Raw genomic sequence first — 68,050 nt, 5'->3', positions numbered from 1 at the left:
TCATCCACCTCTCACGGACAGTCAGCTGTCAATCATCCACCTCTCACAGACAGTCAGCCTCCTAGCAGTAGTCAGCCAAGCTGTGTGGCACATCTGTCTGGAAACTCCCAGCAACAAGAAACTTCCTAATGAACACCAGAGCTCATCCTCACCCTGGGAGGATATGAGGGAGTGTATCAAAGGAGGATATGAGTGTCTCGTTGAAATTTGTTTTTGTCTTTATTTTTCTTCTTTAAAGCATATAGGGGGCTGGAGAGTTGGCTCAGCAGTTAAGAGCACTGACTGCTCTTCCAAAGGTCCTGAATTCAATTCCCAGCAACCACATGGTGGCTCACAACCTTTGGTAATGGGATCCGATGCCCTCTTCTGGTGTGTCTGAAGACAGCTTCAGTGTACTCACATAAATAAATAAATAAATAAATCTTGAAAAAAAAAAAGCATACAGGGAGCTGGGCCTAGTGTTCCATACTCTAGAAGTAGAGACAGGAGGCAGGAGAGTGAGAGTTTAGAGACTTTTTCTCCACAACATACATACATACATACATACACATGCAAAATGCACTTATGTGTACATACATGCACACATGAATACATATATTTGTTTCTTACTAATACTGTCTCATGGTGCCTAACTTCTGCCTCTGTCTGCTTGCCTGTGAACTTACAAAATGGTAAGACTTTTTGCTCATAATTCCAACCCAAAATCCACTGCAATTTAAGAGGAGTGGCTTTTTACTACTGCTGCTGCTGCTACTACTACTATTGTCGGCTCCTTGAAGCTGTCAGGTCCAGCCAAGAGGAGAGAGAGGTCCCAGTCCCGCTGGATCTCTCTGGAGCTGAACAGGATGGTGAGTGTCACAGCCCAAAGAAACACACCTGGCCAGGAGTCTTGTTGAAGCAGGAACTCAACTTTAATGTAACAACCTGTTGCTTATATAAACTCAGAGCATAGGGAGGAGGGGTTTTGGAAGGGTGAGATGATGTAGAGGGCAGAGAAGGATGATGGAGGGTATGGGGTGACTGACAGAGCCAATGGCAAAGCTCTAGATCAGCAGAAGTGGGACAGAGGTAGGGCCAAACATCTTGTTGAGTAACCCCAGTACAGAAGTGATTGAGATAGGTCTCAAAACTCAAGACAGGCTCAGGTTTTTCCACAAGGCCCAAACTAGGGCCAAAATGGGGCCCAACATACTATTACTATTATTAAATTTTAATTATACTGAGTCTTGAATACTTGAATACTAAGAGCAAATAGGAAAAGAGAAGCAGAAACATTAAGCACCAGAAATGGAAGCTGATTGAAGACCGCAAGGTAAGGTATGGGTTCAAGTGAGAGCCCAGGCTATGCTGTTATGGGTCCCAAGAATTTTCCCTGGACCAGCCTATGGCTCTTAATGCAACACTGGCTGGGCCAGGCCAGGAGACTGAGCTCCCACGTCTTGGCAGGAGGAGCATGGACAAAATGAAGATCTCAGTAGCTCTGAGCTTAGCCTCTGAGTTTTCACCAGTTTGCTCCTAGCAGAAGCTGTGGGTTCCTAGCAGCCTGGCTTGTTCCCATGCCTCTGATAACAGACAGAGGTACAGGTGTGGTAAAGAGCCAGGTATTTGGGAAGCTTCCGTGTGTCTTGATTGGGCAGAGGCACCTTGAGACCTCTCAGATACGTAATTAACCAGCAAAGAGGATGCATGTGATGAAAATGAGAACGGATCCCATAGGCTCATATGTTTGAACCCTTGGTCTTTAGTTGGAGGAACTGTTTAGGAAGGATTAGGAGGTGTGGCCTTGTAGGAGGAGGTGTACCACTGGAGTTGGGCTTTGAGGTTTCAAAAGACTCTGGCCATCTGCATACTCCTAGTCACCCTCTTCTCCCTCCCTGCCTCATGGTTCTGTATCAAGATGTGAGCTCTCAGAAACTGCTCCAGAAGCATGCCATCCTGCCTGCTGTCAGGCTCCCTGCCTTGGTGATTATAGACTCTACCCATCTGAAACCATAAGCTCCAAATGAACCCTTATATAATAAGTTGCCTTGGTCAGGGTGTTTTATCACAGCAAGAGAAAGGTAATTAAGACAGTGCAGTAGGTTTGGTCTTTGTTCCTGGTTTCTGTCATCAGCTTTGAAAACCCTGGGAATTTCCTGAGTGATAGGTGTGTCTTTTGTCAATCCTTAAAAACATCCACCCGATGGCACTTGAATTTATGTTAATATACTGCCTTAGCCTCAGTTGGATTAGGATCCACCTCTAGGAAAGGGGAAGAGGGGAGATGATGAAGATTAAAATCTACAGAAATCCTGGAGGAAATTTCCCTGGCCCTGAATACATAGAGTTGCTAAGAGGGGGAAGGACAGAGTCTCAGAGCCCCGCCCTCCACTGCCATGCCCTGTCCGTCTCTGCAGCGGGCTGCTCACATGTGCTTCCCTGAGCACTGTGAGTCACCCTGGCTGATCACAAGGAAAGCGTAGTGGGAACTCGGATTTATAGGCAATAAAGGTGTAGCGTAGTGATAACTTAGTTCTTACAATTGATGTCTTCAGTGGAGGTCATCTGCAACAGCTGGTCACTCAGTGTTCCAAAGGGCACCAAGGACTCTTTCAGGAAGAAAATAAGCCCATGTCGTAACCACAACGAGCAGTATGGTAATTTATTTACCGCCATCCAACCACACCGGTGAGGGGGACACCGCTTCCGAAGTCATGCTGATAGAAAAGTAGCCATAGACAGAGTGTGAGAGAAGAAGCCTGACTGTCCTAATAAAGCTATCTCTTCCGTGGGCAGTAAGCACTGGCTTTCATGTTAGAGGCTACTTCCCCCGACCCTCTCCTCAGATATTTGCATGGGCGACACTAAACAAATGGATTATAGGAAATCAGCAGAGAAAAGCCTAAAACTGGAAAAATTATTAGGAAAGAATTTGACTTTAGATATTTCCATAAAAGTATTCAGGTACTTGCCGCTAAGGAAGAATCAGGATTTTGTTGGCCTTTGCACGTTTTAAGGTTTCGTGTACTGTTAATTACTTAAGGTGGGAAGAGAGACTGTAACTTCTTCACTCTTTCAGGTAATCTCTAGCCTCAGGGCGAAGGTAGCCCCCTCAAAGAAGACTCTGAAGGTACTACAGACTTGATGTGGCCCCCACAACCTCTGTAATCAGCTGCTTTAGTCTCTTGCTGCCTAAAGTTCTGTCCATATCCAGGGCTTCCTAATACACAGGAAGTCCTCAGGCGCACAGGCATGCAGTCTGTCATCTCGTCACAGGAAGTCCTCAGGAGCGCAGGCATGCAGTCTGTCATCTCGTCTTTGGTTTTGCTTCCGGGGCCCAGGTACGGCACCTGATGCGCTGAGTCTAGCAAGAAAACGCTTGTCAACTGAATGGACTGGATGGCTGGACAAATAAATGCCCAATTGAAAGGACTCAAGAGAGTAAGAGCTAAAATGTCAATTCCTATGTATGAATCTGGAGACTATAAAATACACAGAATCTTTATCCAGTTCATAGCAAATAGCTATGAGGCTCAGTACTTGACACTAGAAACACCGTGACTGGCATGTTCCCACCCCCATGGTCCTGGATGAGATAGAAATAAGGTAGACCCACAAAAACAAGCCAACAAAAATGTCTGCTGTTTGTTGTTTGTTTTTAAAACAGAGTGTCACCATGCATTCCAGGCTGACCTCAGACTTTTGATCCTCCTGCCTCAGGCTTCTGGGTGCTGAGAGCAGAAACACTCACGCTTCTATAGGACAGGAGGAAGGATGTACACATTGCAGAGGTGGCAGAAGGCTTGGCCTGCTTAGGAAACTGAGAGAAAAGTATTGAGATGAGGAAGAGGCAGGTTCAGTGTTGGGCCGAGGCTATCTGCATGAGCCTGAATTTTATCTTCTCTCTCTCTCTCTCTCTCTCTCTCTCTCTCTCTCTCTCTCTCTCTCTCTCTCTCTCTCTGTGTGTGTGTTCCCACACATACATGAACAAGTATTCATGCGTGTATGCACAGTGTGTATGCATGCTTGTGGTACTCAGAACTCAGGTCAATGTTGGATGACTTTCTCAATAGATTCTCCACCTTATGTTTTGAAACAGGGTCTCTCACTGTGGCCCCAGTGTCAGACAGGCCAGCCAGAAAGCCCCAAGGACCTTTAAGCTCTGTCCCCCCACCCCCCACCCCCCACCGGGGCTGGGATTATACACTCATAACTACCTGTCTTTTTATGTGGGTTCTGTGGTTCAGAACTCAGGTCTCTCTGCTTCTGCCAGTTTAGTGAATGACCCATCTCCTTAGCCCCTACTTATAGCTCTTTGTGACTGATGCCCAGGTGGCCTCAAATTCCCCTCTTGTCAAGGGCTGGTGTCTTAGGGTTTTACTTCTATGAAGAGACACCATGACCAAGGCAACTCTTATAAGTACAACATTTAATTGGGGCTGGCTTACAGGTTCAGTGGTTTAGTCCATTATCATCAAGGTGGGGACATGGCAGCACCCGGGCAGGCATGGTGTAGGAGATGCTGAGAGTTCTACATCTTCATCTGAAGGCTGCTAGCAGAAGACCGACTTCCTTGTAGCTAGGATGAGGGTCTTAAAGCCCATATCCACAGTGACACACCTACTCCAAAAAGGCCATACCTACTCCAACAGGGCCACACCCTCTAATAGTGCCAGTCCCTGGGCCAAGATAAACAAACCATCACACCTGGCATCACCAGAAAGCCACCATGGCTGGCATTGAATTTTAACTTCAAGGATTTCAGAAAAAGAGGACTACATCTAACCCTTGCCCTGGGAATGAGGCTGGAGTTTCCATGGATACCACAGTGAGTGTGTGGAAGTGGCCCAAGTGCAGAAGCTGGGAGGTCTACAGAAATCTGTGGTCTTCACTGGAAATGCTGATGGACGTGGACTGGCTAAGGCAATGGTCACAGAGAGAAGAGAGGTACCGATGGTTCGCTGGGAGATTCTCTGTAACCTTGACAGATGTGGGGGCATATCCATCAGTGTTAAACTGGGATGACAGAACTCTCAGAAGGCATTTTGATGTGAGGGAACAGAACACAGAGATATTGGCCGATTGGAGGAGCTCGAAGGGGCAGGTGCGACAACCTAGGAATAAATATAAGTCGCTGTCGCTTCTACAGCTGGTGGAAAATGGAAAGTGTGGAGCTATCAGGACCCAGGAGTGCCTGGCCTCTGTCCATGTGAGAAGCTACCAGCAGAGTTGGAGCTGGCCTGGCCGTCATGCCCTTGGAAATGTTAAAAGGCCACAGGACCACACTGCTGCCAGTATCACCTACCCTTGCTGCGTCTAGAAGCTCACAATAATGGAGAGATTGCTTCCTCATCACGTGTATTCGCATCCCTGGCAGCGCCATGTACCGCTAGCTCGCAAAGGCCTCTGGGAAATGTAATTTGCAGGCTTTCAGGCCCCTGAAAGCAGTGCAGTCAGGAAGGGCACTTAGTGCAGAGAAGCCAAGGGCCAGCATAGTAGGATACAGATTTGTTTTCAAGCCGGGCAAAGAAAACATGTCCTTAGTTACATTTTTCTTTAAAAAGTAATGCAAGCACATTAGGAAAAAGAAAGAAAGCCGGACATCAAAAGCTCACCCAAAGCCCTCCTTCCCCAGTGTGTCTTCTCCCTCCCCTTCTCTCGACCCTATATTCTGTTTTGTAACCCAGTATTCTAAATGTATGCAATAAACCATCTAACATCCCTTTGTTCTAGCTCCCAGGATTGAGTGTTCTGCATTATCACGTTTCTAACTGTAAATATTTTTTTTTTAAAAAAAGAACTATTGGCTAAAAATAAACTGCAACTCAAGGAAACAGTTCATGCAGAATACAATCAAAACATAACCCCCTATTGGACTGCCATTTAGTATTTACTTAAGTGGAAGTTGAAAATGAATCATTTTAAAATACACAAGAAAGCCAGGTCTTGGCTTGCTCTGTTCATTTTTTTTTCTGGCGGGGGAAAAGTTCTTAGAATTTCTGGGCCAAGGTAAGCAGTGTGAAGACTGGAGGGGCTCTGCCTATGGCTGCCTAGGCCCATCCCCCTTCTTACATTAGACCCGACCTCCCCTGATGCCAGTCTGGCCTCTCCTGAGTCATGCTTCTGCAGAGTATATGAGGGAGGGACTCAGGTAAATAGATGTTTAGCTGGGCGTGGTGGCATATGCCTTTAATCTCAGGAGACACTCAGGAGGCAGAGGCGGCAGGTTTCTGAGAGTTCAAGGCCTGCCTGGTCTACATAGTGAGCTCTGGGCCAGTCACATATACACGGTGAGACCTTGTCTATAAATAAATAAATAAATAAATAGGAAAAAAAGATAGGTGTAGTTTGTATATATTTATTTGAGCCTGAGTCCTGGCTGGCCTGGAACTTGCTACGTAGACCAGGATTACAGAGATTCACATGTTCTGTCTTCAGTGCTGGGATTAAAAGCATGCTTCACTATACCCAAGCATGTATCACTACACCCCTGCTTTAAAATAGGTAGTTTCTTAGGATCACAGCGTGATCACATTTCTCAGTATCTGTTAGGATGATCTTGAAGGCTCATAGCTGAGAATTGTGACATACATTGACTTAAAGAATGAGGAAACATGTTATCTCCCATAACCAGAAATCCCAGGTGGAACTGAGAGATGAGCCACCCTAAGATGTTACTATTTCCTCTGTTCCTCATTGCTCCGCTCTGCCTTGCCCTGTGTGGGTTCTGAGACCAGGCTTCTCTGATGGTATCCAGTTGGCTGCCTCGGGGTTGTGTCACTTTTTCCTGTATAGCAGAGAAGATGACCTCTTTAATATAAAATCTCTTTTGCCCAAGCAGGCTGGTTCATGGTACCACAGCAACGCTTTACTGTTTTCTTCTTCTAATTTTGTTTATGTGATGGTTTACTATCTAACACTACTTATTTGCACTTTTAAAAGACCAGCAAAATTGGCTTCCTGGAACTGACCAGGATACAGACCATGAGTCCACCCTAAGCCTGCTGAACCAGAAGCCCCAGGGGTGGGGATCGTCAGGGATACCATTTGAAGAAGCTTGTCGAGGATTGTGATGGATGTTAAGTTTGAGACTCTCTGTCTTAGGCCATGAAATGCTTTCTCTGTAGCAAGGGAAAGGACACAGGTCAAGCAAGGCCAGGGTCTGGTAGGACAGGGAGCTAATGGCTGCTGGGCTTATCATGCAGCTCCTACCGCTAGGCCAGGAGAAAGAAAGGCAAAGTCAGCTATCTGGGCCCTAAAGATCCCCGGGTTTCCAAAAGAGACCTTCCAATTGTCCCACTAACTCCTAGCCACACAAGTGAGCACATAGGAAGGAAACAGGCATGTCTGATTGCTGTCTCTCTCTCTTTATGTCAGGGGTCTTGGGACTGGTTTCTACAGGAGGTATAGGGCTGGGAATGTGTGGGCTTTCTTTCAGCCTCTATACAGTGTCAACAGGATCCTGGAAGAGACAATGGTCACTGCATGAAAATAAAGAAAATCTGGCAAGAATAAGGGCTTTTGTTACCAAGAGTATATCAGCACTGTCCATAAGTTACCACACCTCTAATAAATAATACAAGATGTTTAACAGTGGGGAAAAACAGCCTCTGCGTGAGTCTGTGAGTCTGTGAGTCTGTGAGTCAGTCTGTGAGTCTCCACAGCTCCTCTCTACATGGAACATTATTTTTTTGTTTGTTTGTTTGTTTGTTTTTGTTTTTTTTTGTTTTTTCGAGACAGGGTTTCTCTGTGTAGCCCTGGCTGTCCTGGAACTCACTCTGTAGACCAGGCTAGCCTCGAACTCTTGAACTCAGAAATCCGCCTGCCTCTGCCTCCCAAGTGCTGGGATTAAAGGCGTGCGCCACCACCGCCCGGCCCATGGAACATTATTTTAGGATATGGTTATTTTTAAAAAATATACAATATGCTGTGAAATTCTAATGAATAGAGACACTTTAGGAAAAGCCATTGTAAATTAAGCAACGAGGCTCTTTAAAACACTCCATCTTAAAATTTGACACAGCTGTATTTTTATGACTAATGCAAAAGATTTTTAGACTCTTTAAGCCTAAACAAGAGAAAACTGAAAATATTCTTTTTAAAGATTTATTTATTTATTTCATATATGTGAGTACACTGTTGATCTCTTCAGACACAGCAGAAGGGGGCATCCGATCCCATTACAGACGGTTGTGAGCCACCATGTGGTTGCTGGAAATTGAACTCAGGACCATCTGGAAGATCAGTCAGTGCCCTTAACCTCTGAGCCATCTCTCCAGCCTGAAAAATATTAATGAACATTTTTATTCACATTTCCCAGAGCCAGAACCTGACAGAATAGTCAGGGAACAAACGAGATGGACTCAAAGGCATCTGTGAGGAGAGATGTAATGAGGGACTGACACAACACTGGCTTTTTTCGGCCTCCTCTTAGACCTGGGAAAGACCAGGATGGCTCAGATCCACGGGGACAGCAATGTAATCAAACACTTCCTTCTCTGAACCCGAGTTATACCCATGAGCTTACTTACAGCCATAAATCCATTTTGGTCTTGTCTCACTAGCCGCACTGAAATGAACTCACTTCCTGTGTCCTGTAAAAGCACCCCCCACTCCCTACCCCCATTCATAGACTAAGACATAGCTCATGACCAGGGATTGTTCTCAACAGGGTAATACATCACTGAAATCTATGTCTTGCATCCTGGAACCCTGGGCTATAATTAGGATAGAGCAAGAAGCAGATCTTAATTTGCAGTTTGGAAAGTGGGTGTCACCTAAATAATGCACGATCTATTTTGCTTATGTCCCGTCTACGTTTTACGTAAGATAAGTTTTACGGAGGAAGCCAAGAATTTAAAATGTCATCACATGTGAAAGTATCCCATTTAAGAACTATCCCATTTAAGAACAACAGCAAAAACAAAACAAAACAAAACAAAAAAGTGCTCAGGAGTGAGATATCGCTATACACCGCATATGGTTTAGCATTTCCCACGGTACACTGGGAGAACTGCCCGCTCAACGTCAGCAAATTATTTCCCATGCCTATGTCCCACTCTTTTGGTCATATTCACAATGGGGGCTCGTAATAGAAGTTATGTCTTAGTGTTATAAAAATTAATTGAATTAGTTCTTGTAAAAGCTATGACACCATATTAAATGTTATGAAAGTGCTTTAGTTGCACGCAGACACAAATGACACCCAAGCACCTACTAGGATAAAAGAAAATTCAGATGCAGCAGGACTTTAATGGGAAATAATAAGTTACATGAGGATTAAGGAAGAATTTGACTACAAAGACAGCTCAGCAGTTGAAGAACAGCAGCTGTTCTTCCAGGCCCCGCCCACAAGCACTTGTAACTCCAGGGGATCCAATTCCCTCTTCTGACCTCTGCAGGCAACGGGAGCACTCATGTTTCACACACGTAAGCGCAGGCCGAGCCCCGCTACACATAAAATAAGAAGAAAAATTTGAGGTGGACACAGTGGCATATACCTTTAATTCAAGCACACAAAAAGCAGCAGACCTCTATGGGTTTGAGAGTAGCCTGGCCTTGGTAGCGAGTACTAGGACAACCAGGACTATAGAATGAGACCCTTCCTGAAAAAAAAAAAAAAAAAAAGATAGACCCCTTCCACGTTAGTGGTGGGAACGTGAAATGGTAAGCTGTTGAAGAAAATAGTTTAGGGGCTTTTCAAAATGTGGCTTCACAATTTCACTTCTCCCCAAATTGAAAATGGGTATTCAAATCTTTTTTTGTTTTTTTTTTTTGTTTGTTTGTTTGTGTTTTATCAAGACAGGGTTTCTCTGTGTAGCCCTGGCTGTCCTGGAACTCACTCTGTAGACCAGGCTGGCCTTGAACTCAGAAATCTGCCTGTCTTTGCCTCCCAAGTGCTGAGATTAAAGGCGTGCGCCACCAACTGGGTATTCAAATCGTTAGGCACACATGTTCACAGCATTAGGGCTAGCAGTAACTCAAATGTGGAAAGAACCCAAATATCCATCAACTAATAAGTAGGGATATAGCCACAATTATTTGGCCAACTGATACATGGTATAGTGTGGGTGAACCTGAAAAACAACTTTATGTGAAGAGAAAGAAGCCAGTTGGAAGAAGTCTCATATAGTATGACCCCCTTACAGGAAACCTCTGGAATAAGTAAATCCAAGGAAACAGAGGCAGATCAGTGGTTGCCAGGGACTGAAGAAAGGTGGGAACGGAAAACTACTGACTAAGGGGTCTAAAACTTTTCTTTGGGGGCAGTGAAAATGTTTTGGCACTACAGAGGTAGTAACTGGGACACGCTGTGGAGCTACTAAATGATGCTGAAATTTTCACTTTGAAATTGTGTGATGGTGAGTTTTGCCAACTTGACACAATCATCTGGGAAGTGAGTCTCAGAAAGGACTCATCTATATTTCATTTGTTATTTTATATATGTGGGTGTTTTGCCTGCATTCATATCTGTGCATTATAAATGTGTCCGGTTATCTTGGAGATCAGAAGATGGAGTTGGATTTCCTAAAATTGGAGCTATAGATGGTCATGAGCTACCATAAGTGTGTTGGAAATGGAGTCCCAGTTTTCTGGAAGAGCTCCAAGGGCTCTTAACTGCTGAACCATCTCTCTAATCCCTCAGTGAAAAATTATATCAACAGATTTTCCTGTAAGAAGTCTGTGGGGGCTGGGCAGTGGTGACACACGCCTTTAATCCCAGCACTTGGGAGGCAGAGCTAGCGGATTTTTGAGTTCAAGGCCAGCCTGGTCTACAGAGTGAGTTCCAGGACAGCCAGGGCTACACAGAGAAACCCTGTCTTGAAAAACAAACAAACAAAAAGTCTGTGGAGTATTATCCTGATTAATTAAACTGAGTGGGAAAGACCTGCCCACTCTGAGTGGCACCATTCCCTAGGCAGGGGAATCCTAAATGTGTAAGATGGAGATGATGAAGCATGCATGCATGATTCACTCACTGCTTTCTACTGTTGACTGTGGATGTGATGTGACTAGCTGCTTTACATCCTGACACCTTGGACTTCCCTGATACGATGAACTCTGACCTCTCAGCTAAGCTAAGCCCTTTCTCCTCTATGTTGCTTTTATCAGGGCATTTTATCATAACAGAATCGAAAAGAAGAAAGCTGGTTTTATGGTTTTTGAAGTTATTTTGATACTTGCTATGGTTTGTCACTTAAATGTCTCCTGAAGGCACATATGTTTAGATTTGATTGGTAGCCAGTGGCATTGCTGGTGGATGGTAGAACCTCTAGAAGGGCGGTCTAGTAGAAAGAAGTTAGGTTTCTGGTGGTGAACCTTTGTGTCAGATACAGGAACCCTGGATTCTTTATCATTCTTCTTGGGTCTCTCTGACATGATGGGCTTTGCCACAGTCCCCAAAGACTAGGACCGACACCTTAAAAACCATGAGCCAAACTAAACCTTTGTTTCTTTTAAGTGATTGCCTTAGTTAGGGTTTCTATTGCTGTGAAGAGATTCCATGACCATGGCAACTCTTATAAAGGAGAACATTTGAGGCTAGCTTACAGTTTCAGAGCTCTAGTCCATTATTGTCATGGCCAGCAGGATGGCAGCATGCAGGTAGACATGGTGTTGGAGGAGCTGAGTTCTACATCTTGATCCAAAGGCAACAGGAAGTGACTGTGCACCACTGAGCCCAGGCTTGAGTTTCTGAGCCCTCAAGCCTGCTCTCCCACAACACATTCCACCAAGGCCACACCTACCCCAACAAGGCCACACCTCCTGATAGTGCCACTCCTTATGGGCCACTCCTTATGGGCCACACATTCAAACCCATGAGTCTATGAGGAACCACAATGACTGTTTCAGGTACATTGTCATAACGGTGAAAAGCTGATTAATATAATACCCGCTTTGAAAATGACTCAAATTAATGGACAAATATCTGAAATAAATATACTTAAAGGTAACTTGGATTTTGCCCATCTGGTGCTCAGCCACAGAGCCCGTTTGGCTCCTGCCTGTCTGTGCCCTCTGTAGAATCATGAACTTTGATTTCTAACAGCCAGAGTATGTCTGACTTCCCTACTCTCCTCAGTGCTGGCAGCCCTGAGTTGATTGGCAGGTCTGTGATTGATTAGTAAATGCCCTTGCCGAGCAGAGATAGTGCTACAGGATTGACCCCCTTCCTAAACACGTTTTGGAACTAAAGTCGTCAAGAACAGCCTCAGGCTTGAGCTTGCTTGAAGTGTTCTAGTTGTGACTACGCTAGAAGCCACTGTGCTCTGAAATGATGGAAATATTATTTAAATATTAAGTTAATAACGTTAGTCTTGGGATACTTCTGAAGTGTACTACAATCTCCAAGCTCCAAAAGCCCCAAGGTACTATTTTCCTCAGCTTCCTACTCCAAGGTGTCCCTGCAAATCACAAAAGGGGTCAGAGTGGCTCCTACAGACAGGGGGTTCAGATAATAGTGGGGGTTCAGATAACAGTGGGGAAATGGCCTTTCCTCCTCTTCGGAGCTCATTTCCATTCTATTCAATGAAGATAAATTACTCTCCAGCCTTTGGTTTGTTTGCCACTACTGGAATGGGACAGTATAGCTGTCCTGCAGAAGTTCTCACTGTCCCCCTCCAGTGGCCATTGAGGCCTTATTCTAGACTAGGCTAGTCTGACTACTGTCCCAGTGAATAGATACCCTGGGAGGCTCCTCGGTACCTCTTGCAAAATGTCCTGTCCTTCTGGCTTCCTGTCTAAAATCCCAGAAGGTGGTTGCAGGGTCCAGGTTCAGATGTCAGTGTCTCAGGAAACTATTTTCCAACCATCTATCATGTGCTGGCATCAGTGTTCCAAGAACATAGCTCCTAGCACCCTAGTGCCCCTGTGGGCTTTTGGATGACAGCTTCTTGAAGTTAGAGTAACTTGAGCCTTTACCCTTCCTCCTGGATGGACAGACATATGGAAGAGACCAGCTGAGCACAGACATTAACAGGGACCCTGTTCTCTGTAGAGCTAGCTAGGTTTCTTCAAAGCTGCTAATACCCTCCATGACTGACTGCCACTCCCCAAGGCCCTGTTTGCTTTCACCAGCTACAAGACAGGCTTCTTCCCTGTCTGTCAGCACTCTCCCCCCTTCACCTCACTTCTCCCCTCAGAGGAGGTGAGCAGAGTAGCTATTGGGAAGAGAATAAAAGATAAAAGCAAAAAGACTGTAGGGACTTTATATCCAAAATAAACGATGCTTGAAAGACCGGTGCAGTTTTTCATTCGACTTAAATGAAAATCCAAATGTGCAAAGATGTGAAGTAAATCAATCTCTCTCTCTCTCTCTCTCTCTCTCTCTCTCTCTCTCTCTCTCTCTCTCTTTTTCTCTCTCTTGGAAAGGGCATCAGAAATCTGTATAGGCACCAGCTTACAGGTAGATATTTAAGACTTTTAGGTAGGGTCTAGGGCTCCCTCGAAAGTTGCATGTGGTAAAAGCCAGAGGGACCTGGAACACAGCATATTTCTGGGGAGCACACGAGTGATTTTGAGGGAGAAGTTCAGAATCTTTTAGTAAAACACTTGAGTATAAATGGTGCATGAACATCTCCCGCGGGGCAAAATACAAAAATTTGCAGGATTTGGCAACGCCCTCCCTTCCTGAAGTGCCTCCCTATCTCTCAGTCCTCCACCCCTTCCTCAGGGATACACACCAGCCTAGCAGGCGGGTTGGGGAGAGGTCAAGGGGAATATTTGTTAATGAATCAGTCAGTTTTGGTTAAAACTGAATTCACCTCACTCTCTCTGGGGTTGGAACCGCCAGACCCGAATCAAACAGAAGAGGGAAGGAGAGAAAGGAAAGACACCAGGTAGAGCTTAAACCTCAATGTTTAGGAAATATAGTCACCAGAGAGGTGACTAGCCCAGAAAGTGACAATAAACTGTTCATGTGCATCTCAGATCTGAGATCCAGGTTTTCAAGTTTGTTAGGGGATTTAACGCAAATCAATATGCAAATAGAAGGAATTAAAAAAAAAACCAATTCCAGCCCTTTCTTGGGTTACACACAGGTTAGCTAGTGTGGAGCTCGCCCAGATGCTCCGCAGCACCAGTCCAAGAGGAAGGGCTCGGAGGAGGAGGGCAGTCTCGGGGGCGGGACCATGACGTTGGGGTCAAGGCGGAGCTTCCTCTCGTTCCTCCCCCGGCCGCGGCCGCCGCGGCGGTGGCTCTGCATCTCCAAAAGGGGCCCTCCGACTTCTCACTGGGCCAGTCCGGCGCTGGGTGGCGGAGCCCTACACTACTCCCGCCAGTCTCAGAGCGGGGTTCCCTTCTCTTCAGAGTTTCGAGCAACTTTCCCCGCCTTTGGAGCTAAAGTGACTCGGGGACCGCGGCCGCCGCAGGTGGGAGAGCCCCGGCCCGGCTCTCCGCATCTCCGCTGTGTGCTCGCTCTGGGCAAGCCTTCGGTGCGTGCACCCTGGGGGTCCCCGGCCTCGGCTCTGTGGGCGAGATGCCTCTGGGACACATCATGAGGCTGGATCTGGAGAAGATCGCCCTGGAGTACATCGTGCCCTGTCTGCACGAGGTCGGGTTCTGCTACCTGGACAACTTCCTAGGCGAGGTGGTGGGCGACTGCGTGCTGGAGCGAGTCAAGCAGCTGCACTACAACGGGGCCCTGCGTGACGGCCAGCTGGCGGGGCCGCGCGCCGGCGTCTCCAAGCGGCACCTGCGAGGCGACCAGATCACGTGGATCGGGGGCAACGAGGAGGGCTGCGAGGCCATCAACTTCCTCCTGTCCCTCATCGACAGGCTGGTCCTGTACTGCGGGAGCCGGCTGGGCAAATACTATGTCAAGGAGCGATCCAAGGTAGGATGCGTGCGGGTGCCCAGCCGCAGCTGCGCTGCAGGGGACGGGAAGCCTTCCTTCGGAGTATAGTGTCGCCTTCGCTGGGCTGCAGCGAACTTTGGTTTTTAACCAAGAAGTCAGCTTGTCTTATCTACCCTACTTGCGTCCCCTCCACCTCCCGGCCTAACTCCTTAAGCAAAAGTCCACGTTAAAAGGCTCAGGTGTCTCCTGGTGATGAGCCTCTGCTGACTCTGAAAGAATTGCTCTGGTTTTGGTGATGACCTCAAGGACAACTGGCTGGTGGAGGGAAAAGATATTCGAAACACTTCGACACACATGTCCATGATCCGAAATGCCTGCTTTAAAGCCAGCCGGTATTGCCCTTCACAGTAGCCAGTGGCACTCTTACCTCTACTAAAGGCAAGTGTAATTTTTGCCTTTGTGTTAATTGGCTTGTAGAGTTAGGTAGGGTGGGAAGGAAGAGTTTGATACGAAAAGGTTGAGTAAGATGCCACTTCTGCACGCAGCCTTTGAGCGCTGGGTCCCACAATTCTCTTAGACCCCTCAGCCCAAGTACTGAGTGAGCCCCATGCCATCGCCTTTCTTTTCCTATGAACTCATGACAAAGTCCACTCAAGCAACCTGATAAGGTCCATGAATCGAGTGATGAAGTACCTCTGGGTAGAAACCTTGTTTTTATTCACCTAGGCGGTAGTGGAGCAGTGGGTGGCAATGCTTTATCTTGAAGACATTTACAGGTAGATTGGCAGGTAGGCCAATGGGTGGTGGAGGAGCTAAGACATGTAACATTACTTTGGGTTAGTCTTGCTCCTGGCTAGTTCTTCCTATAAGGATAGTCAAACCCTCTCTCTAGGAGCAATTCAGAGCGATTTGCCCCTATGTTGCTGCAGGACAAGGGACTCTCAGAATCATGAAAACTTCATGAAGTCCAGCAAGGTAGAGCATGTTAGAAGCTGAGGGACCATGAGCATTGACCCATGTACCCCTCTTTAATAATACTCCTGTAGTCTTATTTGTCCCTGAAGCTGGAAAGAGCACCCTTATAAAAAGCAGGTGGTCAACTGGAAATGTCTGGAAGGGTCTAGATGTGTGAGGTTAGTAGGAAGCTGCAGGTTGCTGTCAGGCTGGGAGGATGGAAAGTGACCAGTGCCCTTATGAATGGAGGAGGATGGAAAGTGACCAGTGCCCTTATGAATGGATCCAAAGTAAATCTTTGAGGAACTGTTGATTTCTGAATGTTAGTTTGACTTGGGAGTAGTTACCTGAATTCTGTTAGAGAATGATGACAGGGAATTTTTTTTTTCTTCCGTCAGTTTGGTGGTAGACTCAATCATCTGCGTTTTCATAAGGGATGTTTCTGCACTAAATAACCTTGCTGATAACTGGGCTTAGCCTCTCTACTGGGAGGCACTTGTAGCTTTAATCTGGAAGGCCGAATGACACTTTATCAGTTTTGTGAAGTTTCTTCCAAGCTTAGCTGTTAAGGAATTTCCCCTCAGTGGTTTAGGAATAATGTTTCTCCCCTCTGAGGGAGATTAGATTAATGGTAAGTCAGGTCCCTAACATAGTTTATTATTTAGCTTTGACCTAGTGGATGGCAGGAGGACCCCGAGCTAGAATTTAATTCAAAGGGAATGAAAAAAGTACTTTGTCATCCAGGGTGAGGAAGGCAGGCTCTGTAGATCTCAGGGTGGGCCAAGTAACTTTTCAGTTAACTGTGTAAGAAGGTGATCGTGCACTGAAAAGAGAAACTCTGTCTTACCCATGGAAGAGGCATCCTTCCTTATCCAGATTCTGGCTGTCTTGACTGTTCCTGGCACAGAGCTCTTACAAAGTCCACCTCTAGATTGGACTGGTTCCTGGCTTATTAGAACCAAAATAACAACAACAACAACAAAAACCAAAGTAAAACAAAAAACCAAGTTTCAACAAACAATTATGATAGGGTTTTTTTTTTTTTTTAATGTAAAACTTTGATTTACTTCTGTAAGGCCGCCTGTGGCCTCGGGTCCCTTACTTGGAGTTTGTAATGCAACAAATGCTGGTAATGCATTGTCAAGGCATATCCTGTCTATAGGGGCTACCCTCGCTTCCTTTCACTTGGCCTGTTTTCTTTCTTACGTGCCTTTCCTCCCTCAGTGTCCTTCATTTTGTTCTGCTTCCCACAGTACTGACATAGATAGACCTAATTTCCTGCTTATGGTTCCAGGGGAAAATTGTTTTCTTCATGGAGAAAATTTGTACTGATTTTTTAACTTATTTATAACTTTTGATTGAGGGAATTTCAAACATACACACACGTAGACAGGCTAGCATGAGCTCCCTCTCACCAGGCTATTTTAGCAACTGCCAGTTTGTACATTTAGTTTAGACTGTTTATTTTTTTTTAAAATATACTTTAAATTGCTATTCATTGTACTTACGGATGCATATGCCCTCATTACATTTTTTTTAAAACTGGACTTGTAAAGGTCATTAAATAATGTGAGCAGGATTACAAAGGTATTGGGAATAAACAAGAATAGTTACTGGACCTAAACTGTGGGAGAACTCTTCGTAGTCCTGTCCCTGTCATCCGTGTGTGTGTGTGTGTGTGTGTGTGTGTGTGTGACGTATATATTTGTTAGAAATAGTTTGCTTTGCCTCTGTTGTAGCGAAATGGGGTTTGGAGTCCCTCTGGGGAAAGGGAGTCCCTGTGGTCCTGAGGAGTATAGGAGTATCATGGCGCCCCCTAACCTCAAATGTGGTCATTGCTTTTCAACCAGCAATGGTTATCTGTTACTACTCCCTTCTGGAGATCTAGCCCATATCCAAGATAAATACTGCTTATAATTTGCTTCTTTTTCTTTGGCTGCCTAGAGCTTGCAAATGGCTGTTTTCCAGAGAACGTGTAATTTATAGAACCGAATGTCCCTTTGCCTGAAGCATTCACGGTAGACTCAAGAGTTGGGAACTCTGAGTTGCCTGGTGCTCTGCTCAGCGCTGTACTAATTTTACTTACTTTTCTGAGCCTTGGCCCAAAACGAACCAAGCATTTAAATAATAGACCCAGAATCTCTCACAGTCAGAGGGCCAGAGGCAGTTTTAGAACGAGGTTGGGGGAGGATTGGTGTTACTAAGCCTTGTGGCCTTAGATAAGTCACTTGGGTCTTATCATTGGGAGAAAGACCTATATGACAATACATGTAACATTCTTAGGATTTCCAGTCTTCGTCCTTATTTAAAAGCTCCAGGTAAGGTTTGAGATTCTCACTCGGATTGCTCTGGCTTGAGTCTGTTCGTAACCTCAGGCCTTCTTATTCGGCACCCCAAAAGTGCATGTGTGTCTCTGAGTTTCTGTGCAGGACTCCTGTGAGCCAATTTATACTCACAAATAGATGTGAACTGTAGGGTAGTCTAGTTCCTCATTAATTATGTCTCAAGCCACATGACACACTATGGAAGTGGGCCACTTGAGTGTGTTTGAGGTGCAAGTGAAGTGCCAGGTTAGTTTTTCCAGTGTTGTTTTTAGGCAAGTATAGCTAGACTGGTTGTTAGGACCCTGGCCAGGGCGACTATGGACAATGGTGATAAAAAGGTTGTATTGTGAGCAGACAGGTCTGTCCTTTCCTGGAGACATCACAGAGGACTGAACAGCAGGAGGCTAATGAATAAGACAGTGTGTAGCCTGGGAGCCTGGGCTTGCTTTCCCCTTGAGGAGCAGCTGTTAGGCCTGCCCTTCTGGTACTGATAAGAATGCTTGTTACTTAAAGGAACTTATGCAGGTTGGAAATGATTCTCAACAAAAATGGGATGAAGTACCTACCGTTCTGATCTGACTTCTCTCAGGATACAAGCGCAGGAAATGAAGTCAGAAGTCTCAGAGAACTGGGGCCATGAACATGGAGCCTTCATACCTAGCTGGTGCAAGCTCTCTGAGTTTTCGGACCTTTTTTTTTCTCTGTTTCTATTCTGTATTTCTTCCCCTCCATCCTTCTAATCGAGCCTTGGCTGCTGCTACACACACACACACACACACACACACACACACACACACACACACACGGCTCAAGGTGATTCCTTCCAATGGCTGCTTTAGCTGTTAGGTCAAGATGGCCTGAAGCTTGAACGCCAGTCAAGAATCCCACTTCCACTGCCCAGGAGAAAGCTGGACTGTCTTGACCTTAGCTCTGGGGAACTATGAGTCTTAGTTGGGGTGGTGCAGGCATATAAAATTATATGTCACAAATACGGTTGCCGGAGCCTGTGACAAGGGGTGATCCTTAGAGAGCAGAGATTTGTAGGATCTCTGTGGTCAAATTCTTAAAGTGTCGGAGGACATCATTTATAGAACACAGCCTCGGTGAGAGGGAATCCTGTCTTTGATGAGGGAGATTTCATGGTCTGTGTTGTTGAATGACACTTGAGGAACATAAAAAGAAGCTGTGTGGTTACTCAGGAGTCCTTCCTGCTTATGGTGACACCATTTCTCCAGCCCCTATTATATATGTGTACATGTGTGTATGTGTATCTGGTCCCTCATCCAGGAAGAAAGATGTCTCTCCTAGGAGAGGAGTCCTTGATCAGTCCCTGAGAAGGGCTTATGGGAACAGATGCCTCAAAGGCTAGGTCTGGGTCATCAATCTGGTCATGGGTCACGTGGCCCAGGACTGGCTGGTGAATTCTGCCATGTGAATTCAGTATTTTATTTCAGATTTTTAAATATGGCTCAGACTTAAAATGCTAAGCACCTTTATGGTGGGATTACACTGCATATCTCTGTAACAGGCCTTTGGATGTCAAGGGACAATTTCTCTTTCTGACAGCTTACGCAAATTTGGTGAATTCTCTCCTGACTCCTGACTCTGGCTAGGGAAGCTAGTTTTTCCTAATAATAAAAATAGCTTTGCATCCCAGAACTGTATCCTGGGAGCACACCATATATGGGAGACGCTGTGCTGAGGCTGGAGACTTTCACTGAGCAGAACTGCTTGGTGGGCATCTTCAACACCGCAGTGTCCTTCAGGACAAGGCTCAGAAGGCTGCTTCACCTGGGACTTTGGTCAGCTTGCCATCTCTACTTTTGGCTGAATTCTCTGGTGCTGGGTGAACATTTGACTTGTGCCCATTGAAGACCAAAGAGTAGTGAATAAATTCATCCTGTGGACAAGGCTATTAGGTTTTGGTTTTTTCTTTTTTAAGTCATTTAAGCCACAGATTTGATGATTCCTTTGTAGCAGTACCTTGTAGCTGTTAACTAATGCTCCGAGATGCCGGTCACTTTCCTCTGGTGTTTGTCAAATGCACATGTTCTGACAGTAATGATAGTTCTGATGTTTTCTGCTGGGTATCTGCCAGGGGTGCCCAGTGGGTGGCTGAATCCAGAGGCACTGGTATTGTAAATACAACAGACAGATCATTTTATGATGCCAGACTAAAGAATTCAACTTTGGCAGATGGCCAGGAACCATTGATTTGGCTTGGATTCGAAGCTCTGTGGGTGTTTGCCAAGTGAGATTAGTGAAGTTAATTATACATAGGCTTTGTATCCTTTTTTTCTTGGTTATTTCTATCTTCAACCAGGATAGCACTTGCTTCAGTTTGCCTCCCCTTGTGATCCTCTTTTGTGGGCGAGTTCCTGCTTGTGGTTTTGGTGAACTGTGCATCTCTTACCCCTCCCCTGCAGCCCTCCATCCCAACCTTACTGACCCCTGCTATACACTGTAAAATGTTGCCCCTCAGGTTTTGAATTGGGGTTTATTTGGCCCCTTGCCCGGGGTTCCCTATGCTCAGAACAGTATTGATACATCCTTACTAAGCCAAGCCAGTTTTTTGATTCTTTAGAAGGCACATCGATAGTGTTGCCCAAGTTTTAGAGTAAACATCAGTTGTCGCTTTGATGTAAACTACCCCCTCCATAAGTTTACGTGTTTGAGCACTTATTCTGAGTTGGCACCGTTTCCTAAAGTTGTAGAACCTTTAGAAAGTGGAGCCTTGCTTCAGGAAGTGGGTCACTGGGGGAGGGTCTTGTGGTTTGGAAACCCTCATTTACTGTCTACTCTCAGCTTCCTGGCCGTAGGCAATTGAGCAGCACCCTGCCACTCCTGCCTTATGCCTTCCCTGGCCAGGAATTCCCTCAAGTTTTAATCAAAAACAGACCTTTCCTATCTTAAGATTCTTCTTGTCAGGTATTTGGTCACATCAACCAGAAAAATAACTAAAATATTGCATGTGTCTCATATTAATTATTTTTGCCTTTCAAAACAAAGTAACCCCCAAATACATATAATTGAAAGATGTAATAGTAGTCTGGATTATTTGGCAGTCAGGAGACAAAATGGGAAACTCAGTTCCAAGTGCCTTCGCAACCTGGTTTTGACTTCAGTAGGAGAACGTGGAGTTGTTGGGATGTTTCGAGGTGTAGTTCGTATGTTGTCTGGAGCTTGCCTCTAATATTCACTAGATGAATAAAGTGCCTCCCTCCAGCTCACCCCAACTTCAGGGACTGTATGCAAAACCAATCCCCCATCTTGCCAATTGGATGACTTTTAAAACAAAACAAAACAAAACAAAACAAAACAAAACAAAAAACCCTTCAACTTCTTTCATATTCATCTTGTTTTGTAGGTTAGTTTGAGTGATTTGAATAGACCATTAAACCCCCTTTTCACTACTTAGCCAGGGACACACAAGCTCTTTGGTCAAAGTTGGGTCCATGGAGGGCCCATGGGCCTTTGTAGTTCACAGCTGCACTGTGGAACCTCAAGTTTTCCTGATTTCCTTTTCAACTAGAACTTTCTTTCTTCCGTAGACATCCTTAAGGAAGAAAAGTGGCTGCCTTTACTTCTCACCTTCTCTGTTAACCCCTCCCCTCTGCCTTTGCTGGAATCTGGTTATGCAGGCTCCCCACTAGTTATGGAGTTCCCATTCTTAAAAGCAGGATAATAACCAGTGCTGTTCCCTTCTCATTGTCCACTGTAACAACCCTTTGAACCTCTGCTGAATCACAGAGGCCTTTTCTGTCTGACCTCCTGGCCCTTTTACACTTAATCTTCCCCAACTGCCTTCATTCCTAAACCCTGGAATGCTAGAAAGGGACTTGCTAGGCACAGCCAGCTAGCCTCTCCATTGTCTCCTATTCTATAGCTCCCAGGCCCTGTAATGCCTGTCTTGGGAAGTCTGTCCTCTGTCTCCTACCTAGAAGGTCCCAGGACGTTTATTTGGTTGATTGTTCTGCCTCCCTTCAATTTAGAAGTCCCTGAATTTAGAGATCACTGTGCTTTGTACATACAGTTCCTTAAGATTGTGGATGGTTGGCTTCATTTCATCTTTGAAAGGAGTGTGTGTGTGTGTGTGTGTAATTTTTTTAAAGCACATGATTCGCTAGGAGACAGAAGAGTTTGCATCATGGTTTCTCACTGGACAAGCTAAAAGGAACCATTCCAAATGCAAACCTTAACTTTGCAACTTACTGTCTTCCACTGAGAAATTCTGTACAACTCCTGTAACCTAACCTAATCTTCTTCACAGATCTGCCTCAGAAAAGTAAGACACCCAGACCCAAGGCTTAGTGTTTTCAAGTTCTGATCGTAGTTCTGCCCCTGGCAAGGAGGTCTCTCAGAACATCTCCCATTCCTTTTTGATTGAGTAACATTTTCCTTTTACATTTTAATTTAGATTTGGGTGGCGTCTCTTACTGGGCATTAGATGGAAACCTTACATTTTATTTCATCTCATTTATTTCATTGTGCTCTTGGGCAAGTCTATTCTCTGAGCCCATTCTCTGCGCCTGTAAGACAGGTACAGTGTTACCTGCTTCCAAGAGTACATGGAATTAGATGAAAATTGAGACTAAGTTTCCCACAGAGAAGGAAAACAGTTGATCCCTGGGACCAGCAGACTTGTTCCTAGAGTCAGACCTCAGCTCTGGCCTGGCTGTTGTCCTCAGAGGCAGAACCTAGCACGGACAGCATGCTGAAAAGAAACAACTGGGTGTTCCTGCCTGCTCCAGGATGGAGGGACCAAAGCTTGTACAGAAAGCTTCCTGTTCACCACCCTAAATTAACCAGTGCACAGCTGACCAGTCCCTTTTTACCTTCAAGCATTTAAAGAGAGGCTTTAACACACTCTTAGTTCTGGCCTAGAATAGCTGTGGCTCTCAGGGGTTCTGGGTTGGTATCAGCATTGGCTCTAAGCACATATTCTTGGGTTTCTCTAGACCTACTCAGTCTCTGGGTGAATCCCTGACATGCTAGTGTCAGGGCTACCATGGGAAGTCAGTCCATGAGGGATAGTGTGGGTCTTTTCCCAGTTCCTCTGTTAGCAAGAGTTTGGTTGTTCAAATCCAAGCTTATTTATTTGTTGCTGAAGCTAATAGGGAACAAGTGTTTTTAAATTCCGTGTGAGAGCTTGGGGGAACAACCATGCTGTACATGTCTATGGCTTTTCTATTATTTGTGCCAATAAACTTCATTTTTCAGACTATAGTTGGAAGGAAGCTTGGAAGTGATTTCCTCCCTTTTTATAAGTCAAGGGGAAAGTAAATTATGATGACCACAGGTTAGTAGAAAGGAACGAAAAAGACTCATGGTCACTTTGGTGATTGCAAATCTGAAAACAGCTGTGTCTCTGAAAATTTATCATCTATATATTCCAACTATAGGTACCACTTAGGAGCCCAGAATCCCTAGCCCTCCAGAACAAAGATGCCTAGCTATCAGGGCATGAGAAAGCCAAAGTTTGGAACTCTCTGCCCTGAAGTCTTTTGACCGGAATCAAACTTATGATTCAGTAGAAATCAGGGCGTGGCTGCCATTTTGCTTCCTCCTGATTAGGTATGGATGGCCTTGTTTTGTTTTTGTTTTTTGTTTTTTGTTTTTTCTGGTTGGGGGTTGGAAGGTATATTTGGTAATTCAGAAGAACTTAGAATTCTTTCTTTATTGCTTGTTCTGTTGTGATTTGATTGTTTGGAGACAGTCTAGTGGCCTAGGCTGCCTTGAACTCACTATGATATTAGCTAGGGGATCTTCTTTCTCCACTTCCCAAGTCTTGGAACCCCGGCTCTCACCTACCTCCCTTAGTAACCTACAGTGCCTTCCTGGAGTCTGACTCTCAGTTCTCACATTTGTTTGTGGGTCTTGTTGTTTTTAAGATGTCAAACTAACCCAGATTGACCTTGAACCTGACCTCAGGCTTCTGTTAAAGACTTGGATTACAAGTGTGTGGGGTCGCACCTGGCTGTTCCCTACTCTTGTCAGACGGGACTGTAGCTGTCTCGGAGGAGCTTCTGGACTAGTGAATTAACTGCTTGACTTGAAGCCAGGCATTCTTATTTCTAGTTCCCTTCACATTCCTCAAAACCGTTGAGGCATCTCTCTCTGAGAAGCCACCCTCCTCCTACCCGTGTTGAAGATCTGGACTTCCAGCCCTCCTTTAAACCCCTCCTTTAAGCTGGCAGTCTGCTTCAAGTGAATTCTAATTAACATGACTGTAAAAGTTCTGTCTTGTGAATTCTAAGTAATGTGCTAGTAGCAGAGTTCAGATGTCCCTCAAACTAGCTTTATGCCCTAGCAGGGAAAACTGATCTCTTCCCTGGGATGCTTTTGCTTGGTGCGTCTCGTTTTTCTTTCCAGGGGAAATGAACTTTTATGTTTCCTCGAAAAAGAATTTTTTTTTTTGAATTGGCCGTTTATCAGCTGACTTTGAAGCCAGTTTGGGAACCATAGCTTATGTTGACATGACCTAATGAAGGAAAGTGCTAGAAAGAAGCCCCCAACATCCAGACCGTGGAAGGATAACATAGCTGGTTGTGGACTGGCCCTGGGCTAACATGGGGACTGGGGCATTGGGAAAGGAGAGGGGAGAAAAGCCCAGGGGCCTGCCTGTGTGGGGCGGCCACAACCTGATAGTGGAGCTGGAGTTGTCTCTGTGGTATGGTAACACAAGCCAAGACAACAGCTCGGCCAGCGCTGCTTTGCCAGAAGATATAGGCGAATTCCTTTACTCTGGCTCTGCCTTCAGCTTCTAATTCATAACTAACTTCAAGCACACTCACTCTTGGTTTTTATAGGGTTTTTGTCTTTTGTTTTTGTTTCTTTGTTGCCTCTCATGACTCTCTATCTCTGTGGGAAATGGTGAAATGAATATAGTTGGCTCCTCTGAATCTTTAGATTCAATCTCAACTGGATTGAAAATATTGGGAAAAGATGGTTCTACCCTGAACATGTCTAGATCTTTTTTTGTCATTTCCTAAGCCATAGAGTTTGACAGCTGTTTTCATAGCATTTTATAAAGTATTGAAGTCACCTCAGGATGATTTACAGAATATGGAAGGGTTTGGGTAGGCCAAATGCAAACACTCCACCGTTTTATGTGGAGGACTTGAGCATGTGTTTTGGTATCTGAGGTGGGTCCTGGAGTTGTACCTTACATACAACAGAAGAGTGTAATTCACCCAGAAAGTTTGGGGACAAGCTAGTTAGTCAAGCTAATTAGACAGCTTTCTTGTTAAGCTTTGGATTTCAGTCTCTGTAGTCTTCAGCCATACTGACCCAAAGACAAGTTAGCTCCTCTCTGCCACCATGTCTTCTGCTGCAGGATGAGTGCCCTCCTGATGGGTTCCTGGTGCAGATGTGTCAGTACTTGCGATGTACCCATTACAATCAGGGACTTGGTCAGTGCTGCGTGAGTGTTTATGCGGTAGCTACATGTGAGCGCGCTACATCTCCTGAGTTCTGACTGCACTGTCTTTTGGTGTCTCCTGAGTTCTGAGTGCACTGTCTTTTGGTTCGTGGTGTCTTTAACTGAGCAGATGCATTTTACTAAGTTCTGAAAAGCAAATGTAGGATTCTCCTATCTTATCAGTGTTGCTCGAAGGCCTTTTTTTTTTTAGGACATTTTGATTGATTGGTAGCTATAACTGTTAATAAAATCTTTTCTTACAGGTTGCATTTAAATCACTGTGAATTCCTTCATATACTTTGTAATTAATTTAAGATGAAAGCATAAAGAGACCCCATTTACAGCGACATCACGGCCTTTCCATATTGTGTATGATCTTTAGGGCACTACAGGTGAAGTTTGATTTTTCTGATAAGTTAGTTTCTCACGTTAAGGAAGTTAAATGCTGTCAGTCCCAACCCCCTGTTGCTTTTAGGGTGACTAATCGATGTGTTCTCCAGGGACACTTGGTAACCTCTAGGTCCATATAATAACCAGGGTCAATGACTCCCTCTGAGAACGTGCCAACAGCCTTGAGTTCAGCTTCTGCTCACCCTTCCAGTAACCAGGAAATAAAACAGGTTCTGTAGAAGTGCCACCTGGGCCCATAAGGTTTTAGGAAGTGACAATTGCTAACATCTGGGTCAAAGCCTTGGGCAGGAAATGGTTAACCACTTGTCTTAGTGTCCTGCAGCCTGCTAGACTGGCTGAGTTTGTAATTGCCAAGAGGAAGCCCCTGCTGAAAGCCTTTCTCTGGTGACTGGAGGACGGTGGGGGAGGAGCCAGGGCTCCCCAGAGTCTGTTCCCTCCTCTGGCTGCCTGGCGGTGTGCTCGGGTGTGGGCTGGCTGCCACTCTCACGAAGCGCACGTAGCCCTGTCACTCAGTCATCTCCCAGTTGGCCCGGAGCCAGGGCTCCACGGGAAGGGCTGCTTTCCCAAACCCAGGCAGCCTGCGCTGCGATGTGGATGCTGCCAGGCCTGTTTACTGTGCCTAATTGCAGGACTTAGAAGAATCCCCTTCAAGCCAAGGAATTAGCTACAGTTGAGAAAGGAATGACGATTGTCTCTTAAAGTCCTGGTCTCCTGAGAGTCTCAGTGGCGTTCTGGGGGAGAGTGACTCACTCAGAACTTCGTGCACGAAGCAGGGACCCTCCGCCGTGGAATCTTGATGGGATGCCATTAGATATTACAGTTTTGTGGTCATTAGATATTACAAGTTTTGTGCAAACTTGTGGGCATATGTGTGTTGTGTGTGTCTATGTGCTCTTGTGAGTGTTTTGTCTCAGAGTGTGGAGCGGGGAGCCAATTTCTTTAACATAAGATCTCAGAAGACTATGGTACTTGGTACCTGTTAGCTCTATCATCAATACCACAGAACAATTACATACGTTATCTTCTGCATAATTGCTGGTGTTTGTATGATCTGGAAGCTAGGGCCAAGTTCACCGAGGAGTGGTTGGAAAGTGAAGATGGTGAATTAATCTGCCCTTCCAGGTGCAGCGCCCCTGACAGAACAGGAAGGGCAGGCAGACCTACTTCAAAGGAACTCAGCCATTTGTAACACCCGTTTGCAGAAGTCCCGAAGTTCCTTCTTGGTTGTGCAATTCAGGTGGAAGGCCACGCACATCACCACGCTGCACCGGCAGTGAGGTTAATATGTAGCAGTACTCTGGGCGTGTGCATTCAGGGAATGGCTCTGGTCTTAGTGTGAACATCGGGCGTGTGAGGAGGGCAGAAGGAGTTTTCCTTGTGAGACTGGACCAATAGGAAACCTGAGGGATTTGGAGTGTGTTGAAAGAACTATGAACCTGGCATGCACTGGACTCTGTCATCTTGAAACTTTGGGGAGCTAGACACAGCCGTGTTGCTGCCCACCAAACCACACTGCCTTGTCTCCCCTCATTCAGTCGGTCACGTTGGTCTCTAACCAGAGGCACTCAAAGGGAGGAAATGGAGGGGCTCCATGGTAACCACTGAGAGGGATAACAAGCAAGATGCTAAGATAACTAGTGACAGTTTGAGCCCTCGCTCACCTTTGTTCTCTAAGGGCTTGAGTTGCCCGCAGCACCTTTCTTTACCCTGTAAGTGGTGGAAATAAATTTGTCAAAATTCTGAAGCTGGGAAGTGAGATGGCTCACCTGGTAGGGGCACTTGCTGCTACCAGGCTTAAGCACCTGAGTTTAGTCCTTGGGAACTCATGGGGAAGGAGTTGTCCTCTGGGGGGGAATCTTAACATTTTGAGTGTTGTTTCATCCTCACATCTAGATCTTCTTCCTTTTTTGTTCCATTTCATATGCTGGCTCAGCTGGTGGCTACTGTGAACTTTGTGCTGGTGACATTTTCCTAAGCTTAGAAAAGGTTTTGCATGACTGTTGCTATCTCATGAAGAGGCCTTCACGTCAATGTGTGTGTGTGTGTGTGTGTGTGTGTGTGTGTGTGTGTGTGTGGACACATTCATGCTGTGGTGTGCATCATTGAGGTCAGAGGACAACAAATGGAGTTTGATCTCTCCCTTCTCCTTGTGGTACTCACAGGTAGAGCCTGGGTAGCCTGGCTTGATGGCAGTCATATTTCCCGGAGTCAAACACTGCTCTCAAGCCATTAATGTTGTAACTTAATCTTGGTGTCCTTGAAGAACACAAACCCTTGATGGTGGAGGACGGCCAACTGCGACTGAGGGCTTAAAGCAGCAGTTCTACTCAGCACTCCAGGCTCTCTCTCTGCATTTCATTTGTAAAGGCTATTTGGAGTTCTTTTACTCGTTGTCAGAGCCAAATACAGAGTGTAACTCCACAGGCCAGCTTCAGTTGTCTTTAAATTAGAAGACACATTCAAGAACAAACCCCGCAAAGAGTGTGCCTCTTCTACTTTGTTGGTTCACTCTGGTCTTCATGGTCGGAGCATTGCAGAAAGCGTTTGGATACCCAGAGATTTTTATTATCTTTTCTAATAGGAGAAATTCAAGCTTAGGGCTGTTGCTTGCCATGTAGACCTCTGTGCAGTCAATCATCGCCCTGCCCCTGCCTCTGTGTGTCTGTCACCTCATGGGCTCTGCCTACGGAGGTACCTTTACTACTGCAGCACATGAAGTGTTCAAGGGGCAGCTGGCCCCTGCTCACGATCCACATTCATTGTGTGAGTTAAAATACGTGCTGAACACAAACCTTTCTCCCCAGGTATTGACTTCCATTCCTCCCGCTCACAGACCCTAAAACATTGCCACCACATTTACCTAGCCCTTGCCACCTGAATACCAATGAGACTGTTGCAAGCCACAAAACTCAGCTGTGACTCTCTCCCACTGGGCTTTTGTCCAAGCTAATGAAGTGTGTGCTTTCCTTGTTTTTCTCCTGATTCTTGATGTGTCTGATTCTCTGTGTGGCTGTCCTTTAGGGTAGAGAGGGAAAGAAAGAAAGGGTCCCTGCGGCTCTGAGGCCAAGGAAAGCAATCCCAGATCTTGTGCTATGAGTTTTACATGGATTATTTACTTCAGTTTGCTTAAACCCGTTTTTACAGATGAGTTAGCTGAGGTACAAAGAGATTTAAGCACTGATAACTCTGTGCCTAGGCTGAGCTGCATTCACTGGATTTATTCAATGCACAGAAGCTGTTTCTTTCTCTCTCCCTCATTGTTGCCCTCTCCTCCCCCTCCTCCTTTCCCTCCTCCTCCTTCCCCTCCTGCTCCTTCTTCCAGGCAGTGTCTCTTTAACAGAACCATTCTTAATTAAACAGATCTGAGGGCCAGAGAGATGGTGCTCCGGGATTAAGACTGTGTAGTGCTCTTGCAGAGGACCTGGGTTTGATTCCTAGCACCCAGCTGCTGCTCACAGCAGCTTGAAGACTCCCATTTCAGTGGGATCCGATGCCTCCCGGCCAGTCCCTCCCCACCTGTAGAGATGTGATTAAGCAATAATATTAAATCCCCCCAAAAGAAGATTTAAAAAACATTCTTGAAAAGCTTTTGCTAATATTTGTTTAGTAACAATGAGGTCCAATTTGTTAGTAGACCAAATTTTAAAGGCCGTTCAGCCAGATAGCTTTAAAGTTCTACTGTTCTTCCTTTGGCTTTTTGTTGTATCTCCTGTTGACTGTATCTCTTTTTGTTGGACTGGCTACTCTAAAATGTGTGAGACTCCTGCTTCAGCCTCCTCAGGAGCTGAGTAAATGGTGTGAGATACTGTGTCAGGCTTAAACAATATCTGTGTATCAATTATGATTTTTATAAATGAAATGATTATTTTTTTAAAAAGTTGCTCAGTAAAAATTTGCATAAAATGTAACTTTGCGTTTGTAAAGATCAAGTTCTACAAAGGAATCTGATTCCAAAGGCCTGAGCAGTGTGTGTGTGTGTGTGTGTGTGTGTGTGTGTGTGTGTGTGTTATATACACATATATGATATATAAAATATATATACATTTATATGTGTATGTATATATATATTTTTCATTAAAAATACATGGCATAGCTTCTTTCTTTTTGAGGGCTAGGAGTCAAGCTTAGGCTGTTGTGCATGCATGTTAGGGGTGACTTCTACCGCTTGCCTTCATCCCCATCTGCAGTATGCTCTATAGAGAAGTACTAAGTATACTGCCTGAGAACGATAATAGTTGCTGAGTGAACAGTTGACACTGTTGATACTGGTTTTAAAACTGTATCCTTAGTCAGGCTGTGGCTGGTTGCTTTAGAACATCCAGTTGAGGCCTGTGCGTGTACATCCTGGGCTTGATCTCTGAACTTGGTTTTTTGTTTGTTTTTATAATTCTCCCACAGCCCCTAACAGATGCATGGTTTTCTTTTCTCCTGGTGGCATTTGTAAAGTAGATTTTATACTTGGATTCTGCTATATAGTTCTTCTATGTGTGTGCACTTCTTCTTGCCTGAACGTGACCATGGAAGTGTCTTAAAGCACATATCTCTGGTGTAGAGCCAGCTCGGGAACACCTGGTTCATTCCTCTCATTTCCTGTTGCTACAGAGCTATGGAGAGGCCTCTGGGGGTGGGGGGGGGGGTTGGGCAGGGGCCAGTGCCGGGGCGGTGATGCATCAGAGAACGTGCAGAATCAGTGGACATGCTGATTCATCTGCAAACCCAGTACTAGAACCAGGTACAGTGTCCATGTTACCACAGGGACACCGATGTGCTATTTAACTGTTGTAAATTTCAAGTATTGGTCAAGCCAGGAAGTTTTTGTCAATAAAAAAACCCTATAATAAGATACCTTCCTCATTCCCATAAAACAATGAAGTGTTGCAGCGTTTCCCTCGGATCTGCACTCCGGCTCCTTCTAAAGACTTGATGAGGTTCAGATAACAGATCTGATAAACCCATCAGTTTCCGGAGTCTGTTACCGCACCGTGCACAAATTGGCACAGGCTTGATGACTTGTCACTGAGGTTTGCCTATCAGTGCATCCTTAGCTTCACAGTTTGAGATCCTGGCATGGACCAGCAGACAGTTGGGAATGGGTCTGAGCCAAAACCCCATCTCCTAAGGCACTCAGCCAGAAACCTCAGTGGTACAATTGGTCAGCAAGGTTGCGGCGGGACCTTTGAGCTTCCCTTGGTTTCCTCCCATTGTTTAAACGTGATGCACGTGGCTTCTGGAATCAGAGAGAGGGTGACTTGCACTCTGGCCAGAAAAATGATTTCCTCCTTCCCTTCACGACGCGTATGCTCACAATAAGAGGGGTGGCTTAGTGGTAAGTCCACCAGGAACTGTGCCGGGCACATTCTCTCTTCTATACCTGCAGCAGTTAGTGGAGGGCATGTTTGTGGGAACTGTCTGTATTTCCTGCCTTATTTTAATTCCAGCTGAGTTCTAAAGCCTGCTCGTGCTTCTTAATGTCCTATGAGACCCTGCTCTCTTCCCAGCACGCTGAGCTTAGACCAAGTCTTCTCTCTCTCTCTGGACGTTGGAGGACTGTGCTAATTACTTGTCTCGTTGCTGTAACAAAACACCCGACAAAAGCAACTGGAGGAAGGAAGGATTTGTTTTGGCTCAAGTCCCAGGGCACAGTGCATCGTGGCAGGAAGTCATGGCGCAGCTCAGAGCAGCTGATTACGGTGATGCCACAGTCGGGAAGCAGAGGGAGAAGGATGCTGGTGGCTGGCTCAGTTTCCCCCTTTTTTAGTTAGGACAGGTCTCCTCATCTCAATTAACGCAATCTACGAAATCCATCACAGACATGCCCAGAGATCTGTCTCCAAGGTGATCCTACATCCTGTCAAATCGGCAACTGATATAAACCATGTAGCCCAACCTCCTCCTCACAGGAAGGAGCCTGGGATTACAGTAGGCTGCAGATGAGGTAGATGGCAGGCATCCAGACCACTGACCTTTTCTGGGAGCAGAGCTGTTTTAGAATATAAAGCTAAAGCACTGACTGGCAGCAGGCTTTTTTTTTTTTTTTTAAGTTTTAGGTCCTTTCCCCCACCCCCAGTAATGGGGAGACTGGGATGGTGGGGAAATCATGGAGTAATTGTGCTAAGTGACTTTCAGTGTTGGCCCTTACACTTCTGACCACTGCTTAATTCCCTACCAGTGCTCTAGGCAACAACTTCATTTGTCTCTTCCTCTCCAGACACGCCAGCAGTCACCTTTTTTTTCCAAGCTACCATCTATTTGGTAATACCATAATTTGTCAAATCCTTATGACAGTCACCTCAAAATCCGACTTTCGGGGAGACGTTCAGGCTAACAGAGCACCTTCAGGCTACATGTGACCGCACGGTGGCTCTTGCTTCCGAGGCAGGCTGAGGGATTGCTAGCTGTGAGGAATGTGGAGTACAGATGTCCTCTGATTTAAACTTCAAGTTCATTGCAAAGTCAGGCCACGACTCAACTTGTAGCACGCAGTGTATGTGAGGCCCAGCTCTGTTTGCAGGCTCTACCGGGAGTCAGCTCACTCAACTGCCAGTGGCTTAGTTTGGGGCCGTTCTGGACTAGTCCATTTACTCATGAAGTAACCTTGCTATTTATCATGGAATATTACAACCCAGACCCCCTAAGTATGTCTGAAAGTATGCTTTCAAGCAGAGGAAGGAAAGCTTGTTCATCTGGGTAACATGGGATCTGGTTTCAACCAAGAACCATCTACAAGTTCATTGGTACCATATATGTAGTTTTTTTCCCCTTCAAAGAGATCTCCCTATATTGTCTGTGCTGACTCGTTAAGCGTTAAGGTCTGGCTTCCCACTGACTCTTCTCTCTTCTTGTGATCCTAAGCCTTTTATTGAGTAAGTCTGACTTTTGCTCCCTTTCGAATTGAACATATGTTTTTGTAAGAAAACAAGCATTGATTCCACAACTCCAGGGCACTGCTAACCAAGCACAGTCCCTAAGCGCCACACCAAAGATTCTTTTGTCTTTCCCTCTCTGCACTTTCTCCCTTCCTTCATTTTTAGAGAGGCTCTCCCTATGTAGGCCAGGCTGGCCTCATGCTTGCTGCCTCAGCTTCCCAGTACAGACATTTACATCTGCGTGCCCACTGTACCTGCCTCTCATATCTCTGGATTCTGATCTTGTGGGGCTCGGATGGGAACCTGGAACCTGCTTTGCCAAAAAGAAATATGAAAGAGAGGCAAGCATCTTGTCGAGGGTGTAGATGGGTTTCTTTAGGAAGTTTTCAAGGTTCTAGAATGTGGGAATATTGCTGGATTGCTTACCCTGCACCAAGTCCTAAGGTAGGGCCTGCCTGTTAAGTAAGCTTCCTTACCGAAGACGACCTCATGTTAAATTTATGCTTTGATCATAATCCAAATTTATGTATTGTATATGTCTGCTGTAGGAGGAAATTAAGCTTTTTTTTTTAAAAAAACAGTATCTTTGGGATGTCTCCACAGGCAATGGTGGCTTGCTATCCAGGAAATGGAACAGGTTATGTTCGCCATGTGGACAACCCCAATGGTGATGGCCGCTGTATCACCTGTATCTACTACCTGAATAAGAATTGGGACGCCAAGGTACTGTGAGATAGTGTGTGTGGGGTGAGGGTTGGGGGAGGAGTTGGGGGAGGAGCTTGGAGAGTTGTGTGCTCTAGAAGGTGCAAGTAGGGGTGTACTGAAAGTTCAGATCAAAGGAGCATGCTGTTGCCAACGAGGTGAAACCTCTGGTAACTTTAGGAGAGTTATACTTTCTAATAGTGGTCTCCGCTGTTTTAGGTCCCCCTGCCACCCCCTGTGCCTCCTGCTGTTCATGGAATTAATGCCAAAGTTGATAAGATTCAGAACAGTGGCTCTAGAGTTAGTGTGGTGGTGGGGGTAGGGTGATTGTGGTCAGCGGTTAGTGAAGGGAGGTGATTGAACGTTGAGATGCACAGTAGATGAGATCCTCGGCTCCCTCCCCTCCCAGCAGCAACCCTGAGAGAATTCCACAAAAACAGAGCGGTGGGATATCAAAACTGTCCCTGAGAGAGATGTCCCACATAATCCTGTATCTCAGGATGATATGTCCCATGGGGGTGGCATTTGTTGTAGCCTGTGAGTGGCAGAGGTTTGCGTGGCTTATTTTGGTATGGTAGACGGTAGAGATGTGGAGTTTATGTAAAGGTCTCTGAACGTTAAGAATGATTTAGGCGTCTGTGAGGTTGAAGAACTTTACCAGCTCAGTTAGCTTTTGAACCTTCTGCATCTCCGTCTGCTGTTCATCAGTGTAGACTCTGGCTGTTAGAATGTGATACTGGTTCTCTCTTCTCTACTTGGTAGTAAGACTAGAATAGTTCCTTTAGTGCTTAAAAGTATCCTTTGAGATGCTACGGATTCAAATGATTTTTTAAAAATCATTTGATTAAATCATTGAGAGCAGAGTTATTGGAGCGACAGTCATAAACAAGGAGGAATGAGATTAACAAAGGTTTGAGTTTCCCCCGGTGTGAGACTGTTGTGTAACACACTTACATGTGAAGCCTGATTTCTACCCAGAAGATAGTTGTTTCAGTAGGACAAGTAGATTATACGTGTGAAAAAGAAAAGGCAAGTGAAGACAGTGATAGATGTCCAAAAAGATGTGGGTAGTGTGGTATGAGAGGTGACGGAAGTGCCCAGTCAGCGGGGTCAGAGGGCATTTGGAGAGTTCAGAGGGTGGCTATAAATTGTTATTGCAGGGGTAACTGTATGGGAGGTGTGCTTTGACTTCATATCTGATGGCTAGTGCCATCAAATTGCTCACAATTTGTCTGCTTGCTTTTGGCGGGTTGAAGCAGTCTCACATAGACAGTTTTGTGTGGTGCTCTCTGCCTGTCCTCTGTTTTGTGTCTGTGGCCTTCATGGTTGTGGGAATGGGAAGATGCTGAGCTGAAGTTGAATACAGCTATCTCTAGCTAAGTCTGATATAAGTTTGATTCCAAAGTACGATGGGGAGTAAATATTTACAGGATGAAACATACTTAAAGTTGAGGTACAGGTGGTGTTTCTCCGGGATGGAGCTAACGCACCATTGCTGATAAACCTCATATAAGACCAGGAAGTAACTAATCACCTTCTCGGTCTTCAGTTACACGGAGGGGTCCTGCGGATATTTCCAGAAGGAAAATCATTTGTAGCAGATGTGGAGCCCATTTTTGACAGACTCCTGTTCTTCTGGTCAGACCGCAGGAATCCACATGAAGTTCAGCCCTCCTATGCCACCAGGTAAGAGCTGGGGCCACAGTTCCTTTTCCAGGGTGTCTATGAACCCCAGATCCCTGAAAACGAATGTCCTGTATAAGGAAGTGCTGGGTGCGCCCCAAAACTGATAGGTGAACCCAATTGAAGTGATAAAAGTTGAAGAGGCCCCTTTAGGATTCATCAGCATACAAGTCTAACTTCAGTTTAAAGTAACCATCAACTTCCTGTTCTGTGAGTTGTGCATACTGAAGTCTCAGTTCCTCAGAATGCTTCCCCCTATCCTTCTGTCCCTTCCTTCTTGACCATTAAGAAAACATCAGCCGGGCGGTGGTGGCACACGCCTTTAATCCCAGCACTTGGGAGGCAGAGGCAGGCGGATTTCTGAGTTTGAGGCCAGCCTGGTCGACAGAGTGAGTTCCAGGACAGCCAGGGCTACACAGAGAAACCCTGTCTCGAAAAACCAAAAAAAAAAAAAAGAAAAGAAAAGAAAAGAAAAAAGAAAACGTCAGAGTTGCCTGGGCTTTGCCGTACACTCCTGTAACACCAGCACTTGGGGGTTCCAGCTGGAGGATTGAGAGGTCAAGGAAACGTGAGCTAAGTGAGACCTCGTCTCAAAAGCATCAGGGAACCAGAGCTAAGGTTGAGCTAACCCTGGTTACCGTGTGTCAGAAGTTCTGCTTCTTTGAGTGAATTTACAATCAATTCAAGCAAAGAAAGAACCTTGGGAAAGGAAAGAGTAATTTGTCTTGAATTCACTTCCTTTTCAACTCTTTCTGTAGCTTAAAGTTTGTCCGGGCTAGCCTTCTCCATGCCATAACAATTGGATGTTAGAGTTTCGCTTCCTCCATCCATCCATCCTTGAGACAAGTCTCTTGTTGGGCTGGCCTGGAACTCACTCACAATAGAACAGAGAATGATCTTGAGTTTCTGATCCTCCTGCTTCCAACTCCTGAGTGCTGAGATCATAGACATGTGCCATTGTGTATATATAGTTTTTTTTTTTCCTGAAGCTAGGGCTTTATGCACACAATACAAGCATTCTATCAACAGACCTACAATTCATTGTTCTTTTTTTTTTTTTTTTGGTTTTTCGAGACAGAGTTTCTCTGTGTAGCCCTGGCTGTCCTGGAACTCACTCTGTAGACCAGGCTGGCCTTGAACTCAGAAATCCGCCTGCCTCTGCCTCCCAAGTGCTGGGATTAAAGGCGTGCGCCACCACCGCCTGGCCAATTCAATGTTCTTAAAACCTTTTTTCTTGTTTTCTTTTCTTTCTTTCCCCTCCCTCCCTCCCTCCCTCCCTCGGCACATGGATAAGCAGAGTTTTAAAGTCACTGAACGTCTTAGAATTGTCTAATTTCCATTTAGAAAGCAGATAAAAGTATTTATCTCCTCTTCTGCCTTGAATTCTCCCTTCTCTTCCCATACAGTGGGCCAGGCAGAGAGTAGAGTCATGTGGAGTCGGGCTTGCACTGGGAAGGATGTTGAGGTGGGAAAAGCTGGGGAAGGATGATGTTAAGCATTATCAGGTTTAGCCTTCTGCACAGCCCTGCAGACAACTTGATCTGAGCTCCAGAGTTACAGATTCGGTCATACTGTGACTTGGCCTGCATAAACAGGCCACTAGTCCTTGCCGCTTAAGTCTACCTGTGGCTTGTTTTTTGGGTTCAATAATAGGACCCTGTTTTGTAGCAGGATTCTCTAATTACTTCCCAGCCCAAACGTTAGCAAAAGTGATTGGAAACCCTTGGGGGTGGAGTGGGGGGTCGGATGGGGTGCCATGGGCAGTACTGTGCCTAATAATAATTATAAAAGTAAAAGGTTTAAAAATCCAAGCATGAGATAACTCCAGTTACAGTGTATCCCATGGATAAGGTAAAGCAAGTAACAGAAGCAGTAGAAACCCCAAAGGTATCAGTATTGAACTGAGGCTTTGCATCAGTGCCTAAAACTGGAAAAAGCAGGCTGAGAGTTAGACAGGTCCTGTGACTGAACAAAGCTACACGTGAAAGCTTCCCCCGAATGTTACCTCCCTTTCTCTGTTCCCTTCCCACCGTCTCGAGCCTCCATCCTTAGCAGGGCAAGTCTCTTCCAGTCCTTCCTGTGCAGATTACACTTCCCCATCCAGTCAGCCGCTGGAGGCCAAGCTCTAAAGAGACGCTTCTAGGCATAGCATCCGTTGAGTTCCCAGCGCTCAGAACAGGACCTGGCAGTCCCTGAAACACCCGTTTTATATGACATTTATATCAAATTGAACCCAAGGAGATACTTGTAAATTAACACAGTGGTGGTTTTACAAATGATTTTACTGTGAGCGTCACAGAGCGAGTCTGAAGCTTTTGATGGTCTCTGACAGCACGTGCTTCTTCCACAGGTACGCTATGACTGTCTGGTACTTTGATGCTGAAGAAAGGGCAGAAGCCAAAAAGAAATTCAGGAATCTAACTAGTAAGTGTCTGGCCGTTTTCTACGACTTTAGTTTTACATCTTTTGTAGTAACACTGTCTAATCTCAGTTGTGACTTAGCTTCATACATAATGCTATCTAAAACCTTGGCCTACATGCTCTTAAAAGAATCAGAAGGAAATGCAGGGGACAGTCCCCCTTGGGATGCCCATTGATTTTGTGATCCAAGTGTTTGTAATAGATAGAAATAATTAACTTTTTATTGTGAATGTTAATCAGTCATGTGCAATATAAAAAATTCATTCCCGAATCTGGCATTTATATAGAGAATGTAACAGGTCTTGCTCCAATGGTTAATTTAAATTGGTATGGGATTGTGGCTCAGTATAGAAGCAGGGCTCTCACACTATCAAACAAGATGATTTGACATCTTTCCTGTCATCTGTAGCCAGTATTTATAAGTCATCCTTCTCAATACGGGTTGTACTAAGCTAAGCATGGCAGAACAACACGCTAGGCTGGGGCATGAGGATCATGAATTTGAGGACAACCTGACCTCTATAATATCCTGCCTCCCAAAAAAGTTGTACGAAAGCAGTTAATCCTAGCAACTTGGTTCATGAAAAGATGAATTTCTGTCCCTCTGAATGCAGGAAATGCTGTGTCCTGTAACCTTCTTTCGAGTAACTGAACATTAGTATATTGAATTGATTTCCTAAGAAGTCTTACAGAGAGGCCTGGAGATGTAGCTCAGAGTTGGAGTGCTTTGTTAACGTGTGACGTGTCCTGGGTACCATCCTTTCCACTGCCAAATAACTAAAGTGTGTGTTTATATAAAGAAATTGACATAACTTTACCTAACTCATGACCTATTTGACCTCTGTACCTATCAAATGCCAAGAAAGACAGCTGTGCAAAGTTCTGATGGGAAGGTCAATTAGCTCTATGAAATGGGATGTTGCTTACTGTGTGTGTGTGTGTGTGTGTGTGTGTGTGTGAGAGAGAGAGAGAGAGAGAGAGAGAGAGAGAGAGAGAGAGAGAGAGACTTGTTGACTGACATAATTCATCAAAGTTGACTCCCTAACTTTTGTTTTTCCTGTTTCCAACCCAGGAAAGACTGAATCTGCTCTTGCTACAGACTGACCGTGGTGCAATCCGCTGGCTGCATTCATTTACTGATAGTTCTTGAAGTATTAAGTGTCAAGATCCAAAGAGTCTGTACAACCCCATTACTGCCTGCACCGTTCAGCTCCCTGCCTTGTTTGTGGTACTTCCTGTTTTCTTGCCGGGACTGCGTTGACCTTCAGACACTCTCTTTGCCAAATGAACTCATTTGCTGACTCCAGAAATACCTGCAGACATTCTAGCTGGCCAGCGGTGTAACAGATTTGGGAATATGGCGGCTGTTGTGCCCAGAATTTGCCTCTTATTTGCACTTTATGTATACATCCTGATTTGAAAGGAGGAGGTTTACAAAGAAATAAATTGGTGACAGACACCAGGAAGAAGCACCCTTGAAACCCTAACAGCGAGAAAGAGAAATAGCTGAACAACTTCCAGATGTCGTTAACCCTAGACTGGACAGTTACAATGACCTAATGACATTATCACCTCTGGTAAGGGCTGCGGTTGATATTTGTAAATGTCCCACGGTGAATGCTCCTTTTTCCTGGTCCCACAGCCTGTTCTTTCTGAAGGTCATTGCTAAATCAATGACTCTCTTGTCGAAGATGACCCCCAGTATTTATGCTCTACGTTTACATCTTATTTGGGAAACCTAATTATCCAGAGAATAAAACTTGCCAGGTAGTTTGGGTTGTTTTTTTTTTTCTGATATTGAAATTTGATGTTAAATCAAGGGACAGAGAGCTCTCTGGTAATTTAGCACTAGCTTTTGCTAACTCTATGGGGAAGAGCAAAGCCTGCGGGTATAGTGGTGAGGGTGAGCGGTGAACATTTGGGGGGGGGGAGGATGGGGTGGGAAGTGCAGACAGCCCCCTTTCATCCGTGTTCACCGTTCACAACGAAGAACAACGTGCTGTACTCTTAAAAGAGATGGAAATAAAAAGACCTCAGAGCTATTGGAGTCCTTCCACATTGTCTGCATTGCCAGCTTCATTTTAGCCATCTTGACCCTTGACAGCAACTGGCTGGCAGTGCGGCCAGAGCTGTGGAATTTCCTAGAATTGTGGGAGGGTCTCCCGCTGCAGGACACAGATGCCGCTGCCTCCAGAACTCTGTAGGAAACACCTATTTTACGAAAGTTAGCCATGTTAGTTTTTGCTGCTTCTTCACCATCTTTTAAACCTCTTCAATTTCCCTGCTAGAATCCCACAAGCAGCACAGACCTGGAAGTGTTTGACTTCATCGTGTTCAGGCACACAGACTTTCCAAGAAAGAAGTCGATACTTTTCCTTTAATCGTTTTGGAAAGTGTCCAGGAAGAACTGTCATTCTTTACCCCTCAACCCCACCCACCCGTGGCTCTGTTTTGTTTTATTTAGTATTTCCCACCTTCTAACTTACAATTGTCATTTCCTTATTTATTATGTTTGTTGTCTTGTAGCCTATGACGTCTAGAGTGTTAAGTACAATAAAGACAGGGATTTTGTACATTTTTGATCCATGCAACATATTCCCAGCACCTAACCTAATGCCTGGCATATAGCAAGCAAGGGCTTAGTAAATACACGTTCAATAAACTCAGTCTCTTCTGTAATTGTTTGATTCGTTTTCATTGTCTTTGGCAGGAAAGGCTTGCTGGATTTTGTATCTTCGATTCTAACATTTAGACTGTTCGCATTTCTTTTAGGTTTTTTGAGGCAGGGTTTCCCTGTGTAGCCCTGGCTGTCCTGGAATTCAACTCTGTAGACCAGGCTGGCCTTGAACTCAGAAATCCACCTGCCTCTGCCTCCCAAGTGCTGGGATTAAAGGCGTGCCCAACCACTGCCCAGCTTCTTTTTTTGGACCTAGAAAATGGCTCTCAACCTGTGGATTGTGCAACCTCTTTGGGGGTGTCAAATGCCCCTTTTCCCAAGGGCATATCAGACATTTACAACAGTAGCAAAATTACAGTATGGAGGAGAATAGTTTTTGCCGGGTGGTGGTGGCACACGCCGTTAAATCACAGCACTTGGGAGGCAGAGGCAGGCAGATTTCTAAGTTCGAGGCCAGCCTGGTCTACAGAGTGAGTTCCAGGACAGCCAGGGCTATACAGAGAAACTCTGTCTCGAAAAACAAAAACAAAAAAAGAAAAGAAAAAAAAAGAAAAGAAAATAGCTTTTATGGTTGGGGTCACCAGAACATGAGGAGTATTACAGGGTCACAGCATTAGGAAGGTTGCGAACACTGATTGAGGGCCTCATACCTATCTGGCAAGCACTCTTCCATTGAACTGTACCATCATGGCCCTGTTGCTATGACTTTAGGCTGAGAATATAGAAAATTCTGGTCATGGTGAGTGGGTCATTCACTGGTGCCATGTTCCACACAGCTGAGACTTGATCTGACTAGAAGCTAAAACGGAATGACAGACAGACATTTAAGCTGGGATCAGGTTGGCAGTACTCACTCTGATAGAGTAGTCCCTCCTACATGACAATGGGACCTTATGTACTGCACTAGAGGAATTAGCTCATCTTAGTAGTTCTCTGTAAGGAAGCAGCCCCAGGGCAGTTTTCTGAGAAGAGGTACCTGCACACAGTAGGTAGACAATCTCATGCTTGCAAACACTGTCAACATTAGCGCTTTGCTGTCCTTCTGAGCTTCACCCATACAGGGCAGGCTTTGCCACTCCCAGGGGTCTAAGGCATTGCACCCCTGACACGGCCATGCCCACATCAACCATACACCTTCACTCAGGACTTCATCCGTTCTACACATGTACCCAGGCAGGGCTGCTCCCCACGCAACCCTGCCACCAGGAGCAGAGTTTCCTTTGCAGTTTCATGGCTATGAAATGGTAAGAGTATCTGAAGGTGCCTTCAGACGGTTTTTAAAACTTCAGTGATGGAAGGTAGGTAGATAGGTCATGTATCAAGCATTTCAGGTTCTGTAAAAGTTGCGACTGCCTTTTCAGGATTACTAACATCTCAAGAACGATAGCAACAGGATTCTGAAGGGAAGCCATAGTCTAATCTCAAGCTGGTATGAACTGCTGATCCCTGTCTGTACCCACCTGTGAAGAGTGCTTACACTGATGCTTGCCCTGCCCTCTCCTTTCACACCTTCTGCTTGGAGTTCCCGCCTGCTGTCCAGCTGAGCATGAGACTCCCATATCTACGGGGAGCCAGCTGTGTTATCAGGTGTGAGCATGTGTCTCCCTAGATCCCTGTTGAAACTTCAACCTCAACACAGCAGAATAAAGACATGGGGCATCTAGGTGACAAGGCCCTGGAGTTCACAATCATGATGGAAGAGCTTAGAGAGGAGCTCTGAGAACTGGCTTCAGTCCTTCCCCTTGGGCATGTGAAGGCAACAGAATGCACATTAGCGACAGCAGCCTTCTTTCCACCCCGCAGCTCTTGGTACATTAGTCTTAACTGGCCAAGTCCCCTTAGGACAAGAAGTAAGTTTCTGTGGTTTATTAATGACTCAAATGGCATTTTGTTGGAGAACAAGAAAGGGCTCTATTAGATCTCTGTGAGTTCAAGTCCAGCCAGGGCTACATAATGATACCCTGTCTAAAAATAAACAAAAAAACTAGTCCCTTTTTAGCTGGGCAGTGGTGGCGCACACCTTTATTCCCAGCACTTGGGAAGCAGAGGCAGGCGGATTTCTGAGTTTGAGGCCAACCTTGTCTACAGAGTTCCAGGACAGCCAGGGCTACACAGAGAAACCCTGTCTCGGAAAAACCAAAAAACAAAACAAAAACAAACAAACAAACAAAAAACAAAAACAAAAAAAAAAAGAAAGAAAGAAAGGGCTCTAATCCAATGTCCGTAGGAAGGACACCTCTCATGTGGGTAGAACTCTGGAATCATAGGTTCTCCACACCTCGCCCCATTTTTTAACTTTTTAGTGATTCAAGAAAATTACATCATGCACCCCAATCGACTCATTCCTTCATATCTTTCCTTCACCCTTGCAACTACCCCCACAAAAGAAACAAAAATAAAATAAAAACAACAAAAAGCTATCTCGCCATGAAAGCTGTGATATCATGGCATGTCACACAGTATACCCTTTTGCCCAAACAGCTTTAGTTACAAATGAGTTGCAATGAGTTTCTCTGGCTTCTGCTACCATCAATGCTGGATCCTCAAGAGGACTCCTCTCAGATATCCTGTTGTTGCCCTGTCATGGAGATCCTACAGCTTTAGATCTGTAGGGCTCATTTCTTCACTCTCTCCTGTAGTTTATAGATGGGGTAGACGTTGGGGTGGACCAACTCAGAGCCCTGGATCTGGACCTGGGTGGGAGCTGAGTTGGTCAGCTTATTGTTCATTTTTAGTACATCAACACTGTCTTTGGAGACCCAGGTTTCTGATGAGGGTCTCAGGAGAAATTGTGATGCAGTTGTCTCCCTCTGAGGCCCATGTGTTCACCACATGCTCAGGGACATCTTGGAAACAACATTTTGTTAGGCACCCATAGGATCAGAGGCTCTGATCCTTTCAAGCCATCACAGTTTAAAGTGAAGGTTTGAATACTCTTGAGTGTTGAGATGAGGTCTGTAAAAGCCAGATGTTACAGAATCTTGGGGTCCAAGTCATAAGACCATTGAAGCACCCCCTGTACACTTCCTATCTAGTAAATGACAGTGTCTATAACCCACAGAAGCACAAAGTGTTCCAACTATCACCGTCATTGCTATGACTGTTTGTTGTTACGATTCATTATTATAAAGCAGAAAAGGTCTTTGTCATGGAGTGAATATGAAATGCTCTGCATTATCTCATGAACCTTTGGTCCCTGTGCTGGATGGGACATCCACTTGTAGCTTTCATGTCTGCTTGACACAAGCTACAGCCATCTGAGAGTAGGGAACCTCCATTTAAAAAAACAAACAAACAAAAAAAGCCTTCATAATGTCAAGCTGTAGACGAGCCTGTAGGTTATTTCTTAATTAGTGACTGATGGGGGAAGGCCCAGGCCATTGTAGGTGGAGCCATCCCTGGGCTGGTGGTCCTAGATGTATAAGAAAGCAGGCTGGCAAGCCCTAAGCCACATTCCTCCACAGCCTTTGCTTCAGGTTCTACTTCCAGGTTCCTGCCCTGACTTCTTTCTGAAATGGACTGTTGCTTTTGCTTTGGATCAAGGTGTTTAACCACAGCAGTAGAACCCTAACTCTTCAGTCTGCTTAGACTGCACAGTTTTGAGAAGTTGGGGAGCCCTTGAATGTGGGGCCTGGCTGGAGGTGTTTGGTCCCTGTGAGGCCCAGGAAATTGTCAGTAGAGTTAAACCAGTTTCTCTGAGTCCTGCTGAGCCCACTACCAGGCCTTCTCCATCCTCCAAAAGCTGAGGCCCAAATCAATCCTTCCTTAAGTTGCTTCTTGTATGTGGCGTCCACATTAGGGACAAGCATAGCAGGAAGCCATGACGGCCAGGAGGCTGCAGCTGTCAGCAGTGGAGTCTGATGGATAGTGCTGAGTGAGGTGTTTGTAGAGTTCTCCTGGGCACTTTCCAGGCTGAGAGCAGCTCCCCGGAATTAGCAGTGGTTGCACCTTGTACTGAATGGAGGGGACTAATCTCTGCTTAAGCTGCTGAGAGAGACACTGAATCCGTTAAATATGGCCTGTGGTAGAAGACAACTCTCTGAGGCCTGATGATGGTCTGATTTTAGAGAAATGTAAAGCAGCTGGAGCAAGCCTCCCAAACCCCCCAGGTGTGATTACCCAGGTGTCCTTGCTGAAAATCAAAGGATGCTTGAGAGACCTCGGAGAGTTCCTGGTATCTGTTGTAATGGAGATAGCGTGTCTCACTCTGACAGTCCATCCCCAGACCATTGTGGAGCACCACTTCATATTGAAGGGAGTGTCCAAGTCATCTCCTATTGGCATGGCAAAACGTTCCTGCTGTCACAGGTCTACCACTGCACCACATCATGCTCCAGAACCAAGAGCACCTGGTAAGTCCCAGACAGCCCCCTATGGGAAACAGGACCAGAGACACCAAGCAGCTTGCTCGTGGGGTCAGAGCAGGTTTGGGTGAGCAGGTGACTACTGAGCCAGTCCTTTGGTTTGTAAAGTCAGCGTGTGGGGAAGGATGATGAATTGTCAGGGAGTCTGAAGGGAGATGCAAATAAGTAGACCTAAGTAAGCACGGCTGCCGGAGAGACATTGAGTCTTTGGGATGCACAGAGGTGCCGACCAAGAGCCTGGCTGGCTTCCCTGTGGAGGGCCACGTTCACGCTACTCCAGAGACATTGCTAGTTCCTTTGGACTCTTATCAAGAGACGTGGGTGGCACGCTAACAAAGCCAACCTGCTCACGTACTGCATCTAAACTGTCTCTCGAGTTTTCAGAGGGGAGAGGGGTCAATCACTAGGAGATACTATGTACCAGGCACTCGACACAGCCTCACAGCAGCCTGCAGACATCAACCTTACAGGGAACACACTCTGGATTGAGATGCTAAGTAGTTGCTCTTGGACACAAAGAATCTTTGGTCAGGGAATCTTCATAGCCAGGCTTTTGGATACAGCTGTAACGCCTTTTGTGGCTAGAGGCTGGGACCTTAGGGATCAGAGGTGAAGTCTAAAGCTCTCAGGAGCCATTCTTTTCTCTTTCCTTATGTGCTGACTAGTCTTGTGTCAGCTCGACACACAAGTTAAGAGTTATCTAGGAGGAGGAAATCTTAATGGGGAAAAAATGCTTCCATAAGATCTGGCCATAAGGCTGGGCAGTGGTGGCGCATGCCTGTAATCCCAGGAGGCAGAGGCAGGCAGATTTCTGAGTTTGAGGCCACCCTGGTCTACAGAGTGAGTTCCAGGACAGCCAGGGCTATACAGAGAAACCCTGTCTAGAAAAACAAACAAACAAACAGATCTGGCTATAAGGCATTTTCTTAATTAGAAATTAAGAAAATTAATTAAAATTGACCAGGAAGGGCCCAGCCCATTGTGGGTGGTTCCATCCCTTGGCTCTGGTGGTCTTGGATCTTATAAGAAAGGCATGGGGAGCAAACCAGTAAGCAGCATTCCTCCATGGCCTTTCTGTCAGCTCTTACCTCTAGGATGCTTCCCTGTGTGAGTTCCTGTCCTGACTTTCTTTGGTGATGAACAGGAATAAGGACATACAAGCCAGCCAGACAAACCCTTTCCTCCCCTTGCTTATTGGTCATGGTGTCTAGTTGCAGCCATAGAAACCCTGACTAAAACTCCTGGATTCTGGAACCACGTGTTCTGTGTGGAGGCTCTCCTAGCAGAAGTGTGAGAAAGGTGGGGGTGACTGATGGAGGGCAGAGTGCCTAGGACCAGGCGTGCTGGTGAGGAGCTGTTTTAGCCTGTGTGTTCTCAGAGCAGCAAAGCAGCCAAGCCTAGCTCATCTCTGCAAACAAAGTCTGCTGAGTAGACCCTGCTGCTCCCTACCTGGACATGTCACAAGGAAAGGAGCCAGGCACTGTACTGCCTCATTAATCCCAGAACTCGAGCCAAAATGGTGTTATTCTCTGCAGAGGTTATAGGCCTTGGACACAGGGACTGGGAAACTTTGCACCTGATTATCCGTTGGTTTAGATTACTCTTCCTCTTTCCTCATCTGAGTGGATGATCTCTTCTTACTTCACCTGAAGGGCTTTCTTGGGCCGGAAGGAATCATAGCCAGGTTAGGTCCTCCATTTGAGATTACTTGCTGGTAATCAGGACAGCATCGTTTGTGCTTGCTGTGTTCAGAAGACACCGGAGGCAAGCTTCAAGGGTTGTCGTGTTGGAGAGTACAAAGCCAAAACGAGCAGCAATGGGAGATGGAGACAAGACTGGGTAATACCTGCAGCAGGTTAAGAGAACACGGTCTCATTCCGAAGGCAATGTCCTCCTTGAACAAAGGAAGCATGGGGGTTTTATTCAGGGAGCATCTATATATTCATAGATGGGTAGGTCCATTCCTGAGCATGCTCAGTGGAGAAGGCCGGCATACTCCTGAGCATGCTCAGTTGAAGATCATGGAACTCAGGCTTAAAATGATGGACAGAAATGTTTGTGGCCATGGCCACGTTAGTCTTCAGTGTAGCCTGGAAAATGAAGATAGAGGAAGGGACACTTTGAAGGGTTATTGATATAGGAACTAGTCCAAGAAGGTGCCTGCTCTGGTTCATGGCTGACAGCACCACCATGAACACTGAGGCTTGAATTGGCACATCTATAGCACAAGACTCACAGGGAGCTGTTTGACCACAGACAGCCACTTCTAGTTGTCTTTACATTCGTGGCTGGCAAGCTGTGGCCACATCACCCACTGGAAGAAGGAGTGAAATGCGGTTATGACATGCCATGAAGCACTGAGTGAAAAGGTTTGTGCTCTGTCTGGCCTTTCATTCCTCTGCAGGCCTTGCTGTAGCATGTGGATGTCTATTTATCCTTCACACACACACACACACACACACACACACAAACACACACACACATAAACACACACACAAACACACACACAAACACACCATGCTGTTTGGGGGAAGTTTGTTCCTCCTTTTGCTTGTTCATGGCTCTGCCCCCATCCTGGGGTGAAATGTTGGTGCCTACTTCACAGACATAAGGCTCAGTGGACCCTCAGCCTCTCTGATGGACCAAAGGCAGATTACAGTGTGATGTGTGTTTATTCATAACCATGCATGATTTATTTCTATTTGTGGGTCTTCATACTTGCAGAGCACAGGTGGGCTCTGGATGGCACTAACCAGGAAGTAAAAGTTCCAGGGTCCTTTCTGCTGTGACTGCAAGACATTGTACTTATACCAGGCAGGAGGCTTGCTCCTGGAGGGATTGTCAGATAGGCCTTCTGATGTAGGACATAAAGACAAGTATCTGGGCCTGCTCAGGGCCCTGAAACAGAATGAGAAGATGATGTTTAATGTGATTGTGGTCAGTCCATCTAAACCAGGATGAAAAGGTGGTGATCCATAAAACAGGGCCTACAGAGAGCAGGTAGCATTGGTTGGTGAGCTGGAGCAGTTACAACTTTTTCAGTGACTTCCTAGCCAAGAAAGCCTATGAAGAAGGCTGCAACCATTTTCTCTAGGAAACTGTAGAACTTTGGAAGTGCTTAATCACTCTGTATAGCTGGATATGGTGGCACACACCTTTAATCCCTACACTCAGGAGGCAGAGGAAGGTGAATCTGTGGGCTCAAGGCCAGCCTGTTACTAGGTAGGGAGCTCCATGGTACATGTTGACAATCATGCAAGCATGGGAGGCTGAACCCTGCAGAAGTAGGGATAACACTGTGGTCCAAATACCTGGGTCACTGCACTTCAGGCTTGCCATTTTCCCTTTTGGGGTCTCAGTTCCCATCTATGACAATATAGTCTGTATGTTAAGAGTGAGTTTTAGATGTACCATAAAATGACTCCCATAAGAAGCCACGAAACAAGATGGAATACATCATAGAAGACAACTGATGACAAAGAACATGCACAATAACAAGAAGGGAACAGATACTGCCCGGTGCCTAGGTTTATTGATGCAAATGGACAACTCGTGAGAAGAATATGAAACAAAATGACAGCAGCCAAGCTTCTGACAAGGGGTGGAGCCCAAGGCCTAAGCCAGAGAGCTTTCTGAGATAAAGCCATACTGTGTCTACTCGTAGTCCTGGCCTGGTGGTTTCCTACTCATTTGGGCACAAAGGCTTGCTTCACAGTGGTATTGAGCCAGCCTGGAACTGTCTCTCTCTAAGTAGGGACCACCACTGCTCTGCCGATCCAGAGAGAAAGGTAACCTCAGGGGTCTCCATGGAGAACATGCTTTCTAAGAGGCATTAGGATTAGGAGGTTGGAAAGCAGCATGGTGTTGCGGCTAAAACTTTAGGAAAGCCACCAAGCAGCCTGGTGGCTGAGCCAGGACAACTGGCTAGCCTCACAGGGCAGGTGTTCTAACTGGCTCATGGGCTCATGGCTCGTCCTGTACTGGCCGTGGTTCTGTTTCAGAGTCCCAGCATTAGTCCCACCATCTTTACTGCTGCGCCTTCAGCCGCCATGCCCCCAACCCCCACCCTGCCCAAGGCCCAGCTTAGTTCATTTTAATTGTTGACTGGATTAGGGATTTAGAGAAGTGGAAAAATCACTGTTTGAGGAGTACCATCTGTTGAGGATGATTCTACAGGTCAGCATGGGACTGGACAGGCAAGCACAATTCATTCAGGTATTCACATAAGTGAATACTGGGGGGGAGGGGAGTTGGTACAGAACAAACACCAAAGGTAATCTAAATCCCAAGGGTCCCCTAGCAGAGGTACTAAAGTGTCTAAGATTAGAGATGAAAATCCACTAGTCATATCAAGACTCAGGAAAATTACACATTTTACGAGGAAAAAAAAATCACCTGGTGCAAATACTGAAATGAACCCTGTAGACATTATTTTACAAAGATTCAAAGGTTTACAATAAGAATGTGTCAACAGATTCCCTTGAAACAATGAAAAAATTATCTTGGCAAAGAAATAGATGTGGTAAGATATAGAAATTGAACTATAATTTCTGAAGAATACAGTTAAATAAAAAGGCTCGGGCGGTAGTGGAGAATGCCTGTAATCCCAGCACTTGGGAGGCAGAGGCAGGTGGATTTCTGAGTTCGAGGCCAGCCTGGTCTACAGAGTGAGTTCCAGGACAGCCAGGACTACACAGAAAAACCCTGTCTCGAAAAAACAAAACAAAACAAAATAAATAAATAAATAAAAATAAAAAATAAAAAAATAAATAAATAAACAAAAAGGCTCAATGGACAGGACCTGAGGAGATGGCTCCGTGCTTTACAACCCTTGCTGTTCTTGCAGAGAACACAGGCTCAATTCCCAGTACCCATCAATGGTTTGCATGTGTCCATAACTTTAGTTTCATGGGATCTGGCACCCTCTTCTGGCTTCCTTGGGCACCAAGCATGCACACAGTACGGATACATACATGCAAGCAAAACACCCAGACACATAAAAATAAATTTTTTTTTTTTTTTGGTTTTTCGAGACAGGGTTTCCCTGTGTAGCCCTGGCTGTCCTGGAACTCACTCTGTAGACCAGGCTGGCCTCGAACTCAGAAATCCGCCTGCCTCTGCCTCCCAAGTGCTGGAATTAAAGGCGTATGCCACCACCGCCCAGCAATAAAAATAAATCTTAAGGAAAACCAAACAAAAACAGAAACAAAAGCCTCATCAGACAGACTCAATACTAAACCAAAGACAACAGTACCTAGGACCCGAGGACTTAAAGATATCAGTGTATATTCAGTGTGAAAACCAGAGATAGACAGACAGCAGTTCAGAGCTTTAGTGGTCTGTGAGAGACACTCACTTGAACACCTAGACATCTAAGTTTCATATCATCAGCATTAATGGGGACAGAGTGTGGGGCCCAAAAGTCTTCAAATAGTATCAGTCACGATCCCAAACTTGGAGGGAGACAAAAAAAAAAAAAAAAAAAAAAAAAAAAAAAGCCCCAGAATCCTAAAGGTAACCACAGCTAAAGGGCTAAAGGTTAAACCAAAACGAAGAGAAAAAAATCTTAAAACAGCCTGAGATGAATGCAGTACCTGTTCAGGAAGATCGGGTGAGTGACAGCAGATCTGAAGTCATTTAGACTAGAAATTAGTGGCACGTGATGACGGAGGAGGAGGAGGGGAGGAGGGGAGGAGGGGAGGAGGGGGAGACCTACCAACCATGAGCCTTGTATCTGAGAAACCAATACTGAAGAAATGGAAGGGCTATATAGTGAAATAGAAGGGCTTAGTGGGTTCAGGGGCTTTCAGCCAAGCCTGATGATCTGAGTTTGATCCTTAGATTCTTCATGGTGAAAGGAGAGAGAGAAATCTGATTGTACCAAATAAGTTGTCCTCTGACCTCCACACACCAGTCATGCAAATGCATATAACACACACAGAGAATGAACAAATTTAATAAAAACAAAACAAAACAAATATAGATGGCTGGAAGGCTGAATGGGTAACACCCTTATTGTGTAAATTTAAAGACCCAAGTTCAAATCCTCAGGACTCATGTGAATCCAGACACACTGGCATGCATCTGTAATGACAGTGCTTCTGTAGAGGCATGGGAGGTGGGAAAGGTAGAATTCCAGAAGCTTGCAGGCCAGGTGGTCTGTTTGTGGAGTAATTTTAATCCAGCAAGATGGCTGCTCTGGCAAGGGATCAAATCCAAAGACCTTCTAGGTCTATGTGATCTGGCTGGAATACAGACACATCTTTAATCCCATGAGGTAAGCAGATCTCTGAGTTCAAGGCCAGCCTGATATAGAGCAAGTTTCAGGTAAAGCAAAGCATATGTCCAGATGTGATAGTACATGCCTTTAATCCCAGCACTCAGAGACTCTTGACTTCTAGTCAGTCAGTTCAGCTGAGTCAGTGAGTTGAGAGGGAGTGGAGAGGAGTTCATGGCAGTTCAGTTCACGGAGTTCAGAGGCAGTTTTTATAGGAACAGTTTTACAGAGACAGGTTGCAGAGAGAACAAGCTAGTCACAGTCGAAGACAGAACAAGCCAGAGAGTGAGAGGGATCTAGAAGATTAGAACAGATTGCCAGAGTTAGGTTGAGACTAAGCAGAGCAACTCAGTCAGAAGTTGAGAGAAGCCAGTTTGAATCAGTCAGCTGGGAGAGGAGTTTGAGCCAGAATAGCTGATTGCACCAGAATTCAGCTAGCCAGAATTCAGAAACTGCTAGAAATGATGAGCTTATTCAGCAGTAAGTCTCAGAGGCTTGAAAAAAAAAAAAAGAAGAAGATTTTGTACAGAGGCTAGAAGCTTCCAGGACTAGGCCTAGGTTAGCAGACAGAAGCAGTAAGCCTTGGTGATGACAATCACATCTGGCAACTAAAAGTTACTATTACACCTGATTAATAAAGAAACTCTGCCTTAAACAAGGGATGAGCCAAGGACCTAGCATTTTCCTCTGTTCTCCATTCACCAGCCCTCGCATCAGACACATACAATGATGGAATATGAAACAGTCTCATAAGAAAGAAAATGAAGCCGGGCAGTGGTGGCGCACGCCTTTAATCCTAGCACTTGGGAGGCAGAGGCAGGTGGATTTCTGAGTTCGAGGCCAGCCTGGTCTACAGAGTGGGTTCCAGGACAGCCAGGGCTACACAGAGAAACCCTGTCTCGAAAAACCAAAAAAAAAAAAAAAAAGAAAAAAAAGGAAGAAAGAAAGAAAGAAAGAAAGAAAGAAAGAAAGAAAGAAAGAAAGAAAGAAAGAAAGAAAGAGAAAATGAAGAATGTGTTTACTCATCTCCCTTAGAGACTGGTCTCAGAGCCTGGTGGGGAAGAATGTGATGAAGATGCTCATTTGTACTGAGCACTCCCTAGACATGTTTTCTCTATACTTTGATTAGAAAATTAAATTTTCACACATAAAAATACCAAATGAATATTAACAAACATCTTGTAACCTTAACAAGTATGAAAGGGGTAAGGAGCTGCTGAGATGGTTCAGTCCTCAAAGGGCCGGCCGTGTGAGCAGGATGCCCTGCTTTCCAACCTCAGGACCAGGTTAAAAAGAACCGACTTGTAACTGAGGAGGCTGAGATAGGATTGTCTTGGAGGCAGTGCTCGAGAGGGGAGCATGGGTTTTGTATGAGGGCCTGGAGTTTAATCTTGGGTGGCCACGGCTTGCAGCAAACACATTACCGCCAGACAGTCTCCCAGGCTCTGTTTGGATGTTCCAAGAGAATACACATCTCCTGTGTAATTTAAAAATTGTAAACACACTGTTCATCCCCAGGAAAGACAAAGGACCTTGCAGATCAGGATGGCCACACAAAGGTACCAGAGGACAAGACAGGTGGAGGGATGGTAGCCTAGCTGCAAGACCCTCACCTAAAGTTGGCTCTTGGGCTGTGAAGGACTGGTTCATCTTCTCTGGAACAGAAGGGAAGGATTATGAAAAAATAGGTGACAGCACTACCTGAGGTCCTGTACCCTGGCAGCTAGGGTGCCATTATAACTTAAGAGCCACTCAGTAGTGTTCCCAGGAGGCTCAGCTGAGCTGGGCTTCTTTTGTGCAGACAATGTAGGGGAGCCTTGTAGGCAGAATGTGGGTACCCTGTCTGACTTCACTGCTGTATCCTGGACTGAGCCACCAATGTAACCCTGATCTTCTAGAAGAAGCTGGATCCTTGAACTGCCCCCCTCCCCCACTTCCCCAGGGATGGGAGTCAACCCAACAGAAGACGCTGTTGGAAATTGGCTGGGCTTGATCTCAGAAGGCGAGTCCCCTCAACTGGCACCTGGAATCTTCTCTTCTATTCCAGCCTCTGAGGCTTAAGTCCAGCATGGACTGCACTGTCGGAAGGTCCTGCTGGAGCATCCACTTGGACTTCTCAGCAAAGCTCCCAGGAAGCTTGCTGAGGTCTGAGGTCAGCTCATCCAGGGGAAGACCCAAGCATTTGTGGGTTCTATGAAATAGCCCTGGCAGGAATCAGGCCTGGAGTTCACTTTAGTCTCAAGGGTCTGTTGGAGCAGAGAAGACATCCTGTGGCTTAAGTGGAAAAAAGGCTCATGCTCCAGACCTGGGCCTATTGTTGTCACTAACAGCATCTGCACAATACTTCGAGCCTGCCCAGTGCAGTTTCGAGTAGTATACACCTCACCTGATTCTCTCAACTGCCCTGGGACAGAGGGCTTAACAACTGCTTATTACTCTCTAATCTCTGTATTTTGTAGCTTTCATTTTCACATTATTTTGACCCCGAAAGGGATATGACTCTTTAGCCTTTGCGTATTCTTTCCAGACAAAGGTCCCCTAAACTAATAAACCACACAACAAATCACTTTTCATGCACACTAATTTTTCATGGCTGATCTGAGCCCTGCAAGATCAACACTGGAAAATGCGATTCTCAGTGTCTGTTCTCCCGTCCCTTGCTTTCACAGCCCACTTAGGGGAGGACTTGCTCCCGCTGAAGAAACATTATTTGGCAAATAATCTGATCAATTTCACTTATATTCTTGGCAATGAAATGTTAAGAGCCTACCTCACCGTTACATCATCTGAATAGGGCAAAGTCCGCAGAAAGAGATTGAATTTTGGAGCAAAGATCCAATTTCATGGAAATAAAATGCCTTACCTAAGTACATTTTAAAACTCTTTAGCAGAGTAGTTAATGCCAATTAAATTGTGGGCTGTCTGAATCATGAATTATCAATTTGGACATGATTTTGTTTTTCTTCTAAAGTAACTCCATTTTTTTTAGAGACTAGGTCATCTGAATTCAGTCATTCAGTCTTGAAATTTTCCTGGGTGCTTAGAAAGCAGTGATGGGAAAGGCCTGACCTGGTCAGCACTTTGTGTAAGACAGAAGTCGGCATGACAGGTACATCTAGGTTTGATCTAGTGCGAGGGCTGTACTCAGCAAAGCTATTTCAAGTAAAAAAATAATACAAAATTAACTTGGCTTCTGCCCTACATTTTTTGTGTGGTTTGGGAAGAACATTGTCCGGTGGGGTTGGTTAGAGACTTAGCAGACAGAGTGGAAACCAATAACTCCCAGCTTCCTTCAAGCTGAAGCCATACTTGAAGTCTACACTTGAACCTGGTTGAATAATACTGATTTTTGTTAAACAGCCAGGCCAGTTAATCTTGCCCCATTAAAACAGGACTTTTTGTTGTTGTTGTTGTTTTGAGACAGGGTTTCTCTGTATAGTCCTGGCTGTCCTGGAACTCACTCTGTAGACCAGGCTGGTCTCGAACTCAGAAATCCGCCTGTCTCTGCCTCCCAAATGCTGTGATTAAAGGCGTGTGCCACCACTGCCCGGCTTCAAACAAGACTTCTAATGTTGTTCTGCTCACTGCGTTCCTGGGCCCTTTAAAAGGCACGCTTTATTTACCGTGGGTCATTGCCTTTACATTTGCAAGGGCAAAGACAGAGGCAAAGAGTTGAGTAGGGAACCCTACAACAATGGGCGAGTTGGAGTCCTCAGAGGATACCCGTGTGTTGGGGCCTGCGTTAAGTGCACACACTGTTGTTCTTTGTCACCACAGTGAGGCAGATCTTCCTCTTTCCAGGCTGAGGAAACTACTCCGAACAGTCAGGTGGCCGGCTCTGCCAAGGTTACAGTGATGGAGTGGCACAACAGGATTGGACTCCAAACCTCCAGTTCCTTGTTGGAACATCGGGTGCTGGTATCTCACTGCTCCGGAGTAGCTGCAGGGCTGCTCTAGGAAGCCTCTCTTGTTCCGAGCTGGGAGTGGCTGAGGAAGCGGAACTTGGAAAGGATCTAAGGATTCACCAACTATCTTGATTTGGGAAATTCCACTGGGTCTGTGCCATAAATTGCTGGAAGTAGGACTTTCCCAAGAAATCTTTCTGTAAACTTTCTTTTTTTTTTTTTTATGGCTTGAAAAGGTAATATCCTAGCAAACGGGGAATGCCACAGTTCTGAAAAGGTGGGAAGGAAGGACAAACTGCTTCCTTCCCCCGCCCCCCTCAGTACTTGGCAGTGTCTTGCTTTGGAGAGTGTTCTGCCTCAGCAATTCTCTGACTCTGGGCTCCGAGTTGCGCTGTCTCCGCCAGCACCCCAGCGCCCGTCCAGCACGCACGCCCAGTGCATTTGCTCTGTCATTTCCTCCTATTTTTCTGCTTATTCATCCTATGGCCTGTGTTCCCCTTGACAGACTTTCCCCCCACCCTCCTGTGGGGAGAGATAACATTCTCGAGAGGGACTTTAATCCATCTGATAAGTTCTATTTTTAGCTATGTCGGGCAGTCTTTCCTCCAGGTTTCTGACTTTCATAGGCTCACAGACTTCCGAGTCTCCTGTGACTTTCTTGCAGGCACTCTTGTTCCCCCCCGGTTTCCTAACCTGACTGTAGTTGAGTCAGGGGTGGGAGTGGGAGTGGGGGTAGCTCGGAAGGTGGTTTGACTTCCAGGACTGGGACACTTTCTCCTGGGTGTGGGGTGCTGTTTTTAGCAGGGCCATTCACTCTTACCTCCTGCTTCCCCTGCAGGCTGTCCACGAATTTCCTTTTGTCAGTAAATTTATGTTATCTTGATAAAGGACACCCGTTTAAAAAAAAAAAAAAAGACAGCTGTGACTTGCTATGATTATTAGCACAAGGGTCTGGCAGCTACAATGCCCTGTAGCTACTAAGACAACTTAACCCGCAGCCTTTGAATTAAGATTTAATCAAAGCAGCCAGTTCCTCCACATGATGGAAGAAGTTTTGGTTTTGGTGTCATGTGACCTCTGACTGTTGCTTTCCCAGACAAGGATGTGGAATATTTTATATAAATATACTCTTTTTCTCCTTTTAACCCTTTGGCCCAGCATGCTCCTTCCATATATATGTGGCATTGGTAAATGGGGTAGCTTCATAAGGTGGAACACACTTATCAAATGACTCTCTACTGATAAAATTTGTATAACTTATGATGTGTGGACTCACGGACATGGTTTAGGCTGTTTGCTGTTTTTTCTCAGCAGGGGCTGTGGGTAGTCAGGCAATGGGATCTATTTCTTTTCTAGAGCTGGATCATCCAGAAAGAAATTTTTAGGGTTGCAAATGTACCTCAGAGCACACAGAAGGCCCTGGGTTGGATCTTCAACTCTACTAGGGTATGGAGGTAGAATCTTACGTTTGTCCAGTCTCTGTATCAGTGGATCTTAACCTCTGGGTTGAGATCTCTTTGGAGGTGTGTGTGTCACATTTCAGATATCCCTGCATATCAGATATTCAAGACAGTAGGAAGATTATAGTTATGAAGTAGTAACAACCAGCCTGGTCTACAGAGTGAGTTCCAGGACAGCCAGGGCTATACAGAAAAACCCTGTCTCGAAAAACAAAAAGAGGAAGAAGAAGAAGGAGGAGGAGGAGGAAGAGGAGGAGGAGGAGGAGGAGAAGGGGGTCACCTCAATATGAGGAGCTGTATTAAAGGGTCACAGAATTTGAAAGGTCAAGAACTGCTGCTCTGGAGTCATTTCTAATTTAGGGTTCAAATCAAGATTTAGTATGTCAGCCTGCCTTATGCTTTTCAAGTGCCATTAGTGGCACTATCTTAGCGCCTTTTTGCCGTTGTTTTTATAACTGAAGCAGGGTAACTTTATAAAGCAAGGAAGTTTTGATCTAGCTCGCAGCCCAAGGTCAGGCGGCTCAATGGGTTCTGCCTCTGACAAGGGCTTTATGATGGTCGCAGCAATCAGGAGAGTCCGTGTGACCGCTCACTCTCCAGAGTTCCACCACCTCTGCATGACCACACAGGGAACATGCTCGATCACCTACAGCCCACAGTCCAAGCAGATCACAGCAGGCGCGTCACTTGATAACAAGGACAAAGCATGGCCCAGTGGCCTGGTTCCTCAGAGGCACACAGCCTGTTTCACTAAAAATGTATTCATCTTCTTACAGGTGTCACACCCTTTGGTGATAACGCAGTTTGTCACAGCTCAGCTGAGAGCCACAGTCCTTCCTTCCCTCTTTTCTTGCCATTGGGCTCTAAAGCTGGCTGAGCTGTGGCTTCATAATGCCTAGAGAAATGGGTCCCAGGGACCAGGCTGCAGAGGCAGGGCAGGCTCAGTTTCTCTCTCTCACCCCACTCCTAACCGGTTCTGTTGTTTGAGATAGGATAACAATTTCAATGTCATTCTGTCCATCTTGCTTCCTACTACCAGCATGAGGAGGTGGTGACGTTAGATCGTGGCTAACTTTGCACGAATCTCAGGTATATTTATGTCGTTTCTATTTTGGAGCAACAACAACAGACTAGAAAGGCCTTCGGCTTAAACCTGGGTTTAAAAAGCTAGATGTGGTAGTCGGTGTCTGTAATTTTTGTCCTACCATTTCTATGGGGAGATGGGAGGTAGAGACAGGAGAATCAGGAAAGAGAGGGGTGAATGGGGCTGAAGCCTAGATACACAGCATAGAACTAGAAAAAACAAGAGAGACCCTGCCTCAAAAACAAGGGGGAAGGAGAGACCTAACTCCCCAAAAGATGTTTTCTGACCTACCCATAGAAGTCACAGCACACACACACTTGCATATGCATATATATCTGTATACACAGAGTAAGAAAGGACTTGCAGTAAGGACAACAATGTCTTTCCTGGTTTCTGATACCTCTTGTGATAGCAATAGGATCTTTTCTTTTCTTTAGTGTTTTTAATTCCCTCTTCCCCCTCCCCTGCCACCCATTGGAAGTTTAGGAACAAGAAGATAAACCATTACTTTGTAGCCCAAGCTGCTATCAAACTTGCAGAAACCCTCCTGCCTCCACCTGCTGGGATTACAATTAAAGGCACCCTGCTGTTTTCGTTAGTTCCAAATACACACTTGATATGTCATTCTGAGCACCTATACCTGTGGACATAGGTGAAAATGATGAGCCTTCACAATAGGTCTTATGGGTTGTGTGACCTTGGGTAAGTTCTGCCCTCTCTGGGCCTCTTTTTCTTCGTCACCCATACAACGAGGCACATTTTTCTAAAGGTTTTTATGAGGCTTATAAATATTTGTAGAGGCTGAATATGACAGACACTATGGTCAAGACTCCATAGTGTCTGTCATACTGCCACATGCACGAACACTAGATTCACATCTGTTAAGCAGATATAAAGTGATATGCGGGTCCCTCTGCAGAAACCCAGGGTAGCTTTCCACTACAGTGGGTCCCAATAACTCGAGAAAGTCCATGGGTTCCGAAGGTTTATTGTTCATGGTGTGTGATAGATGGTCTAAATATGCACCCCCCACCTTAAGCCAGAGTGGGCCTGGCTTAACTAGAGGAGGGGGGAAAAGAGGAGGGGCTGGGAAAAAGAATAAATTAATTAGCTACGCCCTCTGGCCTTTAGGTACTCATGAATATGGAAATCTCTTGAGGCTGAAGCCTGAAGTCACGCCCTCTCTCTGTGTTAGGTGACACCCCTTTGGGAGGGGCTGCATAGCCAAACGTGACTGCAAGGAACAGATCAAATGGAGATCACGCCACGAGTTAGGAGCCTGGATTCTGGGGGCGTGGCTGAATAGATGCCCGTCCCTCACAGGCAATGGTCACCTGTTGGGTCTCCCGGCTATTTCCAGCCAGCGCTTCTACCAAAACCAGCTATCCTATCACGGTCTCACAGTGACACACCCTGCCTACCTGCTTCTTTGTACAAGCGCAGACCTGTGACTCTGAGTCTCCAGATGACCCAGGCTTTGGAAACGGAAGATCTAGGAGTCAGGTCTTGTCAATGCTGAGTATCAGGCTGTGATCTCAGCAGCGTGGATGGGGAAATGTGGGGAAGGAAGCAGCCTGTTGGGTGGCAACAGCAGAAGGCTTTGCTGCTTCCACGGTCCTCCTACTTGATGGTGAGTGGCCTAAGCAGATGGAGAACACCTGACCCACTTGAGCACTTAGATCCATACGAATCCATTAGGTCCTGGGAACTCCTGAAGAAGGCTGGCCTTGGTAATGGCCTGTACAAAGGAAAGTAATGATAAGAAGTTTCCTCTTCAAGGAGGGTGATTACATCATAGCCATTTATTATCCTATTAGATTATGGACATTTGCCATATGTGTGTGTGTGTGTGTGTGTATATATATATAAATATAAATATATATATATATATATATATATATATATATATATATATATATACATATTTACTATAGGTCAAGGTTAATGTTTTCCCCAAATTCCAGCCATGTGTTTCCTTGCTGCCCCATGAGTAAGCCCTGCAGGTAGAAATGAGATTAGGAAAAACAACTTTAAGGGTGCAAAGCAGGGACATTGGTGGCATTTAACCATCTAAATACTAAGTTCATTCAGAGCTGCCTGGCTAGTGAGGATCAGCCAGAGCCTCCTTCCCATTACCAAATGGACACTTTTCTTCAAAACCATTCTGTTCTGCTCAAGGCAGATTCTGATCCTTTGCCATGGGACAGGGCGTACAGGAGTTGAACCAACCACCAAGGCTCTGGACCCATAAACTAATCTCTGCTGCAGCCTTCTCAGGCTTGGAAAAGGCTCAGCTCTGACAGAAGGGAAGGACACTGGTCCTGACAGTGACACAGGACAGTGGCCTGACAACCTGAGCTAGGTGGTTGTAGTCGTGAACTGACCACAATGGCAGGCCCCCATGAACTACAGTGTTTTGGGTATCTGAGATGTAGTGATTCTCTTGGCTGCAAGAGTCAGGGCCCTGGGCAACTGCATCTGACATTGTCCTTGTCTCCAGTGTGTCACAGCAGCTTTATAGACCATGTGTGAGAAGCAAGTGGGTTTTAGAGTAACTTAGATTTTAGATTCCAGGCCAGACATTCTAATTCTGCAATCTAAGCTATCCACTCTTCGGGGCCTTTTTCCTCCTTTGTTTTTGTTTATTTGTTTGTTTCTTTGTTTGTTTGAGACAGTGTCTCTCTTTAGCTCTGGATGACCTTTTTGTCCACCACACTAACCTTGAACTCCTGGAGATCACCCGCCTCTGCCTCTGGGATTAATGTGTCCTGCCCAGTTTTTTCCTTTGTGAGCTTTCTTGCCTTCATTCAGTGATTTGACTACTCACATTTACTGAGTCTGAACTCTTCCAGCTAAAACTTTTTTTTTTGTGCCAAAAGGGAGAAATTCTCCCACCATGAGAGACAGTCACACAGTCTAGATGTAGCTTCGGATGTCACTGTTAAGTAAATTATCATCAGTGAGTGACGTGGGTGACTGATAGAACAGTAGGGGGAAGCTTAGGATCTCCGATGCTTGAAGATTCAGGGAATGTGGGTAACATCATCCTGGGCTACTGTATCCCATAACAGGTACAGAGACCTCCAGCTCAACCTGGAGCTCCCTGGCTCAACCTCCTTGACAATGGAAAGAAAAGGGGTGTGAAGTGGCCATAACTGCCTACTTCTCTGCTCCAGAGCTGTTCCTCCATACTTGATTACCCAGCCTCCCTGTAAACCTTTCTCTGGCTTTCAGTAGTGTTAAGCTCTGTAGTGGAGGGTGCTGGAGGAACACCACGGAGCTTCCTATTTAAGTGCATAGCCCCTTCTGCTCATGTTCTCATCGGCTCCTTTGGTGGTGTCTCAGTTAGGGTTTTACTACTGTGAACAGACACCACGACCAAGGCAAGTCTTATAAAGACAACATTTAATTGGGATTGCCTTACAGGTTCAGAGTTTCAGTCCATTATCATCAAGGTGGGAACATGTTAGCATCCAGGTAGGCGTGGTGCAGGAGGAGCTGAGAGTTCTACATCTTCATCTGAAGGATGATAGTGGAAGACTCCATTCCTGGCAGCTAGGATGAGAGTCTTAAAGCCCATGCCCACAATGACACACCTACTTCAACAAGGCCACACCTCCTAATAGTGCCACTCCCTGGGCCAAGCATATACAAACCATCATGGATGGTCATCTGTGGCATATATGCTCACAGCCACCACATTCAGGCGTTACTAACCCTCTGCAAGTTTCCTCAGCACCGACCCATCCTGTGTGCTGTGCTGGCGGCACCCAGCGTGTAACAGGCTGCAACCTGATCCTCTCCAAGGAGTCTGGAAGCTGGCTCCATGCAGGACAGTCCATCCGGCTTTGTTCTTGGCTTGCCTTCCAATAAGTATCTCTTCCTCGGCTCCAGGGTGTTCTTGTTTATTAGTGTATACTCAGTCACAGTTTCGCATGTAAAACCTCTCAGTTCAGATCACTAGTCCTGCCTGACAGAGTCATCCTCAGGAAGAGTTCCAGGAGACAGGTCCCTCCTCCCATGTGCACATACACCTATACAAATGGCCTTTGGGGCATGTGGGTTAAGGGCAACACTCCTCACGGTGACAGATAGCATGGCTCAGTGGACCGTGCTATCACCTGTGGGCAATTGTGATGAAATGTCAGTGGCTGCAAATTCTCCAGTCCCCTGGGCAGGTGCTTGACTCCATGATGACTGTGCGGACTGTGTGACACTCAGTGAACTTTCAGGCTATTTACCAAAGTATTTACTGAGTGAAACTGACAAGGCCAGGTCCTTTACCCTCTGTTTCGGTCATGTCTAAAAACCCGAGCTCCGATTTCTGCTCTGAAAGAGTCATTTCTACCGACTACAGAATTGATATTCCTGGGTATAAGCTCTAAAAAGTAATTGAGCTCTTGAATTATTATACACTCACAGCACTCCAAATTTCTTACACTAAAATGCAAGGTTTTAAATGGGAAAGAATAGAATTCTGAAACATGGGAGAATATCAGGTTAGATTCTGATAAAACTGACAATCACTAAAAAAAATTTCTTACATCGATTTTGTATGTGTTCATAAGCATAAAGGCATGTTTTTTGTTTTGTTTTTCGAGACAGGGTTTCTCTGTGTAGCCCTGGCTGCCCTGGAACTCACTCTGTAGACCAGGCTAGCCTCGAACTCTCGAACTCAGAAATCTGCCTGCCTCTGCCTCCCAAGTGCTGGGATTAAAGGCGTGCGCCACCACCGCCCGGCAACATAAAAGCATGATGAATGGAGCACAGGATCTCTTCTTTGACTATGTGGGTCCTAGGATGAACTCAGGTAGTCAAGGCGAGTGGCAGGTATTTTTACCTGCTAAGCCATCTCACTGACTCCCAGACTGGCCATCTTGAAATCCTAAGTTACTCCAAACTTTCCCCCCAGGGGCATCTCTTGACTCTGATGTCTGAAGAGACTAATTTCCCTTTGCATGAAAGTCCTGTGTTGTGAAAGGGAGATCTCATCCTCTCCAAGGCTCAACTACAGCTGTCCCAAGATACCATCTTCCTCTAAACTGCATCAGTCCTCCCTATACTCCAGGGATACTCATCAATTCTGATCTAAGGTGTATGTTAGGTGGACATTAGAACTTAGAGACATTGCTAATGTGCCAAGACTGCCCTGGAGAACACGCATGGCTGGACAGTCCAAGCCTGTCAGGCCCATGTGGTTCCAACTTTTCTGCTTATCTTTTTGTTAGGCCTATTGTTTGATGGACTGAAACTCTGGGGCTAACATTCAAGTCTTTGTGACTCTTACAGTTCTGTGGGTTGTAATTAAAGCTATCCCCTTTGTTTTCTTTTAATGACATCAGACATCATAGCGTCCAATCAACTAATAATGTCACTATACCCACTATTATCATCATTCTTCCTGTAACTATTCTCAGGATAAGTATTTACTCTCATTTTAAAGGAAAAATCTGTTTCCAGGGTCAGTTAAGTGTCCACTATGTAAGCGTGATGACTTGAGTTTAATCACCAACATGCACATAAAACATGCAGGACAGTGGGGTATGCCTATAACCCCTGAGCTGGAGAAGTGAAGACAGGATCCACTGGCCAACTGGTCCAGCTGAGTCATCAAACTCAGGTTCATTGAGGGGGGTCCCTTCTCAAAAAGACAGGCAACAAATCAGTCTTAGTTAGGGTTTCCATAGAAAGGAAAACATTTAACTGGGGTAGCTTCTAGTTCAAAGGTTAGTCCATTATTATCATGGCAGGAAGCATGCAGACAGACATGGTGCTGGAGGAGGTGAGTGTTCTACCTCCTGATCCAAAGGCAGCAGCAGGAGACTCTGTGTCACACTAGATGTGGCTTGAACATAGGAGACCTTGAAGCCCACCTCCATAGTGACACACTTCCTTCAACAAGGCCACCCCGTATGGCCTGGCATTCTAACACATGAATCTATGACAGCCATTCCTATTCAAACTGCCATGAAGTCCTTGAGAAAGATAGATATGAGGTCAGCTTCTGGCTTCTACACGCATGTGCACAGAAACATATGCACATATGAACACATATGTGCACACACACACACACTTCATTCCAGTGTTTATGTAAACTTTATTTTAGGGCTATGTCTTGAAAATAGCTCCAAGTTTTATTCCCTCTTGTGAAAGCTACCTGGTGTTTTAGCTTTGACTCACCGCACCCTGCTACCATCTTTACTTCTGAGTTTGATTTGTTCCATTTCTGTCTTTGAATTTTTTTTTAAGGTGGTGGGAAAGAAGGGCTGCTTGCTTTTTAATTTTCATTTTACTATTTTTGAGACAGAGTCTTAGTTTGTAGCCTAGGCAGGCCCCTTGCCTCAGTCTCCCGAGTGTTACAGGCATTTGACACCACACCCAGTCTGTCTACCTCTATTCTTGCTCCTCTTTGCATTTTTGTGTTTTAGAAACAAAACCCTACTGACATCTTTCTGGTCTTAAACTTTTTTATGTACCTAATTATTTTTTCGCTATCTCCTACATTTAGACAGTATATATGGGTTCTTTCATAAATAAGAATATTTCTACACTTTGAATTTCTTCCTATAGCCAACCTAAGTCTCATATGAAGATAATCTCAGATAATCCAATCACATTCTGTTTTCTTCAACAACAACAACAACAAAATCTCTAAGCCAGATGTGGTGATATAGGCCCATAAACCCAGTACTGGAGGCAGAGGAACTGGTAATTCAAGGACAGCTTTAGTTACATAGCAAGTTCAAGGTTAACCTGGATTATGAGACCTCAGTCAACAAATAAATAAAATACACAAAAGAAAAATGTCTTTTAAATCTCCCCTGGTTTAGTGCTGGGTGTCAAACCCAACACCTCCTGTGTTCTTAGCCTGACATTTTCTATTTCACATTTTCCCTTTGGATTCATGTCTTCTTCCTGAGCAAAAGAAACCCCTTGTCTGCTTCAAGAGGTACATGTGGGTGACAAGCACAGTGGGCCTCCTCTTACTTGAATGCTTCTTTGATGTGTTCTAAACTTAACCAGGGTTTAACTGTGGATGAAGAGTTTTCTTTAGTGTGAGTGTCATTATTTTTTAGATTAATGTTCAAATTTAACATAGCAGTAATGGCTGTCATTATGGAGTTTTCATAGATATCTGCCTTTGTTTTGCCTCCCTTCCACTGCCCTCTCCTGTCTTCCTGTCCCCTTCTTGCTTGCCTCTTCCTTCCTCCCATGTAGCCCTCCTTCCCCCAGCTTTTATGTCTCAAATATTTCATTTCCTCTCCTTTCTCCCCACCCCTCACGTCAGGATCTCATCCGTCTTGCTCATGATCTCTTTTCTATCATCACACACATGTGTGCACGCACATGCCCACAGATACACAGATACGCAGTTAGGTTTCACGTAGCAGGCAGAACAGGTGACATTTGTCATTCTGCGTTTGGCTTGTTTTGTTTAACATAATTTCAAGTTCAGTTCATATTTTTTTTTCTGAAAACAGCATGGTTTTGTTTTGTTCCCCAGCTAGAATAAATTTATGTGTCTTGTCTTCTTATTTATCCATTTACCGCTGGACACCTGGGTTAGTTTTACTTCTTAGTCACTGTGGATGCTATACCAATAAACACGGACGCAGAAGCGTTTCTGTGGTAGACTGACTTACAGTCCTCCAGTAGATATCCAGAAAGGGTGCACCTGGGTCATGTAGTCTTATTTTTAGATTTTTGGAGGAACCTCCTTACTTTCATCCACAGTGGCTGCACAGGATTCCATTCCTAAAACCAGTGCCCACAGACACCTTTCCCTTGCCTCCTTGCCAGCACTCTTTGTCTTTCCTTGATGGTAGTAGCTATGCTTGGTGGGGTAAGACAGAATCCTAAAGCAGCTTTGGTTTACATTTTCCTGGAAGCCAAGACCCACGAACACTTTTTCAAATATCTACCAGCCACTCGTACTTCTCTTGAGTTCTAATTAATTTATTAGCATGTGTATTGATGGGTTGTATTGAATTTTTTGCTGTTTAATTTTGACAGTTCTTTTATATATTCTAGTTACTAATCTCTCCTCTTAGCAAAGGGTGTGTAGGGGTATTTCTTCAGTCAGGCTTGTTTTTGTGTTTGTTTGTTTGTTTGTTTGCTTTGAACTGCCCGGAAGTCTTTTAGTTTCAAAGAATTCCATTTTTCGATTCTTGGAATTCCTTCCTGTGCTAGAGTCCTTTTCCAGGAGTTCTTGCCTACACCCACACTCTAAAGTATTTACCAGAATATAGATCAGAAGTTAATTAGATATTTTCCTTCCCTGTAGTTGTGTAACTATGATTAGGCTGGGGATCTTGCCCTAGGCTTTTGATACTGCACGAAACAATAGCTTTCAAGATGTGTCTTGCCCTAGATTGATTCTATTTGGGATATTAAATACAGAGACACAATGACTTCACTTCTGCTTGTGTATATAGATACCATTACCTGCCCAGCATAAAGCATGGGTCACAAATGGATACATAACATATTTATGTAAGTGGAGAGGTACCATCTGTGAACTTTCAGAAGTCAACTGGGGTACAGGGCATATGGACATAGAAAACTATACCAGAAAAACCATGCCGAGAATTTAATGAAGACATAACAACAAAAGGTACACTACCTCACCAGAACCTTACAAAAAGGATTCCTAACATCCCCATGGTAGCAGCCTTATCAGCCAACAACTTAATACACAAGTCATGGGACCAATAGACAGAGAACTGCCAACTGTTCCTGGCCTTGCTGAGCACAGTCCATGCTGTTAGACATGGTTCACTTGAATTGCTGTGCATCCATCTGTGCAGACCTGGACCTGTGCTTGCCTCAATGGCCCTATGTGTTTTCAACTTTGCTGGGCTATGTGGACCTCCAGAATCTCTCCTCAGTCTTACCTAACCAGCATCTATGGTGGCATCATGTTAACTCTCTACCTCTCTTTCCAGCCAGGCTTCTTTAAACTGTAGCCTCTCTAGCTCTTCTGTTTTGTATAATGAATGTTTGTATATAATATATACATTGATATATGAATTGTAATGTGTGATCCAAGGTGTCCTTGTGAGATGGCACCTGGCTGTGTGTACTTTACTAGCCCCCAATAAAGCCTGGCTTCAACCTGCCTGCTCTTGTACCTCCAGGATCTTGTTCTCTGGCCCCTACTTCACTATATGCTCTGCCCCTTCTGATTTCTCCCTGCTGATGCCCCTAGGTTTTATGCCTTGTTATTGTCAGTCTGACAGCTACTAAAAACAAACCTGCGGATTTATCCATGACTTTACTTAGAAGCAGACTCCTTGTTGAGGCGACAGTGGTTTCTCTTTGCTGGACATAGGCAAGAACTTATTTTGCTTTTTCTAATTGGGTTTCGAGTTCCTAGAATATGGTGGCTATGGACACTCTCAGACATTCTCTGTGATTTCTGCCACATTCTCCTCTTCTGTAGGAACTCTGTCTGGGTGTCTTTGATCTTTCTCAATTACTGGATGGCTCCTTTTGGGGTTGTTTATCTCTTAGGACTATATACAAAGTAATAATCTTTAAAAATCGCAGTCAATGAATGTGCCTGATATGCTATCAGCTACTCTTACTTTTTTTTTTTTTTTTTTTGGTTTTTGGTTTTTGGAGACAGGGTTTCTCTGTGTAGCCCTGGCTGTCCTGGAACTCACTCTGTAGACCAGGCTGGCCTTGAACTCAGAAATCCGCCTGCCTCTGCCTCCCAAGTGCTGGGATTAAAGACGTCCTCCACCACTGCCCGGCAGTCAGCTGCTCTTACAACGAATGTTATTCCTCAGTTTCCTGAGGGGAAAAGACTCCCCGTGAATTGTAAGAGTGTACGGCCATTCCTGGCTGGTTGCCATATTTTGTAATTCTAGGAATGTTTTGGGTTCCCTTTCTCGCTTGCTAAATCACTTTGTAATGGTCTCTTGATTGCTATAGATGCCTAGAAATACATCTTTTGTGTTTCCTTAAGCACGGCAATCAGCATTTTCTAATAGTCATATCTGGTGTGTATCCCCATCCTCCCGAGAGTGCTTTTCTCTCTAGTGTGATCTCTCCTCTTTTATCTGTGTCTACGTATGTATCTACGTTTACATCTCCTTCTCCCTCTCTGTGTCTACCCATATCTGTATCTATATCCACCTGCTTCATTTATATCTATGTCTCTACCTCTATATCCATATCGTCTGTATCTATCTGCATCTGTATCTGTACCATCTATACCTACCTATGTCTGTCTATATCATTTATATCTACATATCACCTATATATCCATATACCTATATGTCTATATATCTCTGTATATCTATCTACCCATCTATCTATCCATAGCTATCATCTCTATCTATATAGATATATGTACATATCTGTATATACAGATATATAGATATCATCGAATCTCTCTCTATATCTATACACCTATATAGAGACATTGACATGGATATTGATGACATAGATAGGTATAGATAATGGTTATGGGGAGAGGTAGAATGGTTGAGGTAGATGTAAATGCAGATACAGAAATCACACTAGAGAGAAAGGCACTATCTACATCTAGAGATATATAGATATATATCTGTCTATTCATGGTGTATATGCACATGTATATGGACATACATGTATGTGCAAGTACATGCAGGGATATGTATGTGCATGTGGGGGCCCCCAAGGTTGAATTTAGCAATGTTCTTTGATCACTTGTCTACCTTATTTTTTGAGGCAAGGTTTTTCA

At 45.2% G+C, this 68,050-nt stretch overlaps 1 protein-coding gene across 1 annotated transcript; it reads left to right on the top strand.

The window, feature by feature from the left end:
* The first annotated feature begins 14,108 nt into the window (after positions 1–14,108).
* On the top strand, positions 14,109–39,324 carry Egln3 (egl-9 family hypoxia inducible factor 3). Its single transcript, XM_028757470.1, is given in 6 exon segments — positions 14,109–14,355; positions 14,358–14,812; positions 33,352–33,471; positions 35,000–35,136; positions 37,484–37,557; positions 38,627–39,324. Coding segments are annotated over 6 exon segments (1,065 nt in total). The 3' UTR covers positions 38,659–39,324.
* The last annotated feature ends 28,726 nt before the right edge of the window (positions 39,325–68,050 follow it).

The sequence above is a fragment of the Grammomys surdaster genome, unplaced genomic scaffold, assembly GCF_004785775.1.
Source record: "Grammomys surdaster isolate TR1022 unplaced genomic scaffold, NIH_TR_1.0 126163, whole genome shotgun sequence".
Lineage (NCBI taxonomy): Eukaryota > Metazoa > Chordata > Mammalia > Rodentia > Muridae > Grammomys > Grammomys surdaster.
Note: the sequence above shows the minus strand (reverse complement) of the source record. Positions and strands in the feature narration are given on the sequence as shown.